This window comes from Zingiber officinale, chromosome 1A (assembly GCF_018446385.1).
Source record: "Zingiber officinale cultivar Zhangliang chromosome 1A, Zo_v1.1, whole genome shotgun sequence".
Classification (NCBI taxonomy): domain Eukaryota; kingdom Viridiplantae; phylum Streptophyta; class Magnoliopsida; order Zingiberales; family Zingiberaceae; genus Zingiber; species Zingiber officinale.
Genome location: NC_055987.1, coordinates 193,296,376 through 193,368,464, shown reverse-complemented (window position 1 = coordinate 193,368,464; position 72,089 = coordinate 193,296,376). Strand labels below are relative to the sequence as shown.

The following is a 72,089-nucleotide window of genomic DNA, read 5'->3' as shown; positions in this document are numbered from 1 at the left end:
GCTAGGGTTTCTAATACAGAGGGACAAAATTCATCCATGTACTTTCGATCCACAGATCGACATGGAAGCAGTTTGAATGTCCTCTGTTGAAATGCTTGCTCAAACTGGCGGTTCGGGAATCTTGACGAAGAGGAAGGTTGAGGTCGGGAGGGTGCATGGGACTTGGATTTCTCAGGTGACTTAGATTTAGAGGTCCCTTCACCCACTACTTTCTTTCTAAGGTTTAACAAGTGGTAAAATGGGGCAATGAGTGAGCACCGGAGCCACCAGCACAACAAAAACATATATGGTTAGAAATGAAACCGAACTACCAACGTTCTAGAGAGGTAGAGAGTTACCTTGGTGCCATTGAACTTTTGGCTAGAGTTTCGGAGAGCTAGAGCTTCAGCTAGGGTTTGGCTAGAGGTCCGCGTGCAACGAGAAGAGAAAGAGTGAGGTGAGGGAAGGAGTCGGCTAGGGTTCCGCGTGAAAGAAGAAAAGAGGGGATCGGGAAGTTTTAATGGTTTACTGATGGGTATACAGTTGATGAAATGATCGGACGACTGTCCGATCGATATCAGGAACGTCCTGATCGGACCGATCAGGCACTGATCTGATCGGTCCCGAGACCGATCAGGGAGCTTCCTGATCGGTCCCTCGACCGATCAGAGGTGGATCAGTGGGATCTCCCGATCGGTCGTGGAGACCGATCAGACTCCCTCTGATCCCCGGACCGATCAGAGGTGCCATAGAGGTGCCAAGCCTCCTGATCGGTCGTGGAGACCGATCAGGGAAGCTCCTGATCGGTCCCCAGACCGATCAGAAGTCGATCAGTAACTGCTGATACGTGCCAGAACCACTGATCGATCTGCAGACCGATCAGATATCGAAGAACTCTCCTGATCGGTCGTAGAGACCGATCAGTGTCTGATAATCAGTGACTTTAGTCTCTGAAATTCGTATCGACAGCTCTGAAACTTGGTTCAACAACTTCCAAGTTCAGAACCTAGGATCTGAAAAGCCCACAGATTATATTCAGTGACACCAATGAATATTTCCTAATGATGAGCTCTAATGATTTTGAATTATCAAGGGCTCGAAAGTTTCAGACACTTCATAACAAATGTGTTGAATCTCAAAGTTTCAAGAGAGAAGTTTGTGTTAGTTGTTTGCTGAAACTATGATTTATAGTGAACCAAGGTAATAAATCTGACTCAGGCTATCGGTTCACGATATATCCTTCCTATGAGTAGTTACAAGTTTGTCAAAATATGTCACATTTCTTCACCAACTTGTCCTATTTTCAAACAAAATCAGGAAGGTATCAATCAAGGGTATCAATCAACACATCAACCAGGTTAGATGATTTCTAGACACAGATCCAACCAAGATTCCTTGGTTGGAATATATGAGTAAGATCTAGGAGCCAAATACACATGAATTATATAATGGCCTTCCCCATACTCAATTTATGTCTCTTCAACCTAATTATTCAAGGGATGCATGATACATTTTGAATAATTTGGTTGATCCTAGCATCTCACCCCATTTCTAGCAAACAAAAATATTTTGTTAAACCTTATAGTTTGTGTGAGATGTCCCCAAGTTGCCCAAATTAATTTTCCAATTTCTCTTGTCATTTTAATGGTCCTGATCATGATGTTGTCAAAATGACTTATTGAGCCAAACACATTCCCAATTCCCTCCTTAAATGACTAAATTCATTTTCCGGAAGGGGTTTGGTGAAAATATCGACTAAGTTTGACTTTGACTCAACATATGTGAGTGCAATGTCTCCCCTAGCTACGTGATCTCTAATGAAGTGATGACGCACTTCAATGTGTTTGGTCCTAGAATGATGAACTGGATTTTTCGTTAGGTTTATTGTGCTAATGTTGTCACACAACACTTGCACTCCTTTATATGAAAGTCCATAATCTTCTAGAGTGTGAATCATCCACAACAATTGTGACACACTCTCTCCCATGGCAATGTATTCAACCTCGGTCGTGGAGAGAGCAACACAATGTTCCTTCCAACTTGACCAACTAATCAACGATGAACCTAAAAATTGGCAACCCCCACTAGTGCTTTTCCGATCCAATTTGCATCCAGCATAATCAGAATCGGTATAGCCTATCAAATCAAAAGACTCCGTACGAGGGTACCACAGTCCTACTCTAATTGTGCCCTTGAGATATCTTAGAATTCTCTTAACTGCAGTTAAATGAGATTCTTTGGCACAAACTTGATATCTAGCACACATGCCCACAGCAAAAAGTATGTCCAGTCGACTAGCTGTGAGATATAGAAGACTATCGATCATGTTTCTATATTGCGTTAGATCAACTGGTTTCCCACTCTCATCATTGTCAAGACGAGTGTTTGTCGCCATTGGAGTGGACACTTCCTTAGAGTCACTCATGTTGAATTTTTTGAGCATCTCTTGAGTGTATTTCGTTTGATGGACATAAATTCCATCTCGAGTTTGTTTGATTTCAAGTCCAAGGAATAAAGTCAATTCTCCTATTAGACTCATCTCAAACTCACTTTCCATGTGAGAAATAAATTCATTCAAATAGCCCTTGTTATTTGAGCCACAAATTATGTCATCGACATACACTTGGGCTACAAAAATATTTTCACCATCTCTACGCAGAAATAGTGTTGGGTCTATTTGGCCTCTTACAAAACCCTTTTCTAGTAAATATGTTGACAACCTTTTGTACCAAGCTCGTGGTGCTTGTTTAAGCCCATAAAGTGCTTTCTTGAGCTTGTACACGTGGTTTGGAGCTTCGGTATTCAGAAACCCCGGTGGTTGTTCAACATAGACTTCTTCTTTAATAAAGCCATTTAAGAAGGCAGATTTAACATCCATTTGATAGAGCTTGAAACCTCTATGTGCAGCAAAAGCTAGCATCAAACGAATGGACTTTAATCGGGCCACGGGAGCATAAGTCTCATCATAATCGAGACCTTCGACTTGACTATAGCCCTTGGCTACAAGTCTTGCCTTGTTTCTTATAACTTCTCCCTTTTGATTTAACTTATTTTTGAAGACCCATTTAGTTCCAATAATGGTGGTCTTCTTAGGTCTCGGAACTAAGTCTCATACTTGGCTCCTTTCAAATTGACATAATTCGTCTTGCATAACTATGATCCAATCAGGATCGTGCAATGCTTCATCAACTAGTCTTGGTTCAATCTCTGAGATTAAGGCAACCTCATTGGACTCATTTCTAAAGAATGATCTAGTCCTAACCCCTTGTTGGATGTCTCCCACAATCTGGTCTTGGGGATGACTAGAGGCTAACCTAGACTGCCTTGGTGTTGGCGGTGCCTCATGAGTGGTCTCACTCGGCACAGGCGAGGACTCAGTATCAGGCAACGGGTCTGCCTGAGTTCTTTGTTGCCCTTGCTCATCATCATCAGAGTCAATTTCGACTCTTTCCATGTTTGGATCATTCAAACCTAGCCTTCTAAGTTCGAATTGAATTTCTTCTACATTCCTTGATTGATTATCAGGGATTTCTTCGAAAGCTACATCCGAGGACTCTTCAATCAATTTAGTCCTCTCATTGTAGACTCGATAGGCTTTGCTGGTAAGAGAGTACCCGACCAGTATCCCTTGATCAGCCTTAGCCGTGAACTTCCCAAGATGATCCTTGGTGTTCAAGATAAACACCTTACAACCAAACACCCTAAGATGTTTAATTGTAGGCGGTTTCCCAAACCAAATTTCATGGGGAGTCTTTCCTAAAAACCTATGTATTAAAACTCGATTTTGCACATATCAAGCTGTATTCACAGCTTCAGCCCATAAGTAGCTCGGTAGTGAGTACTCATTGAGCATGCTTCGTGCAACCTCTTGTAGGACTCGGTTCTTTCTCTCCACAACCCCATTTTGCTGTGGGGACCTTGGAGTAGAGAACTCATGCCTATATCCCTTTTCTTGACAAAACTCTAAAAACCTATGATTTTGAAATTCCCCACCATGATCACTTCTAATGGTTTTAATTGTTGTCGATTTTTCATTTTCAGTTCTTCTACAAAAAGAAATAAAAATATCTATAGTTTGGTCCTTATGTTTCAAGAAGAAAGTCCATGTGTATCTAGTAAAATCATCAACGATTACCAAGCAATATCTACTTCCATTCAAAGATATTACACTACTGCAATCAAATAGGTCCATGTGCAATAAATCTAAAGCAGTAGATGTACTTACAGTGCTTTTACCTTTATGAACAACTTTTGTTTGCTTACCCTTTTGACATGCATCACATAGTTTGGTCTTGTGGTACTTGATGCTGGGTAAGTCTCGCACTAATCCTTGGTTGGCCAACTTCCGGATGTTCTTCATGTTTACATGTGCCAACCTTCTATGCCATAGCCAAGACTCTTCTTCTTTTGACATGAAACACTTAATCAAAGCATTAGTAGCACTTTTAAACGATACTTGATAAATATTATCAACCCTTGTGCCTACTAGTACCGTGTCAAGTGTGTCAATGTGTTTAACCAAACATTGACTTGAATGAAATTCAATTGTGTAACCCGTATCACACAATTGACTGACACTTAGGAGATTAAAAGTCATCCCCTTGACTAGAAGGACATTCTTGATATGGAGACATTCGGATATATGAATGTCTCCAACTCTTACAACCTTAAGGCTACCATTATTACCAAAAGACACATTACCTCTACTTTTGTTTTGAATGGTTGTAAACAGTGATTTGTCCCCGGTCATGTGCTTGGAGCATCCACTATCAACAAACCAAGTTGATAGATGCTCCCCCTCGACCAATGCCTACAAGATACGGAAGATAGAGGTTTTAGGTACCCAAATCTTAGGACCTAACGCTTCTACAACGAAAGACCTAGGAACCCATGCCTTGGTCATACCTTTCCTAGTTCCATGAGCCCTAGAAACATGTGATCTACTATTTTGAGTTCTAGACATTAGAGAAATGAAACTCGACTCCTTGGGTTAATACCCTAGCCCGGCCTTGTTGTAGACTGCCCTTTGGGCATTTAGAATCATGTCTAGAGTCTTAGAGCTAGTTGAGAACTTCTCAAGCATTTTCTTGAGTTTCTCAACCTCACCCTTTAAAGCCTTGTTCTCATCCTCAAGGACTTCTAGATGTAGGTCGTCGACCTCATCTTCCCTAAGGGTCCTTAAGGTTTTTACTTCTTCTTTTAACAATTTATTTTCTGTTTTTGACTTTTTATGCAATGTAGATAAGTGAGTGATAGTCTTATAACACTTTTCTATATGAAAAGAGGTTACCTCTTCATCATCCGACGATGATGAAGCCGCGGTTGAAGCGTCGCTCGAATCTCCCTCACTTCCGGAGTCCGAAACCTCCCTTGCCATGAGTGCTAATTGTCGTGTGCTCTTTTCCATCTTCTCTTCTTCCTCCGATGAGCTTGATGAGGACTCATCCCAAGTGGCCTTGAGAGCCTTCTCCTTCTTTTTGGCTCGTTCCTCCTTCCTCTTTAATTTCGGACACTCGCTCCGAATGTGTCCTTTCTTGCTACACTCATAACATATAACATTAGATTTATCAAAATTTTGATCATTAGTTTTACCTTTTCCTTTGTATCTTCGGCTTCTTCTTATAATCCTTCTTACGAAGTTCGCCATCTCACTTGATGATGATCCACTTTCATCATCGGATTCGGAGGAAGAGGTGGATGAGGAAATCTCCTTTTCCTTCTTCTTTTCCTTCTTCCTTCTTCCATCCTTGCTCTTTGGTCCTGCAAATAAAGCAATATCCTTCTCTTTTTGACCTTTGTTAGCAAGCTCATGAAGTTCCATCTCACAGAAAAATTCATCTAGTTTAACAATGGAAAGATCCTTGGATACCTTGTAGGCATCCACCATAGATGACCACAAGGCATTCCTAGGAAAAGATTTAAGAGCGTACCTTACTAGATCGCGATTCTCCACTCGTTCGTCCACAGAGTGTAGACCGTTGATGATCTCCTTGAATCTCCCATGAAGTTCACTTACCGTTTCATTGTCCTTCATGGTTAGAATTTGGAGCTGATTCAAGAATAGGTCCCTCTTGGCAATCCGAGAATCTCGAGTTCCCTCTTGGAGCTCGATGAGTTTGTTCCATAGGTCTCTTGCACTCGAGAACGGACCTACCTTGACGAGTTGGTCCTTGGCGATTCCACATTGCAAGGTGACCATAGCCTTGGCATCGGCTTGTGCATTGCGGAGTTGTTCGGTAGACCACCTTGACGAATCGAGTTCCTTACCTTCTTCATCCTTTGGTGGTATGAAACCTTCCTTGACTGAGAACCACATGGCAATGTCGGTATTGAGGTAATACTCCATGCGGCCCTTCCAATATTGAAAATCTGCTCCTTCGAAGTAGGGTGGTCGATTTGTGCTAAAGCCTTCCTTCATAGCCATCCTTGTTTGCTCTTTTGGGTGTTAATCCGAATCAAAGAGCCCCTTGCTCTGATACCACTTGTTGGGATCTTAGATGGCTAGAGGGGGGTGAATAGCCTCTTTGAAAACTTAAACACAATCTTTATTAAAGAAAAACTTGTTAGCTCAGCGGAAGTAGAAAACTAAAACGAAGGAAGAAAAACACACACAGCAGACACAAGGATATACGAGGTTCGGGGATAACTTGCCCCTACTCCTCAGCGTATCCGTAAGGAGGACGACTCCTTGATCTTTCGGTATATCACACCCCGGACAAAATTCGGCTAAAGATGTCTTCTTCTCGGTGGAGCAACCTCTCAACAAAGTCTCAGTTGATTATAGAATTAAGCACAAGACTTACAGTGGCTGAGAAGAATAATCAGATGAGCTTACAGCCACGCGGAGAAAAAACAGATCAGAGAGCGCACAACGACCTTCTTAGCAAGGAGCTCACAGCTTCACCAAATTGCTTTCTCAAAGGATTGATCGAAAAGAAAAACAGAGAATACAACCCTCTTTCTGAACCTCTCTTCTTCCTTCTTATGTCTCTCTGCTTTACTGGCTCGAATCACCGCCGCCTGCAGAATCGCTGTTGCCAACAAGACGTAGCCAATCACCTCTCCTCCTCATCTGGTTCTCTGAACCCATGCCAATGGAAATCACTGGCGTCTCTGGATATGAACCAATAACTAGAGATCAAACTGAGCGCAGCCCAATCGCAATCAGATTCGCCAGTGAACGTTGATGCCTCAAATGCATCTGTTGCAGCAAATCACAGTGAAAAGAGCACTTGTCTTCTTCTCTTAATGAAGCTCAATTTGAATTCAACCATGAGAGTGTGACCTGCAATCTGCAAGCTAAAAAGACTCACAGCAGATGGTTAAAAACAGATGGGTGAAAACAAATACGGCAATCAGAAAAAGTGCATGCAAAACAAACAATACCGTTTGCCAGAAACGGAGACCCTGCCATTAATTCTACCTCCAAGAATCCCAGGCCATTTAATGAGATCACTACACTATTTGCTACGTACCACCCTCTACGAACCACTTGACAGAATTATCACAAACGACGAGAGAATTTTCTGTAGATCGATATTCTCCAAACTGATCGATCGATGATCGATCGATCGATCGGTCGGCTAGAAACTTCGTCTGAAAATTATATCGAACTTACAGCAGCATCACCACGCCATGGACTTGGACTTCATTAATCTCGCTCTCTGACCTAGTCCGGAGAAACGAGCTCCCTAGCCCTCTCCGACTTCATCTGGTCCTAGAGAACGAGCTACCGAGCCCTCTCTGACTTCGCATGCCAAGCTTCCTTCTTGGACTTTTCAACACCAGATGTCCGATCACCCTTGATCCATCTGGATTTTCCCTTGCCTGACTTCACTCACCAGGACTTGCACCTAGCTTCACTCACTAGGGTTTTCACCTGGCTTCACTCACTAGGATTTCCAATCTGCCTGGCTTCACTCACCAGGACTTTCCAACTGCCTAACATCCCAGTTAGGACTTCCTCAATCAGGTCAACCAAGTCAACCTAGATTAGTAATTAATCTGAGTTAAATATCTGATATAAACTTAAATCAGTGTCAACAGCAAAACAACATCCAGGTCAGACTGTATCAACATTATTTTGTTTTAATCCTTGTGTCTAAGTGTGCAGGAGCTTAGGAGCACAAGAAGTCGAGCGGAAGACGCAATTAGCGAGAAGGATGACATGGGAAAGGAGCCGACAGGCTCGGTGCATCCAAGGGACGAAAGGGCTGTGGAAGAGTACACCGGTGGAAGAGAAGAACGCACGCGACGTTCGAGAGACGAGAAGCCGGAATGGAGGCCTGCTCGAGGAGAAGGCCGAAAATTGGGTTCGGGTGAGCCCTATTCCGGTGGCCGAAATCACCCAAGAAATTACAGTAGCAAAGGAGCGAAATGGAGTTGTAAGTGCACCTGGAGGCGCCTTTAAAGACTGTTGAAGACGCCTCCGCGCCTTCTATGGAAGGCGCCTTCCATGGCTGGAAGACGCCTTCGATGAATAGTGCGAAGGCGCCTTCCAAGGCTATGGAAGGCGCTTTCGGCCAGTTAAACCAATCATTGGCGGCGGATAAGGGCCTTGCTGGAGGCGCCCTCCATCCACCTTGGAGGCACCCTCAAGCTGAGGATAGGATTTCCAGGAGCTATAAAAAGGCCCCTGGAGCTAGGAAATAGTACAACAACTTGAGAACAACTACTGTAATCATTTCCAAGAGATTTTTTGAATTTTTCAAAGAGTGTAAGAGGCTTCTCCGCCTACACGAAGAAGATATTTCTAGTAAAGCTTTGCAACCGCTTTGGATTAACAACCATTTAGGTTGCAACCAAGTCAAATCCGTTTACCTCTTTTATTTCTAATTAGTTGTTCATTTCAGTTTATTATAATTGTGATGTTGCTACTAATCTTAGTTGGAAAAACAGAGAAAGGTTTATTTTTTTGTCTACAGACGCTTCACCTTCTCATCGGTCCCACCACTGCGCCACCAAACTGTATCAACGACTTCGGGTACTGGAAGAGTCGGATGGAGGCATATCTCCAGACTCACTTTGAAGTCTGGATGATTGTCAAAACCGGACTGTAACTACCAACTGATAGCGCCGGCAAACCACTACCATACGAGGATTGGGACGCATCTCTAATTAAGAAGGTGGAAGCAAATGCAAAAGCAACGTATACACTTCAGTGTGGCTTAACGAATAAGGAGCTGAATCGCGCCGGCCCATTCTCAAGTGCCAAGGAGCTGTGGGAGAATCTGATTGAGTTACACGAAGGTATTCCTGATACAAAAATAGGTAAGCATGTTTTAATAAATAAATTATTTGAGCAGACTAATACTAGTCCGGCCGAGGAAGGTGTTGCGTTATTTGCAGGAACAAGCAAGACGAAGAAATCACTGAAGGCAACATGAGACGAGTCTTCCTCCGAGGAATCCGACGACGAAGAACTAGAGCAGACTAACTTTCTCGCATTGACAGCCCGGGACTACACCAACGAATTCGGAAGCGAGGACGAATCGGAAGCTGAGTCCGAGAGAAGCCACGGATCCGCATCCGTTTCCGAAGGGCCAAACCCCTCTGTAAGTCAAAATAGGTTATATTGCATAATTAATTATTTAATGCATAAAGTAGCTAAGTCCAAAATTCGAATCAAGTCGCTTCTAAAGGAGGTAACACTCCTTAAAGAGACGACTAATAACGAATCCTTGACTAATCCAGATCAGACTGGAACCTCAACTCAAGTTCAAAAACTTGAGGAAGAGAATTCCAACCTGAAAAGTCAAGTTAAGGATTTGAAGACAACCTTAGAACGATTTTCCTTGGGATCCAAGAATCTTAACTTGATTCTTGGAACACAAAGGGCAATCTACAATCGAACTGGACTAGGATACAAAACGAAAAACAAATATAGGTCATACCTATCTCTCATACAAAGAACAAATAGAAAAATAGTCCAAGCATGGGTTGCCAAGTCCAACCTGATCAATCAAGTTGGACTTGGACAGTATTGGGTCCCTAAGGATCAAATACATTACCTCAATAGTCTTTATCGAGACTATGATCCAGGGGGAGCTAAAACGATCTAAATTCGAAATTAATTATTAAAATTCAAAACTCTAAATTCGAAATTAATTATTAAAATTCAAAACTCTAAATTCGAAATTAATTATTAAAATTCAAAACTCTAAATTCGAAATTAATTATTAAAATTCAAAATTCAAAATTCGAAATTAATTATTAAAATTCAAAATTCAAAATTAATTATTCAAAATTCAAACTCGAAATTAAAATTCAAAATTCAAAATTCAAAATTAATTATCAAAATTCAAATCCGAAATCAATTCAAAATTCAAAATTCGAAATTAATTCAAAAATTCAAGGAGGGTCCAGAATAGCTGGCAACTCCGAAATCTATTTACCCGACTGGGTAACCGAACTTAATCTACCCGAAATGGGTAAACAAGAGTAGATTACCCGATAGGATAAGTAAGGATAGATTAAAAGGGTCAGATTTAACTTGAAACACAGTACTGGTGAAGTTTTTGGATGATAGTACGTTGGGGAAGCTTGGACATCGCATGTCTAGGAAGATATGGCTTCGACCTGGTGCATTTGGCCAAGTGGAACTGACCGAAGCTACCCTTAAATGGATCCTAACTAGTTAGACCAAGGTTTAGTATTAAGTTCAATGGGTAGGACTATTTGGAAAATCTTGAAGGCATGGTTACTTTAATGAGTTCCTTGTGACTCACCATAGCCCAGAAGTTTATCCAAAGAATGCTTACTTGTTGAACCCAAAGCTAAACCTGAATCTAACACAAAGTTAAACATAATCCTAAAATTGAACCTCAATTTATCTCACAAAGATCATAGAATTCCCTGATTGAAAATTTAGATCAGGTGAGATGACTAAGGAATTTAAAATTAATTCAAAATTTCTTTAAAAATCATTTCAAAATTATTTGAAAAATTCTTTAAAAATCATTTCAAAATTATTTGAAAAATTCTTTTAAAAATCATTTTAAAATTTATTTGAAAAATCTTTTTCAAAATCATTTCAACTTAATTTCAAAAATCTTTTAAAATTTATTTGAGAAATCTTTTCAAAATCTTTAAAACTTAATTTCAAAATTCTTTTAAAAAAAATTACTTGAAAAATCTTTTCAAAATCATTTGAAAAATCCCTTGAAAAATTAATTTCAAAATTATTTCAAAAATTATTTGAAAAATCATTTGAAATATCCTCTGAATTCAAAACCCTTTTTAGAATTTATTAAATTCTTTGAAATTCTAAACTCAATTAATTTTTAAAATCTTCAAAATAAATGGTCACCTATTTGTAATTCTAACTGATATTCTCAATGTTGTAAATTAAAGTAAACTCCATCTCACACTCACTCATATGCTAAACATGCTTGTTAATCTAGAATGGGTGAGATGGAAAATTAGGAAAATAATTTTTTAACCTCTCAAGCTTGAACTCCTGAACTAAAATTTTTTTAAGGCATTAATTAAGGGGGAGTGAGTTTGAGTCGGTTTTAAAATTAGTTTTTCTTTAAAAAATTTTTGACTTGACCTCAAAATTAAAAACTATTTTTGGCATATCTTCGAAAATTCAAGCTATTTTTTTTGCTTTAAAATTAAAATTATTTATGACCTTCAAATTATAACTCCTCTATAAGCTAAATGTTGTCAAAGCTAAGTACTTAATTAAGTTCTCTCTAACTAAACTTAGTTAAATTATCTTCTAAACTTAGTTAATTGGCAAGATGTTCTCTAGAGGCAATATTAAAGTTTAAGCATGTCTGTACTTAAGGGATTCGATACCTGATCAAAACAAATCTTTACTCATGCTTGGACTTTAGGGCTCTGATACCTTACTAAAATAAAATGACAAGCTGTTAAAAAAAAAAAAATAAGGTTTCTCCTTTGCCTTAAGTATTCTTGAAATTCATTTCAAAGCAGCTTTCTCAAAAACTTTCTCCAAATTTAAAACTTTCAAGTGTCCTCTATTCTGACAATCCTTTTTAAATCTTGTTAGAAAGTTATTTAAGCTGAAACCTTTTTGAAAATTCATTAAGTTAAAAATTTTTTAGAAAATTATTTAAAACTTTGGAATTTTTTTAAGTTGACAATCTTCCTTGGAAATTTTCTTTAAAAACCTGAATATTTTTTCCAGAAAATTTCTGAAGCTGAAAATTTTGAAATTTTTTTTAAGTTGACATTTTTTTTGAAAAATTCTAAAGTTGAAAATTTTGTTTGAAAATTTCTGAAATTAAATTTTTGTTTGACAATTTTTCTGTGAAAATTTTGGAAACTCCTCAAAACACACTAAGTTAAAAAGAGTTCCTCTTTGCAAATCTCTTCAAGCAAAATCAATTGATAAAATTTTGAAAAATATTGCTATTCTAAGGTGTTGCCTTTCACTTGCTCCTTGCCTAAGTTAAAATGTTTTCTGCTAAATTCTGTCTTGAAAAATTAAAGTTTTTCAAAACTATCTCATTTTTGATATATGGTAAAGGGGGAGAGTAGAGAAATTCAAAGAAAGAAATAAAAATAAAAATAGAAATCCAAATTCAAAGAAAGAGTAGAGAAATTCAAAGAAAATAGTTTAAAGGGAGCTTGTATTAAGGGGGAGCTATGTTTATCTTGCTATCACGCTTATCCTGTGTCTTGTGCTTATACATAACAGCATATTTCTTGTACTTAACATTGAATTTCGGTTGCCATTATCAAAAAGGGGGAGATTATTGGTGCGGGAAGCATCCGACGATCGAACCTTAGTTTTGATAATGGAAAAGGATTCAAAGTTAAGTTAGTGTGTGATCTAACATGTTTGAATGAGTGTTTCAGGAAAGTCCTAGCTGCGGTTAGGCAGGTGAAAAACCCTAAGGGGCGGAAACCTCAGGTCCTAGGGGGCGGTAACCCTAGGTGGAGGAAAACCCTAAGGGGCGGTAACCTTAGGTCCTAGGGGGCGGTAACCCTAAGTGGAGGAAAATCCTAAGGGGTGGTAACCTTAGGTCCTAGGGGGCGGTAACCCTAGGTGGAGGAAAACCCTAAGGGGAGGTAACCTTAGGTCCTAGGGGGCGGTAACTCTAGGTGGAGGAAAACCCTAAGGGGTGGTAACCTTAGGTCCTAGGGGGTGGTAACCTTAGGTCCTAGGGGGTGGTAACCCTAGGCGGAAAGTCCAGTCGGTCTGGAGGACCGGACTGGCATCAGGTAATCTCTCCTGAGGGGAGTAGGTGAGGACGCGTTCCCCGTAGAGGGAACAGTAGGCGTCGGGTCGACCTAGGATTTCCGGTTGGAAATCCGAAGTTAGACCCGGACAGTCCGAAGACTGTCATTTATTCTTTACTATGTTTTATCAGATTCTAACGCTGTCTTGCAGGGTATTTTGCTCGGACTAACCTTGTTTTGCAGGTGAAGAACATGCTGGAAAAAGAGAGGTCCGGGCGCCCGGGACCAAGTTTTATCCCCTACACGACTTCGCCACATGGAGCATCCTGGTTGGTTGGCCACGTCACACTCCAGGCGCCTGGAAAGGATCCAGGCGCCCTGAATGTCATATAAAAAGAGGGTCGAGGTGTAGCTTCAATACAACAATCTTCTAAGCTTTCTTTTGTGAAGTACTGCATACGAGATGACCTTGAAGTGCTACTACTCGACGTCGACAAATCAAAGCTCAGACTCTTCGATCTGTTGTTGTCGGTATTAGTTTATTTACTGCTTTAATTGTAATTCAGATTGTAACTTTTACGAATTATAGTTGTTGCCCACCGGAAGCGATCAAGGATCGCGGGCCTTCGATTAGGAGTCGATCAAGGCTCCAAACGAAGTAAATCCACTGTGTTCATCTGCTTGTGTTTCTTTCATTTCCGCTGCGTTTTTACTCGAGTGTTTTACGACTTCGATAAACGTATAAAATAGCCACGAGCGCTATTCACCCCCCTCTAGCGCTTTCGATCCATCAAATATGATGAAAGATAGTATGATGTGAAATAAAGCATGGTGAGAGAAGATAAAGAGATAGAAAGTGTGATGAGAGAGAATGAATAGAAAGAAAGTGTAATGAGAAATAATAAAGAGAGAGAATATATGATGGGAGAGATTGAGGAGAGAGAAAATATGATGAGAGAGAAAGTGTGATGGTAGAGAATGAAGAGAGAGAAAGTATTATAAGAAAAAAATGAGAAGAGAGTGTGTGTGATGGAAGAGAGTGAGGAGAGAGAAAGTGTGATGAGAGATAAAGTGTGATGAAAGAAAAAAGTGTGATGAGAAAAATTGATAAAAGATAGTGTAATGAGAGAGAAAATATTATGAGAGAAGATGAGGAGAGAGAAAGTGTGAAGAGATAGAAAGTGTGATAGAAAAAAATAAGGAGAAATAATGTATAATGAAAGAGATTGAGGAGAAAGAAAGTATGATGAGCGAGAGTGTGTGATGATAGAATGAGGAGAGATAAAGTATAATGATAGAATGAGAAAAGAGAAAGTATAGTGAGAGAGATTATGGATAGAGAAAGTGATATAAAAGAAAATTTGAATAAAGATATTAAGGATATTTTCGTTCAAAATTTATTTTTCATTCGCATTCCTATCAAAATTTAAGGAAGAATATGAGTTTCATTAATACCTAAATTTTTAGATTTTATTCAAAAATTTTAATTCTATTCCCATAAATCAAACATAAAATTTAAGAATAAATTCATTCAATCATTCCTAAATCAAACCTCACTTATGACGTTTCTGTAGATAACATAAAATAACAAGGTCAAACATAACATTAAACAGCTCGGCGAAAGAGGAAATCTTTATATATATTTGAACCTCGATCGTGTTTTGCATTTGTTTGATCTTGAATTGATAGTTAGATAATTATTTATCAATTTAGTGCCAACTGTACTCCCGTTACATTGTCGCCATCGGATCGGATAAAATATATTGAAATAAATATAAAAAAGGATACGGAATAACTCAATCCATAAACAATTTGATCTCCTTCTATTAGTTAGTTAATTAATTAATTGGGATAATATATAGGCGTTTAAGCAACCTTAGCTTACTTGGCTGTGATTAATCCACTTGGCCGCCATTGACCTTCGAGAATAAATTAAATATGCAAACCGCTGTTTGACTTGAGAAACGACGTTGAGGACCTGCCACTTCAAGTAACTACCTTTCACTCGTCAAAAAAAAAACCAAAAAAGGAAAAAAAATACAATTCCAGAAGTTTACTTCTGGGTATCTGTGAGTTAATGCAGTGGGTTATAATGCAATTATGAATTTAAAATATTAGGTAGAACACAACTTCTCAATACGCCAGCAGGCGGCAGCTAATTTAGATGATATATAATAATTTACCCATATATATCATAGGAAGTAAGTTAAATAAAAATTAAGATACTTCTATAATGATATTATATTATTAATTTTAAATATATTTTTTCATAATTTCTTTTTAAATTTTATTAAAAAGATTTATACAATAAAAATATCTTTTTCTTATAAATTTATAATCTATTTTATATATTTTTAATACTATTCTATTTTATAGTATATATATATATATATTACTATTTTATTAAAAATCTTCTTCCTTTACTAATTAATTTTGGTGAAGCCTAAAATATATTTAGGTTAATATCTTTTTTTCTATTTACACTAAAAATAATTCTAAAATTTATTAGTAATTCCACAAGCGAAACAATCAGTGATCTAGAGTTCGAGACTCAGCTACAGCGTATTATTATGAATTTTTCTCATCATTAATTTTCTCTGGTTATTTTATATAAAAAAATATAATTCTCTTTAGTCCCATATCTTAAAATTAACAATACTATGATCAAAAAAGTTTCTATATATTTTAGGCCGACGATGTTAAAAAATATACTTTTATTAGTTTTTTTTACTAAGACCAGTATAATATTAAATTAAAATAATTTTTTCCATAGGGAAGTCCGTTACAATAGTATACAAATAATTAATTCTTGATTTATAAGGATGATACGAGAAAATTCAAATAATTCAGATTTTCAAAGATCAGATAATTTATATATTATTATATTGCACACGCGTGTGCATAATGACACTAGTATATATAAAAGACAAGAAGTATTTTCTCCACATGATATCCAGTTAATTTAAAAAATACAGATTTATTATAATGAAACATATTGAGTGAATTTTCAATTGACACATTATCAACAAAAATTCTTTAGCCACCAATGTTTAATTAAGGAAACTGATGACCGTTGCCTTCCAGTGCACCACGCCAAGACATGAGATAAAAAGAAGGGCAAAGTACGATCCATTAAACGTTGCTATTGAATGATCCACAACTACTGCGGTTGGTTGCCACTCATCCTTCGCTTTCCTTCATTAAACCCCTGTCTGTCTGCAAAGTAAACGCTACCTATTTATCCTATTTATTATTTCCAGCCCAGCAATATTAATTGCGGTGAGAGCGTATGCGACCTCGCCTCTACGCGTAATAAAATTATTATGCGACCCCACACGCACCTCCTCCATTGTTACATGGTGGTGATAAAAGATAATTGACTATTTCAAAGATGAGCGTATGCGACCTCTGTGTTGATCTTGAGAAGGATTGATGAAGACGTTGGGACGAACATATTCATCTTTTTGGCACAATAATAACATCCTATATCTTAACCATAGCTCCGCCGTTAAAATAATTTTTTTAAAAAAAAAAACAAAGGCAGCATGTGTTTCCTCCTCCTATATTAACACCACCGTTCCATCACTAAATGCATCCATTCAATTACTACTACATCTCCGGCGTGAAAATAATGGCATCATCTGCTTCCTCCTCCTCCTCCTTCCTCCTCCTTTTTGCCCTCTTCGCCGCCGCAGCCACTGCCTCCCACCACCACCACACCCGCTACATGCATCTGCGCTTCTACAACCACGAGAGGATCCTCGGCTCCGGCCCCAACGCCACCGTCGTCTACGCGGTCGAGCGCACAATCTCCTCCACCGGCGCTGGCTTCGGCAACATCATCGTCTACGACAACCTTCTCCGAGCCGGCGTCGAGACCGACTCGCCTATCATCGGTCGGAATCAAGGCATGGGAGTCGGGTCGAGCTTGGCCCAGAACTCCGGCCTCACCAACTTCCAGCTGGTTTTCACCGCCGGCGAGTACAAAGGCAGCTCCCTCGCCCTACAGGGTTTGTTCCCGGTGGCTCCGCTGGGGACGGTGTTCGAACGAGCGATCACCGGCGGCACCGGAAAGTTCCGGCTCGCCAGAGGCTACCTCTTGACCGTGGAAGTTCGTTCGACGAACACAACCCTCACCGGTCAACTCGACGCTTACATCACTTTCCGTTGAAATCCGTGCGGGGAAGCAACTGCATGTTCGAGTATCTTAATTTATATATGTAATGTATTTCATTCTTTTCAACTTTTTTATATGCATTAAAATAAATCCATCCTTCTTCGTGAGTCGATCTATTCTAAAGTGTACCAGAAAGAAATAAAAATGATTAATATATTAATATACTTCTGGTTTATATATCTTTATACATCTTTTTGTTGTATTTTATCTAACTCAAAGCAATTATATGGTCCCCTAACAATTAATGCTGTTAGTAATGTACCATGCAATTATGAAAAGATAATCGATGGATGCAAAATTAGATGAAATAATTGCCTCCAACGTGAAGCGACTAAAGTACACTTTACTTTCTTGTTGTATATTTTTTATTCTTCTTAATTTTATATTCATACGAGGCAGACACTTTGAAATTTTTTCACAAATTAGTAGGACAATAACCTTTTGCCATGACTTTTGAGAGAGGTATCGTTGATATTCCATTTCATTTCATTCTTAACTGTCTCATTCCAATTCGATTTTTAAATTTTGATAGTTCTGTAACTCACCGGCAGTCTGCAGCTACTGTAATTAATTATAAACAAAACTAATGATTATTTAAAATCATAATTTACATGATTGGGTTGACTTTAATTAAACCGTTAACGCGTATACAGACATGATTCCTTTCAATTTTGTTTATGCCTTCTTTTTTAAGTCAATATTCTTAATTTGAAAGTCAACAGAACCCCATAATTAATTTGTTAGTAAAAAAAGACGATACAACGTGTAACTAGTCAAAATTAAACGATGATTTAAGGTTAATATAAAGATCAAGTGCAGTAAATATTAACGTCAAATGTGTAATAATCCTTTCAATTCATACAGTGGGACTCAGACATCGGGTCGAATGCGTTATTTATGGAAAAAAATAATTTAATAAAGCCGCTTGCATAGTGAACCACGCAGATATACTATATTAAGATTTAGATAAGACAAAAAAAAAAAAAAGAAGATTTCTTGCAATCTACTGTTGGATAGCCAACGGCGCAATAAGTCAAACTTTAATTCCTGAAGCGTTTCAATATTACTTCAATCCCCTTACTAGGATTTCTTTACCCATTATAAAACGCTACAAATTGATTGATGAAAAATTTAACCCTATGTTTAACTTTCCAAAATTCCAACTTTATCGATAGTTTCAGGCTTCAAAGTGTTGAAAATATTCTTTTTAGTTTAAATTTTGTCCTAATCTTATTTTCAACGATAAATTAATTTTACATATTAAATTGCGCTACAAAATCACATAAATGATTTCGTGTTTAAATTTTAAACATTCTAAATTTAGATTTTCAAACATATCCCTAATTAAATATAATTTTTTACCCCAAATGTTACAACTAATCCACAACATAACAAATTTTCCGTTGGACAATTTATTAGAGATTTTAGAGAAATTAGTCGAATTTAAATATATCAAATTAAATTCAACTTATTTATCAAGATGACCTGAGTAAATAATCTCAAACTGTTAGCAGGGGTTGGTTTCTGTCAAGTGCTGACTGTAGAGTGGTTGAGCGAGCAGAGCAGTCGAATGGCCGAGCGTGTAGAGTAGAAGAGCGACTAATCAGGCGGTTGAGTGGCAGTGCAGCCGAGTCAAGAGCTGAAAAGTCGATCGAGCGGACTTATCGGTCGAGCGGGAAAAATCGTCCAAGTGGGTAGAGTGGCAGATCAAGCCAAGTGGGCGAGTACTCGACTGAGCAGAGTAGAGTAACTATGAATAGTGCTGTCGAGCAGCAAATCAGTATGAGTGACCGATTGCGCAGAGTAGCTGACCGGGTATAATGGTCGAGTGGGGAAAGGCATGGCTGCCTAAAGGCAGAGTAGCCCGAGTGACAGATCAGCTGATCAGGACGAGCGGTCGACCGGATAGTGCGGTCGAGCAACAGATCAACCAAGCGGTAGATCGATCGAGTTGTAGAAGGGGCTAATCGGACAGAGCAAATAATCTCAGACTGCCAACAGGGGTTGATTTCTGTCAAGTACTGATTGCAGAGTGGTTAAGCGAGCAGAGCAGTCGAACGGCCGGGCGAGCAGAGCAGCAGAGCGACTGATCAAGCGACCGAGTGGCAGTGCAGCCTAGTCAAGAGTTGGTAGGTCGGCCGAGCGGGAAAAACTATCCGAGTGGGCAGAGCGGCAGATTAGGCTGAGTGGGTAAGTACTCAACCGAGCAAAGCAGAGTAGCTGCGAGTAATGCGGTCGAGCAGCATATCAGTCTGAGTGACCGATCCGACAACATGAAATGTGGGCATACTAACTTGCTAGCCGTGTTCCATCTGACAACATTGAGTATGTTAGAAAATCATTAATCATTCATAATAAAGCAGCATGTATTGTAAAATTTGATTTACTTGCAATGTCATATGATTCATCTCAACAATCAAAGGTTGTAAAAAAAATATCTATTTGCCCTATTAAATTCTGAGGACCTGGAATAAACACAATAAGAAACATGAATTGGTTTTTCATGCATATTCATGGAGGTAAGTTATATGATGTTAATATAATTGGCAAAAATGAATATTGTTAAGTGTTAACTATAACTTCCAAATGGCTGAAATCCAGAAAGTCCAAGTCTTACATTATGTGATTTCATTGCAAAGGAAGAAAATATTATATCAAGATATTTCCATGCAGGTGAGTCACACGGATAACACATTATGTCTCCTTCGTATATAATTTTGATATCACCTCATATGACTTGTTATTGTGGCATATGGATATAAGCATTGGAACCTAACAGTTAACGTGAAGTAATACATGACTTTCATAGGAATATTTTTCTTCTTCCTAGGCATGCGACTACTCTTCTTATAACAAGAGTGATTACATATTCTGCATTCCATCAGTTCGCTATCTTCATTCCAAAATATCATGCAATTATTGATACAATAATGAATCTTCTTTATTGGTAAACTCAAATCTATAATCAATTTATTTGTATTATAGAAGCTATCAGTCATGCAGTTATCAACGGGGAGCAACTCTAATATCAATTGACACATTTCATCGTAACATCGTTTAGAGAAATGATGTCTTGCCTTTATGTTCAGAAATCTTGCAATAGTTGATAATTGAGAATGACTCGAAGGAATATCTTTCCATAATTCTCTTTCACTAGTTTGCAACATATCATACATTTTCTGAACTTCGAGCGTAGATGTTTCCTCTATATTCGATTGATCATATGCATTCATTGGGTCGTAAACCATTGATTGCATTGCATTCACATGCCTTGGTGATTCCTCTGGAGAAATAGGGGCAAGTTGATGATGCAACGGAAGGTCCAATTTGGTCAAATACTATATGGATTTTTATTATATCCTCATCACGGAAAACTATATTTCTATATCTACGCTGATTACATGGACACTTTAACTTGACACCATTCAAATATTCTAGATGAGACTTAACGAAGTTCACAAACTCTTCAACCCCAGTAAAAAATTCTTGATTAATAAATCTATTGTTTAACTTATTGTACATCCAAGTCTTGTTCATATATCCTAAAGAGAATAAAATTTCAAATATGGTTAATAATGTCTAACTAAGTATGATTATACTTAAATAATTTAGCTATCATGAAACTAAGAGTTATCTATCAAATTATCGAACTATACAAATAGAATGTCATCCTAAGTTATTAGTAGATATACAAGTCATCAATGATATACTATCAATATAGATAAATATTGAGCATCAACATGTGTAAATATTATTAATAGTCTAAAACTGATAAATCAAATAACAAATGAATCAGGGGAGGTAGTGTTGGCTAAGGCCTTGCTTTCCCAGCCATGGCCCTGCTCTTCTGACGGCGGCCGAGCAGTGTCGGTCGCGACCCTGCTCTATTGATTGTGGTTGAGCAGTGCAGACTGCGGTTGAGTAGTGCCAACTACAACCCTGCTCTATCAGCTGTGGTCGACATTGCTCGCCCGCAACACTACTTTGCCCAAGCAGTGCTAGAGGAGGAGAATTCTGGAGAAGAGGGAGAAGAAGAGTACCTGAACGTTGGAGGACGAGAAGTCGGAGGAGGGAGGAGAGATCATTGGAGTAGTCGAATAGCCAATTGCGCATGGAGAAGATATCTGGCGTAGGGCCGGGGGACCTAATATCTCAAATTTGGTGACGGAAAATAAATTAATCTGTCACTATTAAAGACAGATAATATATTATTCTATCATTATTAGTGACGGATAATCCATCGCTAATCCATCACAAAAAACTAAGGTTTAACACTCTCCGTCGGCTAAAATACAAAAAAACTATCAACAAAAATCAATTAATCCGTCTCTATTAACTATGCATACTAAATTAATCCGTCGCTAGTGCTAATGAAATATAAAAAACACCGTCGCCATGAACGACCGAGTATTTATTTATTTGTTGCTAGTAGTGACATATTAATTTCCTATCTGTTACTAATAGCAATGGATTAATTATCCATCGCTAAATTGCATATATTAGGATTTGCAACTTCCCACCAGTTAAATGGAGCGATAGATTAAGTAATCCATCGTTATTAGTGATAAATATTAAATTAATCTGTCATTATTAGCGATGAAAAATAACCTAATCCGTCTATAAACGGGAGAAAAAATATATTAATTTGTCACTATTAACGACGGATATTAAATTAAACCGTCGCTAATAACGTCCGAAAATATATTAGTTCGTCTTTCGTTAATCCTTCGCTAAAATATTGAATTTAGCGGCTTACAGTATATCGGAACTTTGTGACAGACATTTTGTATTTCTGTCGCTATCTATGACAAATGGAATGTTAATCACCGTCATTAAATATTTATTTATTCATTTTTCTGTGCTGATGTTTCAAGAATATATATAGATTTTAGTTACTCATGTTCCAAACGAATTTAGCAATCCCGGCCCAATCTTGACTTATTACGTGTCCTTTTGCGTTTGGCATTTTACATAATGTGAGTACGTATAATAATTTTTTATTCTAATTAAAGTAGTTACATATTAGTTTCGACAAGCTAAGTCAAAATAACGTGCCGTATCCGATATCATCTTTATCACATTTTTTTGTTTACGCTTTATAAAATATTTACAGATGTTCAAGTCAAGTCAAAGTCAATTAATTAAATCAGATGATAAAAGGTAATTTTTTTCGTCCTAGTTGTTAATCCGTTCCTAGATAAAAAAGAAAATAAATCATGAATAATTAATAGTTATTAATATAAATGGTTAAGACATAAAGAAAATATACTTGAATACGTTAAATTTCGACCCTAAAATTTTATATAATAATATCTTATATTTCAACTATTGCACCATTTCAACTAGACTCAATTAATTAAATCATGAACAGTGCGATTGATCTATCTACTATAATTGACGTTTATATATAACTGAATCTTGACTGCATATTATTCAAAAAGAGAAATAAAAAAAATGAATATTATCTATATTCCATTAATTGCTTATGATTTCTAATAAAGAAGCTGTTGTTTTTCTAGAGGTATCTATCTGGTCAAAGTCTACATATTTACTTACACACTTCACGTCATGTGTTAACCTTGACTTCTTGTATAACTGATTTCAAACTGCAGTATCACGAGAAATAACGTTAAAGATCCGGCATCTTCGTTATGTTTCTAGATTGAAATCATTAGATTTAATTATTTCTATCCACAAAATTTTAATACCTAGAAATATTATATAGTGAATATTTCTATCCACAAAGTTGCCATAGATTAAGTCAATGAAATCGATATCGGAGGGAATTCCTGTACATGTTCCTCGTGTTCCGAGTGAAAGTTCTCAAAGACACACGGCATGCATATTTAATTAAGTTGGATTAAGTCTCTAAATTAAACGATTATTACTAATTATATAATTTGATGATCGTCCAGAAGTTTAATTTTCTGTGTAAATGTGTTGCATGGATTCTCATTTGCAGGACACGGATATCCCCGCGACTCGCTCCAGAGTCCATAATAATTGATTTGGCCGTTGCTGTGTTTCCGTTAGCTAGTATTTGTGGAGCTAGAGACGTATGCGACCTGGCTCTTTTGCATAAAATTATTATGCGACCCCACACGCATATCCATGCCGCTATATATATAAACACCATCGTTCCATCGCTTAACGCATCCATTCGATTACTTCAGAATTAAATTACTTCATCTCCATGAAAATGGCATCATCTGCTCCCTCCTCCTCCCTCCTCCTCCTCCTCCTCCTCCTCATTGTGCTCTTGGCCGCCGCCGCCACTGCCTCCTCCCCCAACCGCAACGGCTACGTGCACCTGCGCTTCTACAACCACGAGAGGATCCTCGGCTCCGGACCCAACGCAACCGTCGTCTACTCAGTCCACCGCACCAGCTCCTCCTCCGTCTCCGGATTCGGCAACGTCTACGTCTACGACAACCTTCTCCGAGCCGGGGTCGAGACCGACTCGCCTATTATCGGTCGGAATCAGGGCATGGGAGTCGGGTCGAGCATGGCTGAGAACTCTGGCCTCACCAACTTCCAGCTGGTTTTCACCGCCGGCGAGTACAACGGCAGCTCTCTCGCCCTGCAGGGACTGTTCCCGGTGGCCCCGCTGGGGACCTTGTTCGAACGGGCCATCACCGGCGGCACCGGAAAATTCCGGTTGGCCAGAGGCTACCTCCTGACCTCTGAAGTTCATGCGACGAACACAACCCTCACCGGACAACTCGACGCTTACATCAGCTTCCGTTGACATCAGTGGAAGCCATTGCATGCTTAAATATTAAAATTTATATATGTATTTCATTATTTTCCGTACTTATTTATATATATTAAAAATAAATTCATCTTCTTAAGTCACTCTAAATTGTACCAGCAGAGAAAAATAATGATTAATTAGTTATGCTTTATCTTTATTTTATGTATTGTTTTAGCCCAAAGCAATACCATTCGTATTTTGATCAATTTACCTTCGAATTATTTTATTCATCAGTCTATAGATAGCTTCGATGTTCTTCAAGCCAAACGATATCATATTGTAGTAAAAGGTCCTGTTAACCATGATAAAATTGACACTCTTTTGATCCTTCTTTATGAGCGATACTTGATGATAGTCCTGGTACATGTCCAATATGTATATCAGCTCGCAACTCACCGTGAAATCTACCATTTAATCAATACGCGACAGCGGATAGTAGTCCTTTGGGTAGACTTTGTTCAAGTCTCGGAAGTCAATGCACATCCGTCATTTATTACCCGACTTCGAGACTAGCACCACATTAGTTAGCCAGCTCGAAAATTGTACATCGCGGATGTGCCCGGCCTCTAGTAGTTTCTCTACTTCCTCTCGGATGATCTAATTCTAGTCTGAGCTAAAATCTCTTTTTATCTGTTTCACTGGCCAGACATTTGGTCGGACATGCAATTCATGTTGTGCTACACTCGGCAAGATTCTCGGGAGCGCGTGAGTCACCCAAGCAAACACGTCGTGGTTTTGCCTTAAATAGGCGATCAGCTCCATCTTCTTTTCTGCAAAGATTAGCCGCAATGAAAGTAGTGGCCTTCGACCGACTGGGTTGCACTTAGATTTCTTTTTTTCGTTGTAGAACAGTGCAAGAGGCTCTTCAAGGATTGCATTCACTTCTAGCCGCTGTGCTTTCTGAGCGGCACACACCTCCGTCTTTACCATTTCAACGTAGCACCGACGGGCAGCTAGCTGGTCACCCCTTACATCCCCGACCGAGTTCTCTACCGGGAACTTAATCTTCTGGCAGAATGTGGAGACGCCGCTTAAAATTCATTGAGTGTCGGTCGGTCCAATATAACGTTGTAAGCGGACGGGGTGCCCACCAGAATGAAGTTGGTCATCCTCGTCCATCTAAGCGGATCCTCCGCAAGTGATATGGTCAGCCGAGCCTAGTCGATCGGCAACACTTCATTACCTGTGAATCCATATAATAATATTGTCATGGGTTGGAGCTCACTTCGCTTAATCTGAAGCAGCTCGAATGCTTTCTTAAATATGATGTTCATCGAACTCCCTATATCTATGAAAATATTAAGAATATTATAATTAGCAATTGTTGCAGTGATGATCAATGCATCATCATGTGGGACTTCTACTCCCTCAAAGTCCTGAGGGCCTAAACTGATCTCTAACTCTTCTGCATTCTCTTTACTGCACCCGACAGCGTGTATTTCCAGTCGTTAGGCATGTGACTTCTGAACCCGGTTGGAGTCACCGTTGAGCCTCCTGCGATCATACCGATATCACCTCAAGTAGCGTTACTTCATTTCTCTTCTTCTCGGGCTGACGGGCATGACCGCTCGGTAGATGCTCATGCGGGCCTCTTGTACTCTCTTCGCAGGAGCTACTGTTGGTGTTGCTAATCTCCTTGCATGCCCTCTTGTTGTCCTCCCAATCAGTTGTGATGGCGACGATTGAGCATCAGGGACCGACGACAAAATCTTGAAGGTGTCGATCAGCGTGGCTTCCGTTTGAGATGATAGTAGTCTCTGGTGTTGTGCGTTGGTGATCGATGATAGGAACAAAAGAGCGGCGTTCATGGTCTAGGCTCAACGATCTTCGTCTGCTCGACCTTCACATGCTGAACAACATGGGTTTAGGCTCTGGGTGTTGTTGCGCTGTGCCCGCTGAGGACCCCTTGGGTGGCTGGTGTATATGGGTCGCTCGATGCTCTTGAACCGAGACTAGCTCGAGGATCACTTCCTTTTTCCAAGCTGCCTAGGTATCGAACTTCGATATTGATATACTTGGTAGCCAGCCCGAGCAGATGATTGAAGTCTCTCGGGGGTTTTCTGATGAGTGACTGAAAGAATTCATCATCCACCAGTTCTTATGAAAAAGAACTCACTCAGATTTTCGGAGTAGCTGATGAAACCTCCATGACCACTTGGTTAAACCTCATAATATAGGCCCGCAATACTTACTTGGGCCCTTGTTTGACCACGAACAAGTTGACATTCATCTTTTGATAGTAGCAGTTGCTCGTGAAATGTTGGAGGAATGCTGTCTGGAAGTTTTTAAAGTTGCATATCGATCCGATCGGCAGCCGCCTGAACCACCTCTGGCTGATCCAGAGAGCGTGGTAAGGAATACTCGACATTTGACTCCATCGGTAAACTGGTTGAGCATTACCATGTTGTCAAATTTGATTAGGTGATCTTCTGGATCGGTTGCTCCCATTTATTCCCCGATCATCAATGGCCTATAGTGTCATGATTGTTGGTCATTTAAGATCTCCTGGGAGAACTGTTTATTTATTCTCTCGAGAGAGTCATCGAGCTAGGGTGCTTTCCCTTTCCATCAATCTCGGACAGGGCGTGTCCTTTGAAGTGGTACTTTGTGGCTTTTCCACCCGACCCTATTCTTTTTGATGGCGTGTGAAATAATGCATGGTGGTAAGAGATTGGCGAGTTCAATGTTTCTCTGAAGGTGCAGGTCGGCCTGATGTTGGGCTTGTGAATGACAGGGTTTTCTGCTTAGCCTGTTGGATCAACTTGCTGACCTGTCCTTGAGACTGTAGGGTCGTTTACTCAGTAATTAGTTGCTGCTCGCTGCTCAGGCTTGTATCAACAACTCAGGTCCTCTTATGTTAGTGTCACGGTGATGAGTCATCCAACATCTTTCATCTTTCCATTTTGGATGCAGGTGAACTTCTCACAGACGACGCCAAATATGTTCCTGTCCGAAAGCGGAGAAGACGGAAAGCTAGGGATGTGGTTAGAAGTTTGACACAGTGAAGACTCCATGTAGTCCTACAACATAGAAGTGTTAGTGCCAAGCTGAGAAAGGGTTCCTGACGTTAACCCTCCGATACTCAAGTCAATTTATGGTGATGTAGAGAATAGTAGAAAATTGTAGCTAAAGCATGTAGAATAACAAAGTTACGCATACCTCTCCCTATAGATGAGAACCCCTTTTAAAGTGTCACTGTAATGACTGCGCACGTATCTCAAAGCATGCGCATGTTTTCTCAAGTTTCTTATGAAAAGACAAGTCAAAAAGTGTCCTTAACACCTTTCCTTAAGCGAGCATATATATCTTTGATGTAACAGTCTGGAAACTTCTGTTGTACGATTTGCTCGCGGATCATGTTTTGTTGTTAGTTACACAAACCTCTAAAAGAGTACGAGGAGATATACGGGTGGGTGTCGCTATAGGCTGACCGTTGGATGTTAGGCTGGGACATGCCAGCTCAGCTGTGCTACCCCAAGCACTTTTCCTTCACTTAGCTTTCTCGTTGTCAGAGGACTGCCTCTCATCCAGATGGACACGCCTCTCGCTTGGCAGGGACGACGACTAGAGAATGTATTGCATATTTGTCTCTTAACTTCGAGTTATCCGTTTAGTCTTGCTCGTCCGCTTGACCATAATTGGCCCGTTCAATCAACTTTGACTCTTTTCTTAACTTTAACTTTTAAGTCAGACAGTCTTTCTTAGTTTGATCTATTTTTAATGGCCGACAAACAACAAAATAAATAACAATTTTAATTACCATTGTTCTTTTCAACAAAATAATTAATGAATATATTCTTTTCAACAAGTCATATAATTACGGACTGTTTAAGATATTGATGTTTATTTTAAAAGTAATGAAGCATGGGATGCATGTTACTAGCGTTCCGTTTCAAATTAAAGGGAGATATATTTTATCTCTTTATATTGTATTAATTAATTGGTGAATCAAGGAATTAATCGGGATAGGAAGTGTATAAACTAGCTGGCTGCGATTAATTAATAATATGTGACACTTGACGTTGAACTTCATATTCCAAAATTATGTGAATCGGTTTGACTCTCGAGCTAGTAACGTTGAGGACCTGCTACCTATAGAGCTCCAATTAATTTATATATATATATATATATTTTGGTGGACATTATTAGAAGTTTAATTTCTTAATTAATACAGTGGGTGGGTCATGTACGTTTCCTTTGTAATTAAACCGGCTGCATGGATTCTCATTTACAGCATATACACGAATATGATTAAAATAAATTCGTTTGCATTAAAATTCTCATTCACACACGAACAAACGTTTCGTGTGTAAATGTGCTAAATGGATTCTCCTATAGATGTAAAGTGTGCTAAAAAAGATTATGGTTCTACCAAAACTCAACGTACCATCATTCCATTAATTGCCAATCGCCCAATCTATAGATGTAAAATTTCAGATATATAGATGCTTATAAAATCATATCACATTGAATAATTGCAAATAAAAAAACAGCTTACGAATTCATCAATACATTTAAACATTAAATAATACAAGATTAAAAACATCCAATTAATTCTAAAAGTTAATATATAGCCACCATGCAAACAGATTGATAATTGAAACATAAGAAAGAAGGAAAAGTGAAAAATAGAAAGATATTCACTATTATCTACGTGGAAAAAGGAGGCTATCTCATTACTATTGTGAGAAAAACAATCTAGAAAAACGATCGAATATATTTTAATGGCATATTAAAAAGGAGGCTATCTCATTACCGTATTGGGCCCGTTTCCGCGTATCAAAAACAAAATTCCAAGTTAATTGGTCGTCCAAAAGAAGAAGTTTGTCTATTTGGCATAACCATCGTCCATCGATGCCGGGTCGAGTCAAATCTATATATCTACAACGCGTCGGTCAATCACTATTTAATCATTATTTCAATGTCAGACAGATTACTCAGACACGGCGTTGACCTTCTACCTTACAGCATCAAATTGGGAGACGGTCAACGCATGCAGCATATGCTCTATATAAACAGCCCTGCAATGCAATCTACTGCATGCAAATATTCAAATTTCATCTTCGATAACTAATTTCCTTTTTTTTCACAACCTTAATTTGCAGTTCAATCGGTCACTACATCTGCATCCATAACTAATTAATGGCATCCTCCTCTTTCTTCTTCTTCTTCCTTCCCTTTGCTCTCTTTGCCACCGCCATTGCTGCTTCCTATTCCAATCCCAACGGCTACATGCACCTGCGTTTCTACAACCACGAGAGGATCCTCGGCTCCGGACCCAACGCCACCGTCGTCTACTCAGTCCAGCGCACCACCTCCTCCTCCGTCTCCGGATTCGGCAACGTCTACGTCTACGACAACCTTCTCCGAGCCGGGGTCGAGACCGACTCGCCTATTATCGGTCGGAATCAGGGCATGGGGGTCGGGTCGAGCATGGCCGAGAACTCCGGCCTCACCAACTTCCAGCTGGTTTTCACCGCCGGCGAGTACAACGGCAGCTCTCTCGCCCTGCAGGGGTTGTTCCCGGTGGCCCCGCTGGGGACCGTGTTCGAACGGGCCATCACCGGCGGCACCGGAAAATTCCGGTTGGCTAGAGGCTACCTCCTGACCTCTGAAGTTCATGCGACGAACACAACCCTCACCGGACAACTCGACGCTTACATCAGCTTCCGTTGACATCAGTGGAAGCCATTGCATGCTTAAATAATATTAAAATTTATATATGTATTTCATTATTTGCCGTACTTATTATATATATTAAAATAAATTCATCTTCCTATGTCACTCTCTAAATTGTACCAGAAGAAAAAACAATAATGATATGATTAATTAGTTCTGCTTTATCTTTATTTTATGCATTGTTTTACATGCCCAAGCAATATCTTCATGTTTCAATCGAAAGTATTCGAAATATTTTATTTATCAGCGGTGGCTTCAAAATTTTCAAGTCGAACCATATCATATTATAGCATAAGGTCCTGTGAGCAGGACCGGCTCAAGCCTATTTGGGGTCTTAGGTGGAAAAAAAAATTTAGACTTTTGACATTGTTTTTAAAAAAAAAAATCCTCATCTTTTTTCATTTAGACTTGGGATAAAAAATATAGATTAATTTTTTTTAACAAATTAAAATATTATTTTTAATAAAATTGAATTTTTTTCATTTTTTGAGACGCAAAATTATTAATTAAAATTTTATATTCATATTTTGATAACCTAATTTAGAGAAATATAAATTTTACTATATTAAATATAGTATTATTATTAGATATAATAATATATCTCAAGTCGATAATAAATTTACTATTTATTTAGCTAAAAAATAAATATATTCAAAATTATTTAAAAAATAAAGAAAGATAAAAGTATATCTAATTACTTAAATGAAAGATAGAAAGAACAACCCTTACAAAAGGAATAAAATTGAGGAAATAAGAACAATAAAATAGGATAATAATAGAAAAATAGAAAAAAAAAATCATGCTCACATCTCAACTCATCATCAAAACACAAAAAATAAATAAATGAAAAATACATGTACAAAATAACAAAACTCAATACAATCCTTAGAAAATAAAGATCACAATAAGACCAAACTAGTCATTATCATTTATCAAGAACTAAATGGAAACCTTTTTAGGCACAAAACAAAACAAAAAATAAATCTTATTTTTCATCACCTAAATCAGAATAGTTATAAATGATAGAATGAAGATAAAGAGAAAATCAAACAATTTATGTAAATATATCTAAATAAAAGTTAAATTTAATGTCTATCAAAGAAGTAAAACGGTAGAGCTACCTAACTCGCTATTGCTAAAAAATAATAAAATCTTCCATTTTAATTAGACACAATATGAATGAATGCATCACATTTGAATTTAATCAAGCAAGTAGCATAGTAGCACCAACCGGATCAGCGTGTTAATGTTATATGCAATTTCTCTTCTCCAATCTCAATGAACAAAAGAAGCATAGAGAGGGGAGTTGGAAAAGAGGAAGAGGGGGAACTAAAAAAACTAGCTTTTTTATTTTGCATTGTATTAGATAAGATAAAAACTTTCTAATTAATGTTATTATTGATCAAAGGAGAAAACATCATCAACGAATGAGAAACGTAACAAAAGTAGGCTAAGATTGAGAGATATTGAAGAGGAATAGATTAAATTTTATAAAATAACATCCTAATTAAAAATAAATTTAATTTGTTAAAAAAAGAGTCCCTTTATGACTTTGTCCATTGGAACCACAATAAGTTTTTTATGAAATATGAAGTTTTGATCAAGATTGAGATCACGCAAATATTTATTCATGTGAGTCCTATTCTTTTCTATTCTCTTAAAAAAATATATACATAAAAATATATTTAATATATTAAAAATAATAATCCTAATTTTTAGAGAATGAGATTGTGCAATCTTTTATCATGTTGGTCTATTCTTTTTCATTCTCTTTTTAAAAAAAACACACATAAAATATATTTAATACACTACAAATAATAGGCCCCAATAAAAATTGGGGCCCTAGGCATAGGCCTTAATGGCCTATGCCTAAAGCTGGCCTTGCCTGTCAGCTATGATAAAATTGACATTCTCTTGATCATTCTTTGCGAGCAGCACCTGATGATAGCCTTAGTACGCGTCCAACATATAGATCAGCTCGTAACTCACCGTGGAGTCCACCATTTGATCATTACATGGCAGCGAATAGTAGTCCTTTGGCCAGATTTTGTTCAAGTCTCGGAAGTCAATACAGATCCACCATTTATTACCCAGCTTAGAGACCAGTACCATGTTAGCCAGCCAGCTCGATAATTGTACTTCACGGATGTGTTCGACCTCCAGCAGCTTCTCTACTTCCTCTCAGATGATATGATTATGCTCTGAGCTGAAATATCTTTTCTTTTATTTCACTGACCTGGCATTCGGTCGGACGTGCAATTCATGCTGTGCTACACTCGGCGGGATTTCGGAGAGCTCATGAGTCACCCAAGCAAACACGTCGTGGTTTTGCCTTAAACAGGCAACCAGCTTCGTCTTCTTTTTTGCACTCAAATTGGTCGCGATGAAAGAAGTGGCCTTCGGTCGACTGGAGTGCACCTGGGCTTCTTCTTTTGTAGACCAATGCAAGAGACTCTTCAAGGATTGCATTCACTTCTAGCCGATGTGCTTTCCGAGCGGCACACGCCTCCGTCTTTACCATTTCGACATAGCACTGGGGGGAAGCTAGTTGGTCGCCCTTACTTCCCCGACTGAGTTCTCCACCGAAAACTTGATCTTCTAGCAGAATGTGGAGACACCCCAAAAAATTCATTGAGTGTCAATCAGTCAAATATGACGTTGTAAACAGGTGGGATGTCCACCAGAATGAAGTTGATCATCCTTGTCCATCTAAGTGGCTCCTCCCCAAGTGATATGGTCAGCCGAGCCTGATCGATCGACAATACTTCATTGCTTGTGAATCCATATAACGGTATTGTCATGGGCTGGAGCTCATTTCGCGTAATCTGAAGCTGCTCGAACGCCTTCTTAAATATGATGTTCACTTTACTCCCTGTATCTACGAAAGCACTAATTAATAATTATAATTAGCAATTGTTGTTGTGATGATCAAGACATTATCATGAGGGACTTCTACTCCCTCCAAGTCCCGAGGGCTGAAATTGATCTCTGACTCTTCCACATTCTCCTTGCTGCACTCGACAACATGTATTTCCAGTCGTTGGGCATGTGACTTTTGAGCCCGGTTGGAGTCATCGTCGGGTCTCCCGTGATCATACCGATATCTCTCCGAGCAGCGTTGCTTTATTTCTCTTCTTCTCGGGCTAATGGGCATGATCGCTCGGCAGATGCTCGTGCGGGCCTCATTTATTCTCTTTGCAGGAGTTGTTGTCGACATTGCTCATCTCCTTGCATGCCTTCCTCTTGTTGTCCTCTCAATCGGCTGTGATGGCGACGATTGAGCATCAAGGGCCGACGACAAAATCTTAAAGGTATCGGTCGGCATGGCTTTGGTTTGAGCTGATAGCAGTCTATGGTGTTGTGCGTTGGTGACCGATGATAGGAATAGAAGAGTGGCGTTCAAGGTCTAGGCTCAGCGATCTTGGTTTGTTCGTCCTCCACATGATGAACAGCATGGGTTCGAGCTCTAGGTGTTGCTGCGCAGTGCCTGCTTGGGGACAATTGGGTGGCTAGTGTATGCTCTGGGACCGAGGCCAGTTTGGGAATCACTTCCTTCTTCCGAGTTGCCTAGGCTTCTTCAATGTTGATGTACTCGGTAGCCCGCCCGAGCAGATGATTAAAATTTCTCGGTGGTTTCCTGATGAGTGACCGAAAGAATTCGTCATCGACCAACCCTTGTGAGAAAGAACTCACCAGGATTTCCGGAGTAGCTGATGAAACCTCCATGGCCACTTAGTTAAACTTCTTAATATAGGTCTGCAATGCTTACTTGGGCCCTTATTTAACCATGAACAGGTTGACATTCGTCTTCTGATAGCAGCGGTTGCTCATGAAATGCTGGAGGAATGCCATCCGGAAGTCTTTAAAGTTGCATATCGATCCGATCAGCAGTCGCCTGAAACCACCTCTGCTATGATCCGGAGAGCATGTTGAAGAATACCTAGCATTTGACTCCATCGGTAAATTGGTCGAGCATGGCCATGTTGTCAAATTTGATTAGGTAATCTTCTGGGGCGTTTGCTCTTGTGTATTCTCCGATCATTAATGGCTTATAGTGTCGCGACAGTTGGTCATCCAAGATCTCCTCGGAGAACTGCTTATTTATCTGCTCGAGAGAGTCGTCTAGCTGAGGTGCTTTCCCTTTCCATCCATCTCGGACGGGTGCATCTTTTGAAGAGGAACTTTGTGATTTTTCCGCTCGACCCTGTTCTTTTGATGGTGTGCGAAATAATGCACGGTGGTAAGGGATTGGCGAGTCCAACATTTCTCCGAAGGCACCAATCGACCTGATGTTGGGCTTTCGAATGATAGGATTTTCTGCTCAGTCTCTTAGATCACCTTACTGACCTGTCCTTGAGACTGCAAGGTCATTTGCTCAGTAATCAGTTACTGCTTACTGTTGTACCACCATCTTAGCTGCTTAGACTGTATCAACAACTCCAGGTCCTCTTGTGTTAGCATCACGGTGGTGAGTAATCTAGCATCTTCCGTCTTTTCATTTTGGATACAGGTGAACTTCCCACAGATGACGCCAAATATGTTCCTGTCTGAAAGCGGAGAAGACGGAAAGCTGGGGATGTGGTTGGAAGTTTGACGCAGCGAAGACTCCACGTAGTCCTGCAACATAAAAGTGTCAGTGCCGGGCTGAGAAGAGGTTCCCAGCGTTAGCCCTCCGACGCTCAAGTCAGTTTCTGGTGATGTAGCGAATAATGGAAAGCTGTAGCTAAATCATGTAGAATAACAAAGTTATGCATAGCTCTCCCTGTAGATGGGAACCCCTTTTATAGTGCCACTATAGTGCCTATGCACGTATCTCAAAGCATGCACATGGTTTCTCAAGTGTCATATGAAAAAAAGTAAAAAAAAAATTGTCTCTGGTACCTTTCCTTAAGCGAGCATACATATCTCTGATGTAACAGTCTGGAAACTTCTTCCGTAAGATTTATCTGCGAAACATGTTCTGTTGTCAGTGGCACAAATCTCCAAAAACGTACGAGGCGATATACGAGTGGGTCCACTATAGGCTGACGGTTGGACGCTAGGTTGGGACATGCCCGCTCAGCTGTGATGCCCCGAGCACTTTTCCTTCACTTAGCTTTTTCGTTGTCGGAGGACTGTCTCTCATCCAGATGGACACGCCTCCCGCTCGGTAGGGACAACGGTTAGGGAATCTACTACCTATTTATCTCTTAACCTCGAGTTATCTATTTGGTCTTGCTCGTCCACTTAGTCATAACTGACTTGCTCAGCCAGCTTTGACTCCTTTGATTTTTACTTTTAAGTCAATCAGTCTTCCTTACTTTGATCTATTTTTGATAGCCTTTTTTCTTCGCCATATCAATTGACAAACAACAAAATAAATAACAATTTTAATTACCATTGTTCTTTTCAACAAAATAATTAATGAATATACTCTTTTCAACAAGTCATATAGTTACAGGTTGTTTAAGATATTGATGTTTACTTTTAAGGGTATTTGATTCAAGTTATATATATAATCTTGGTTATGCGATTGTCAAGTAATCACATAATCAAGATTATGGAGAATAAAATATAATTAAATGTTATTTGGTTTAATTTAAGTAATGTAACAAAAATTTATTTGTTTGAAGATTTTAATAAATGATCTAGTTTAATATTTTACTATATTATCTTTAATTACAAAACTAACCATATGTTATTTTTTTTTAAACTCTACGGTTTTTAATTTTTTACTTTTTGCATGTTTTTTTATTTTTATATATATTTTTATTTCTTTTCGTTTTGTTATTTTTTTTAAAGTTTTTTTAATTTTTTTTATTTTTAAGGGTTTTATTATTTTTTATATTTTTATGTTTTTTATTTTTTGCCTATTTTTTTAATTTTTTTTATTTTTAAGGGTTTTATTATTTTTTATATTTTTATGTTTTTTTATTTTTTTCCTATTTTTTTTAAAAAAATTATATGTTTTTATTATTTTTTAAGTTTTTTTCCCTATTTTTTATGTTTTTTAATTTTCCCCCCAATTTTTTATTATTTTTTATTTTATGTTTTAAAATTTTTTTAATGTTTTTTTATTTTTTTAAAGTTTTATTTTATTTTTTATTTTTAATTTTTTTTTACATTTTTTTAATCACATTTTTCTCTTATTCGTGGGTATTTTAGGTAAAAAAAATTTGTTAATCCCAGAATCAAGAAAAATCTCTATTTTTCAAAATTTTATGATTCCGGATTATATGCTCTTTTTGCTAATGTGTGGACATTAAATATTACTCAGAAATCATCGATTATTTATCAAACAAAATTTTTGTTGATAAATAATCAAGATTATTAAAGATAACTCCAAATCAAACACACCATAAAAATAATGAAACATGGGATGCATGTTACTCGCGTTCCGTTTCAAATTAAAGGGTGATATATTTTATCTCTTTATATTGTATTAATTAATTAGTGAATCAAGGAATAATCGGGATAGGAAGTGTATAAACTAGCTGGCTGCGATTAATTAAAAATATGTGACTTGACGTTGAATTTCATATTCCAAAATTATGTGAATCGGTTTGACTCTCGTGCTAGTAACGTTGAGGACCTGCTACCTATAGAGCTCCAATTAATTTGTATATATATATATATATATATTGGTGGACATTATTAGAAGTTTAATTTCTTAATTAATACAGTGGGTGGGTCATGTACGTTTCCTGTGTAATTAAATCGGCTGCATGGATTCTCATTTGCAGCATGTACACGAATATGATTAAAATAAATTCGTTTGCATTAAAATTCTCATTTCACACACGAACATACGTTTCGAGCGTAAATGTGCTGAATGGATCCTCCTATTCATTAAAATAAATTCATCTTTCGCGAGTTAATTCAAAGTGTGTTGGAAAAGATTATGGTTCTACAAAAACTCAACGTACCATCATTCCATTAATTGCCAATCGCCCAATCTATAGATGTAAAATTTCAGATATATAGATGCTTATAAAATCATATCACATTGAATAATTGCAAATAAAAAAACAGCTTACGAATTCATCAATACATTTAAAGAATACAAGATTAAAAACATCCAATTAATTCTAAAAGTTAATATATAGCCACCATGCAAATAGATTGATAATTGGCTGAAACATAATTCACTATTATCTACGTGGGAAAAGGAGGCTATCTCATTACTATTGTGAGAAAAAAATTTAACAATTTAGATAAACGATCGAATATATATATATATACCGTATTCAGCCCGTTTCCGCGTATCAAAAACAAAATTCCAAGTTAATTGGTCGTCCAAAAGAAGAAGTTGCTCTGTTTGGCATAACCATCGATGCATGCAACATTTGACCGGGTCGAATCAAATCTATATATCCACAACGCGTCGGTCAATCATTATTTAATCATTATTTCAATGTCAGACCGATTACTCAGACACGGCGTTGACCTTCTACTTACCGTATCGAATTGGCAGACGGTCAACGCATGCAGCATATGCTCTCCTCTATATAAACAGCCCTGCAATGCAATCTACTGCATGCAAATATTCAAATTTCATATTCTATAACTAATTTCCTTTTTTGTCAAAACCTTAATTTGCAATTCAATCGGTCACTAGTGTCTGCATCGATAACTAATTAATGGCATCCTCCTCTTTCTTCTTCTTCTTCTTCCTTCCCTTTACTCTCTTTGCCACCGCTATTGCTGCTTCCTCTTCCAATCCCAACGGCTACATGCACCTGCGCTTCTACAACCACGAGAGGATCCTCGGCTCCGGACCCAACGCCACCGTCGTCTACTCAGTCCACCGCACCACCTCCTCCTCCGTCTCCGGATTCGGCAACGTCTACGTCTACGACAACCTTCTCCGAGCCGGGGTCGAGCCCGACTCACCTATTATCGGTCGGAATCAGGGCATGGGAATCGGGTCGAGCATGGCCGAGAACTCCGGCCTCACCAACTTCCAGCTGGTTTTCACCGCCGGCGAGTACAACGGCAGCTCTCTCGCCCTACAGGGGTTGTTCCCGGTGGCCCCGCTGGGGACCGTGTTCGAACGGGCCATCACCGGCGGCACCGGAAAATTCCGGTTGGCCAGAGGCTACCTCCTGACCTCTGAAGTTCATGCGACGAACACAACCCTCACCGGACAACTCGACGCTTACATCACCTTCCGTTGACATCAGTGGAAGCCATTGCATGCTTAAATATTAAAATTTATACATATGTATGTCATTATTTTAAGTACTTATTTATATATATTAAAATAAATTCATCTTCTCAAGTCACTTTAAATTGTACCGGCAGAAAAAAATAATGATATGATTAATTTGTTCTGCTTTATCTTTATTTTATGTATTGTTTCACAAACCCAAAGTAATTATATTTAATTTGCAATAACTCCCCAATTTATTTGAATACGTACGTACCATGCCAATTGCTAATTGCCAATTTATATATGTCCAGCAAGACAGTGAGCTAATTGCCCATAAACATAATTTGTATTTGAAGAGAAAATCAAGAAGAGTTTGAATGGAGTTTTAACACATTCTTCTCAATTTTTATTAAAATATACTTATTCATGTTGAAATCTTTGATTGCCTCAATTCTAATTATCTTTAATTGCAAAATAGATATTATAAATAATAAAGTGTGTCGTTGGCTAAGAGTCTCCGTTACATGATTAAGAACACCAGACGTATGTTTGATAACAAAGTTAAAGGCTCGTACTAACTCAACCCCTTTGACATGACGAGGGTTTAATTTTTGTTAAGTATTTAAATACTTCAAAACCTCATGATCCGAAAAAAAAACTTCTTGTGTTTGAGAGATAATGTTGTCAATAATCCAATGCTTGGATAATGACAAAGAACTCCTTGTTGAGAATAATTCAATATTCACTAAAGAAAGTAATATGCTTACCTTCTTGGCCGCCAATTCTCACATTTGAAAAATCACAATCTACTTTAAATACTTTATCAAAATTTGATAGTTGTAATATTGGAGCTTTTGTAACCTTTCTTTTAAGAATATCAAAATTTTGTTGTGCCTCCTCCCCCCACTTGAAGTTGAAACCTTTCAAATATTCAGTTATATATAAGTTCAATAATTATGCTAAATTCTTTTATAAACATGCAATAGAATGAAGCTAAGCCATGATATCACGAATAGATTTAAGAGTTTGCCAAGTTGGAATAACTTTAATTTTATCCTCATCCATCTTAATGTCATCAGACGAAATAACATAGCCCAAGAAATCAAGCTGTATGTGAAGACATGATACTCAGCATACAACTTTTGCTTCCTTAGTAATTCAAAAATCTATAGAAGCTCTTTCAAATGTTCCGGGCTAGCACGGTACACAAGAATATTATCAAAGTAGCCAACAACAACTTCCCAATGAATGATTTACAAATATTATTCATAAGCCACATAAAAATAGAAGGAGCATTAGAAAGATCGAATGACATAACCAATCATTCATAGGACCATCCCTTGTTTTGAAAGTAAATTTTCATTCATCTTCTGGTCTCATATGAATTTGATGATTACCATTGTGATGGTCAATTTTGGAACTGATCTTAATGTCGATCCTTTGAGAGCATGAAACAAAACGAAATCAAAACGATAATCACTCACAGTGATCTCCCGAAGAAATCGAAGAAGAACCGTTGGACGTTTGCTGCTGTTGGAAGCACGATTACGGTAACCGGAAAGTGCTTCAAGGTTCACGAGCCAAATCCCCAGCCTATGGACATTCTCCTTTGCTCGACCAAATCACCGTCGCCTCACCCTTATGCTTGTACCCTCTCTCTGACCACCTTCGCTTCATAGTCCCCTTCTCATTGCTTGGACACTCCTTTTATAAGACGGTTATAGAAGACGAAGGGGAAAGGACGCCCCTTCGTCTCCTTGGTGTTTGCAGCAAAGAGGCGTTTGAAGCAATAAGAAAGACGAAAGGGCTCCATTTCCCTTCGTCTCCTGTAACGCCCAACATCTTCCACTCGTCCAAGTCAATCCATAAGGTTATATGGTCACATAGACCATGTCAGCCACATAGACTACAAGGTGATTATGTCACGAAGATCAAAGCAAAATTAGTCACAAAGACCAAATAAGTCACGTAGACTTTATGAGGATCAAGTCACGTAGACTTTATGAGGATCAAGTCACGAAGACCAAAGCAGTAATTAGTCACAAAGACCAAATAAGTCACGTAGACTTTATGAGGATCAAGTCACAAAGACTAGAGCAAAATTAATTAGTTACAAAGACCAAGTAAGAACATCCATTTCATACATTAGGGAAAATGGTTCGTGTGACAACAAGCACATTGAGCATTCAACTACTAAGAAGATTGTCACACCTTACTTAGTTATTCCATAGAACGAAACAAAGACATAAATGCCTATAGAACGAATCAGAGACATAAATGACTTGCCTTTACTCCAGATTAGATTATTTACATCATCATGAACATCTCTAATCCCTCATATTGACTATATGTCAAGAGCATGTTCAACATCTCCAATCAAATAAATTATTCACAATTACATTTTATATACTGAACTAAAAATATAACTGACACCAGTGAATAAATGTATAGATGTAAATCAATCTTAATCTTTTTTTTTTAGTTAAAATCTATTCCTTCAGTAGAAGCCATTGCATGCTTAAATATTAAAATTTATATATGTATTTTCATTATTTTCCGTACTTTTATATATATATATATATATATATATATATATATATATATATAAATTCATCTTCTTAAGCCACACTAAATTGTACCGGCAGAAAAAAATAATGATATGATTAATTAGTTCTGGCTTTTCTTTATTTTATGTATTGTTTTACAAACCCAAATATATTGGTATTTAATTTGCGATAACTCTCCAATTGATTTGAATACGTACGTACCATGCCAATTGCTAATCTATGGAAGATATCAGATGAGTATGAAACCATTTCACATTATTGAATCCAATTATTTAGAGAATTAAACATAAAGATTATTGAATATTTTATAGGTACGTACGTACATGATGTAAACACACTTAAGTATGAAATGTTCCTTGATGAGAAGCAACCAAAGTATTGTTTGATCTTCAATTTATTCCATTATTAATTAGGGACTGCAACCTTTGACCTTCTTGTTGCATTTTTTTTCTTCTGTTTGATATGCAATAAGTAGTAGAAAATTTTCCACAAATTAATAGGACAAGTTGTCAATCCATATGTTATTCTAACATAATCTTTAGAACCCATTCCTATGACTTTTGAGGAGCCATTTTCATATAAATAAATAAAGAACGACACTTTTGATTCAAAATTCATAAAAAAAAAATCAAATGAAATCTTTATCCGTTACTCCTTTACTAATTAATCTTGATCTTTTATGGAACTTTACCTATTTATTTTGTCAGAGTTAAAAGAGCAACAAACAATAATTATAACTCATCCGGTCGATCAAAATTGCTAGCTAAAAATATGGCTATGATATGTTGATCAAATAAAGACTTTAATTAAGTTAATCTTGTGTCATACAGAGAGTTAGTATTGGGTCAGGAAAGGAATCCTCGGTATTGACCCTCCAACGTTCAAATCAGTGATCGAATAGAGTAGATCAATAGTGAACAAACTGTAGCAAAGTGTGTGTAGAAAAATATAGCATCACATACTTCAGCCGATATATAGAGACCTTTTTTTTTATGTCATTGTTGTATCTATGTGCACATCTTAAAACATTTATAAGTTTTCCAAAGCACTCATAAGAAGGGACAAATCATAAAGTGATTCTGACATCTTTCCTTAAATAAGTCTGTAAATCTATGTGATTTGATAGGCTGGAAACTTCGAAAGCACGATTTGTCTATAGAATATTCTATGTCATTAGTGACACAAACTTCTAAAAATGAGTATGAAGCCATTGGACTTGGGGCCCATGATGGACTAATCGGCCACACCATTTAAAAGGGTTGATAGCTCGGCCTTGTAGAATATGGACAGTATCTCGATTGGTAGAGCAATTGGTCGAGTTACTTGATATTTAGCAATGAGGTTCACTTGTCTTAGGCTGAGCACGAAATCCGGCCGAACGAAGGGCCAGTCGGCCAGATTCTCACTACTCTATGCACTCTGTCTACATGTAAGAGGATTCATGCTCGATCGAGCTTCAAAGCTCGGTCGACCACTCGTGCCTGACTAACAGTTTGTGGCCCAATCGGCCACGTAAATCCAATCAGCAGTTCAAGGCTCGATCGATCACGTGAGCTGCTCATGCACAATCTTGCTCCTGTTAGTGACATTGATCACTTTTTAATTTTAGTTTTTCCTATCTTGACTTGCTTTTTTGACGTCCACCCTTAATTCTGTATCAATAACAATAATTTAGTTAAAACCATTATACCAAAACTATGATATTAATAATTGATATGATTTTTAACATCTCTCCTTGTATTACTAACTTTGTTATAAATTTAAATAAAAGTGATTCAAAGATTAATTAAAGGGTTCATCAATATATTTCAACATTAGAAAATACAAGATTAAGGAGATCTAATCCTAAAATTATAGTAACTGCCATGCAAAACAAAACGAAGAGGATTCTATTAATGGCTTCGACGGATTCTATAAGAAAGAGGATTCCATTAGAAAGTGTCGTCCCTGGGTTGAAAACGGAAGAACAAAGAGATATAAATTAATACATACTTCTAATATATTTTAACTTTTATACTATTTGTTATATATTATAAAAATATATATAATACAATATTTGAATGTATTTATAAAAAGAAAAATAATATGCTCAAGGAAAAAAATTCAAGGAAAAATTAAAGGATAGACACATAAAATGATAAAACTCACAAAAAGTGAAATAGTGAACCATGACTTTATGTATCTATTCTTTTTTCTTGAATTTTTTTCCTTAAATATATCATTGTTATTATAAAAATATACAAGAAGTATGAGCATCGAACATTCAAAATTTAAAATTTAAAATAAAAAATTATTTTATTAAATTTAAATATTCATTTTTCATTATATAACACACCAACTTAATTATAATTTATCATATATTTATTTTTTATTACCTTTTCAGACAGAGAGAGAAATACTATTTAATATTTAAGAAATAAAATCTATTCCTTAATTTTAGAAAATTACTATTCATAAAATATATCTTTAGGATTCATTCCCACATCTATTCCCATTTTTCCAAGTTCAACCTAAATCAACAAGGTTCAAATTTCCATCCCTGTCCTCATGTCTCATTTTCAAAATTAATTTTGTACTGTTATTATTTTACTCGTAGTATTAATGATAATATTAATATTAATACCAATAATAATTTTATTATTAATATTTTAAATTTGTTTAATATTAACATTATTTAATCATACTATTATTATTATTATTATTATTATTATTATTATTATTATTATTATTATTATTAGTAGGATGGATCGAGACGGAGACATTATCTCTATATCCGTTCAAAACCTATCTCATTATTGAAAATTTTTTTTGAAGTCGCTTCCATCGACTACATGCACCTGCGCTTCTACAACCATGAGAGGATCCTCGGCTCAGGCCCCGACGCCACCGTCGTCTACGCAGTGGAGCGCACCAGCTCCACCTCCGGCGCCGGATTCGGCAACGTCATCGTCTACGACAACCTTCTCCGAGCCGGGGTCGAGCCCGACTCACCTATTATCGGTCGGAATCAGGGCATGGGAGTCGGGTCGAGCTTGGCAGAGAACTCCGGCCTCACCAACTTCCAGCTGGTTTTCACCGCTGGCAAGTACAACGGCAGCTCCCTCGCCCTGCAGGGGCTGTTCCCGGTGGCCCCGCTGGGGACGGTGTTCGAACGGGCGATCACCGGCGGCACCGGAAAGTTCCGGCTCGCTAGAGGCTACCTCTTGACCACCGAAGTTCATTCGACAAACACAACCCTCACCGGACAACTAGACGCTTTCATCACGTTTCGCTAATGAGTTATCGATGTATGATTAATTACTTTAGTACAATGTAATTAGACAATCAGCATTAATATAATAATTGTTTGATCTCTTTATATGTAATACGATAAATTCATTTTGCAATAACTCATCACTCTGTCTCTTGCCTCATGGATCTTTTTCATTGAACTAAAGTCAAGTGTTTAATTTGTTCTAGATCAAGCATATTAAATACTTAAGCCTCATTATTAACTAGTGAATATATTTATAAAACAAAATGAGTAATAGTACATGGAAAACCAGTAAAGGATCATCTAGGATGAGAATAGGAAAGTAATATTTGATAGTGATTTTGTTCCCCACTCTACTATCAATACACATGCGCTATGTATTAGGAAATAATTATTATTAGTAAATACTTATTTATTTCTTAATTATTAGAGAATAATTATTACTAAGAAATACTTATTTATTTCTAATTATTAGAGAATAATTATTATTATGAAATACTTATTGTTTTATAATATTTTATATGTTTTCCTATTTTAGGTATTTTCTCATTTTCACTTTGTAATGATATTTATATACCACATATTATCATTAATAAAGTGCATGTATTAGGCAACCATATGACCACACTAGCGAGCAGAGTGACCTTGAACACCACAGATCTGACAACGACCAAGATAACAATTGGGACTAGATACAACTGGATGTGCAGGAGGACGCGTAGATAGCCTAGGAATAGATAGCCCAGGAGTAGTTGGTTCGACATCTCCTACTCTTGTGTAATTTATTTCTTCATCAACTTCATCTAAAGACGTATGACAAATACTGGAGAGAACCTACGCTGCTCCCTCACGTGGCAAGATTATGACTCATCATCAAATTCTTGCAAGCCCTCAACAGGATAACAGATCTATCACTGATTATATGTAGGATATCAAAAGAAATATTGACGCTCTTGCGCTTATGTATGTCAAAGTTGATTTTGATGAGCTCTCCATTCGTGTCTTGAATGGTCTTAGCCAAGATTATTATAATATCTCACATGCTCTACAAGTTCATGACGCCCCTATTACCTTTGATGAGTTATTCAAGTAGCTCCTTAGCTATGAAGCCCAATTAAAAGTCTCGACGTCATCTCCATCTTTGACGCCAATGACTGCTCTTATGCCTCCAGCAGAGAATTCTCGTAATCGGTATTCAAACTATCATGGTGGTTGCTAGCAGGTTTCGTCAATGTTACTCTCAAAAGAGTTTTTGTATCTTGTCATGTTAAGTTTGTAGAGCATGCTTTTCCATTCGTCATCACCTCCTCCTTGTATTCCACAGTAATAGACATTGATTCTGAGATCTTTATTGCACCAGTCCTCTCGTGGGACCCTCCAGCACCGGTTCCGCAACTTGCCACTAGCCGTAGCCGCCTATAACCGACTTCTTCACCACTGTCATCACCACTGCCATCACCGCCTCTTGTTGTCAGGCCGTCCACACTACCTGGCGGCGATCGACCCTCTAGCCCACCGCCTCTCTATCCCCCTCTCGCTTCTCAAAACCAACATCCTATGCAAACTCGCTCCAAAAATGTCATCTACAAATCCAATCCAGAGTATCTTCTTCATACTAGCCTTCCACAACCTTGTGAACCCTCTTTTGTCACGCAGGCGCTCAAAGATCCAAATTGTCTATAGGTCATGCACAAAGAGTATGATGCTCTTCTCCGTAATCAGACTTGGACTCTTGTCTCGCCTTCACCAGACCAACATCTTGTGGGTAACAGGTGGGTGTTTTGCATTAAGCGTAATTCTGATGGCTTAATTGATCGGTATAAGGTTCGCCCTGTTGCCAAGGGTTTTCATCAGCGTCCTAGTGTTGACTTTCATAATACATTCAATCCTGTTATTAATCCAATAATAATGCGCATTGTACATAGTTTGGCTGTGAATCGGGGGTGGTGTCTTCGCCAAATTGATGTCAACAATGCGTTTCTTAATGGTCGCCTTGAAGAGGAGATTTATATGGTGTAACCTTCGGGTATGCGCAATGCTGAGTTTCCAAATCATGTGTGTTGTTTGCATAAGGCGCATTATGGCCTGAAGCAGGTTCCATGTGCTTGGTATTTGGAGCTTCGCGATTTCTTGGTCTCTCTTGGCTTTATCGCATCTCGGGCTGACACCTTGATGTGGCCCATTTTGCATGTCACTAGGCACTTCAAAATTAATAAAGATTGGAAACACATTAAACTCAAAAGAAGAGAGTTGTAGCCAGGAGTCCCAAGTCACATTAGCAAGAGTGTGTGAATTCTAGATTCAAATCTTTTTTTAGGTTTTCTTGTCAACTTTGAATTAATCTAGCCAATTCAACAAAATGAATCCGGAACTCTATCTCCCTATCCACAGAAATAGCTCTCATGATCACTATCATCTCAACATATCACCAACAATAAAGTTCAGATTTTAATGCATCATTGATTAAGTAAATCATTTGATAGATCATCGAATCATAATCACAATCAACAACATATAACAGAAGCTAACAATTAACAGCTCAAGTAACATTCAACATTTAAATCTTCTAGTGCCAATGCAGATTAATCAAATAACTATTAAGAATTTGCTTCTGAATTAAGCTAATAAATGTAATTCTTCAGGTTTTAGATTCTCATTAGATTAAACAATGCTAATCATCACACAACTAGCTCATGCTTCAAGTGGTTAAAATTCAAAAACAGAATATAAACAAGTTAAGAGGCTGAAACAATATATGAAATGCAAAAATTCAAATAAGAACAGAATTGTAAAGTTAAGAAATCAGATCATCAGATCTGAGCAAATGAATTTGAAATCAAAGGTAATGGAAACGTTTCACAACTCAAATCGATATCAAACTCCTCTCTGTCAAAGTTTTGACACAGAGATGCTCTTGGCGACCTCCTTTCAAGCAATCGTCGGAGAAAAACCAAGCTCCCAGCTTGTTCAGTCGACGCTGACAGCTCCTGGAGACTTCCCTTCAAGCTCGCAATTGACTAACACACACAATGCACAAAGAATCAGAGTCTTGTAACTGGAATTTTCTCACCCGATCGATTGATCAGATAGTTTCAGGAGTCGCTGGCGAAATGACGGACGAAATGGAATTGGAAACACTGGGAAAACTCCGCCGTCGTCTCCGTTGGAGGATGGAAACCGTAGATCGAGGGAACTCCCTTCTATTCATGGTGAAGTAGGGAATCATAAGAACAAAATCGCGATTCGAGAAACTCCACCTGATGCGCTCTAACCTTTTGGCGATGATCGCTGGTAGCTCAATGTTCGTCGACGATGAAGAGGATTGATTCTCAGATCTGGAAGTGAAGCAGAAGCAACGGGGATGAAGATGAACAGTGCCAAAATCGCGAGATGAATACGCTCGAGCTCAAAGATCACTATAGCTTCTCACGACTTTTAAATAAACTTCCAATTTGATAGGACGGTCCAGAATTCTTCCATCTTGATCAACGGTCCAAACATCTCATATTTGGATCAAAAGCTCTAGGTCTTCATCAATGGTTGTGATCTACTTCAACATAGCTTAGATGGAGTAGATCTTTGATGAATAGCTCATATCTCTCTTGATCTTGGATGGACGGTCCAAATTGCTCTAAACCTTGATCGTCTTGTTTGAACTACAATTCGAGCACAAATTTGATTCGAATTAATCTGAATCCAAGATCCTTTGATGCCTACAAAATAACAATAAAATATTAACATCAAATAACACCATAATAAGATATTTTGCAATTAAGTCCAAGAATTAATGCAATGCATGAAATATGGTGTAAATATGAGTTTCAACTATGAACAAGACATCAAATCACGCATGTATGACTCAAAATAGTGTAACAAAATCATGGTTATCAATTCCCCCACACTTAGTCTTGAACTTCCCATGCAAGTCAAGAAAACTGTTGGAGCAATTTGGGTATCATACGTTTTGATGTTTGAGCAAAGGTTTAAGTTAGATTTATTATTGTACTTGATATGCATTGTGAGTGTGCAGGATACAGGTACAACAAGGAAAGTCTAATGGTGATATTGACAAAGGAGGAAAGTCCAAGTATGAGTTTTGGCGATGTAAGTCCAAGTATGTGTTAGGACCGAAAATGTAGCTAGAGGGGGGGGTGAATAGCTCATCGCGTGCTAGGTGCTCGTCGTTGCTTGTTTCTTCAAAGATATGCAGCGGAAATACAAGAAACAACTACAACAACTCTAACAAATGGATTTTACTTGGTATCCACCTCACAAGAGGTGACTAGTCCAAGGATCCACGCACACACACACACCTCCACTAATAAACACTCCTTTTCGGTAACTACCGAAGGCGGAGAAGCCCTACAAGACTCTCAATACAGAAAGAAAGGAAAGGGAACAAAAGTATAAGCAAAACTTATAATGAATACAAGAAACCCTAACCCTAGCTTTCTTCTTCTTGCTTTTGATCCGCCTCTTGACTTGGAAGAGCCTCCAAGAACCTTCAAGAACTGGCGATCTGGAGCTTGGAGAGAGCTGTGGAGTTGCTGTCGAGGATCTGAAGTGAACAGTGCAAAGTCTACCGAAGAAGATGCACGCTAACGGCCTTTATCTGCGCCAACGGTCGGATCCCGATCAATTGGATTGCTCCCAATCGATCGGGGAGGCTTTGGATAGATCAACCGATCGATCCAGAGTACCTTTGTGTCCTCTGGAATAGCCTGGATCGATCGGCTGATCGATCCAGGACTTGTCGCGGGAAATCGCAGCTCCCAATCGATCCACTGATCGATTGGGGGATCTAGATCGATCGACCAATCGATCCAGCGCCGTTCTGTGCGATCGCGCACTTGTCCCAATCGATCCACTGATCGATTGGGAGGAGGCTTGTCGCAAAGACTCACCCAATCGATCAGCCGATCGATTAGGCATGAGCCAATCGATCGGCTGATCGATCCAGCTCATGATTTCTCCCTAAAAGCAAGTCTAAAGCCTCCTAAACCAACATCCAGTCAACCATGACTTGTTGGTACATAAAACCTAGCATCCAGTCACCCTTGACCAGCTAGGACTCTCTCACCAAGTGTCCGGTCAATCCCTTTGACCCACTCGGACTTTTCTCCTCGTGCCAAGTATCCTGTCAATCCCTTTGACCCACTTGGACTTCCACCATATGTCTGGTCAACCTTGACCCATCTGAATTTCTCTGTGCCAAGTATCCAGTCAATCCCCCTTTGACCTACTTGAACTTCCACCAGCTGTCTGGTTAACCTTGACCCATCTGGATTTCCCTTGTCTGGCTTCACTCACCAGGACTTTCACCTAGCTTCACTCACTAGGATTTCCATTTGCCTAGCTTCACTCACTAGGATTTCCCTTCTGCCTAGCTTCACTCACTAGGACTTCTCTTCTGCCTGGCTTCACTCACCAGGTCTTTCACCTAGCTTTACTCACTAGGATTTCTCGTCTGCTTGGCTTCACTCACCAGGTCTTTCACCTAGTTTCACTCACTAGGATTTCCATTTGCCTAGCTTCACTTACTAGGACTTTACTTCTGCCTGGCTTCACTCACCAGGACTTTCCAGTCAAGTATCTGGTCAACCTTGACCTACTTGGCTCTCCTTCACATCTCAATTGGTCAACCTTGACCAAACGGGAATTGTATCAACAATCTCCTCAAATGAACAACTACACCTGCATTGTCCATATCATCTAAACACAATATATTGTCAAACATCGAAACCCAAATCAAGACTCAAGCTTGGTCAACCAGGTCAACCTTGACCTAAGGGATATTGCACCAACAGTATGTAGTCTTGGCAATGTAAGTCTAAGTGTGACTTAGCAAAGGATGAAGTCCCGAAGCGTCGCTGTTGGTAGTGAAGACCCGACAATGATGATAAGGCTACTGGAAACTCCAAAAGGTAAAACATGAAGGATGGGGAGACATCAGAGGGAAGCGAGACTGATGGAGGAGGCTAGAAGGCTAGGTCTAGGTTGTGCAGACAAGGACAAGTGTATGAGAGACTGTACTCAGGGTAAAATTCTAGTGTGTACTGCAGTAGTACTGTAGCGTTACTGTAGCAGTCGACAGATATTTTTATTAGTCGATTGATAGCCGACCGCTGGCTTGTAACGATCGAATTTCAAATAGGACCAGTCGACTGGTGGCGGGAAACACAACTAAGTGTTTCCTCCTGACCTCTATTTAAGAGAGCTCGGGGGTGCTTGGCCATGGTTGAAGAAAATAGAGGTGGTTAACCCCTATTAGAGTCTCTAAAGTGCTCTTGTGTGTCTAGCGTGCTTGTGCGAGTTTGTGGCGAGGTTTCTCCACCCACGAGGAGCTACGTGAGTTAGCAGGAGGTTTTCTGGGGAGTCATCCACCGACGGATCGGAATCGTCCACCTTACGGACAGTCGTGGAATAGGAGTTTTATCTCTGAACCATGTTAAATCAACGTGTTAGGTTTGCTTTCTCTTATTAGTATTTATTTTTTTGTATTCCGCTGTGCATACTAACCATTGTATGAAGCAAACATTGAGTGAGTCGCTATTCACCTTCTCTAGCGAGCATCAAGGTCTCAACAAAAACTAAAGATCCTACTTTAATGACATCCCCTAAATAAAATCCTAAATATGATTAGAAAAATAAAGAAGGAAAACCATATAAGATTATCACATTCCAAAATCTCAAGCATTCATGGACTTCAAACTTTACTCTTGGTTAACTATATAATAATTTCCATCCTTCATGAATAAATTGAAAATAATTTAACACTAAAACTTCACAAGATAAATTTTTTGTGGCTCTCATCCTATTTCACTTGTAATCACAAAAATGAAGGACACTCAACTTACTTGTACTTCTTGCACTACCATATGCTTGCTTATCTTCTACTCTCCACCATGATCATTAATACAAATCACACTATGAAGGTTTATCATAAAGAATAACAAGAAAGAATCAATTGCAATTCAAACATTATTTAATATTAATATGAATAATAATTTTATTATTAATATTTTAAAATTTTTAATATTAATATTATTTAACCACACTATTATTAATATTTTAATAATAATAATAATAAATATTAAATCTACCTCATCCCTGAAAAAAATTTCTGAACTCGCTTTCATCTGTAAATAAATGGAGGATTTCTGTTTTCGTTTTAGATTTTCTCTGGAGAGTCTTGAATGTGGAAAAAATTATTATTCCTAATATAAGGAATGGATAAAATAATTGATGTAATATTTTTTTTAATGTAACATATAATTTTAAAGTAAGAGTTTAATTTAGGATAATCGATATGAATGGGTTACCTTGTATCAGTACCGTATCTGACCCGTTTCCGCGTGTCAGTGGTCTATTAGGCATTCATGATTAATAACCACCAACATTTGACAATATCCATCAAACCATGAAAGACCGATTCGAGTCAACTCTATATGTCCACAACGCGTCGTCCAGACCAATTACTCAGAGACGGCGTTGACCTGCTACCTTACAGTAACAAATTGGGATGTGGTCAACTCAGGATATGCTCCGTATATATCTCCCCACGGCCTCTCCTCTATATAAACAGCCTGCATTGCAACCTACTTCATCATCGACAACTAATTTCGTCCTCTTTCACAAGCTTAATTAATTTGCAATTCAATTAGTTGCTGCACATCTGCATCCATAACTAATTAACATAATGGCCTCCTCCTCTTTCGTCTTCTGCCTCCTCTTGGCGCTCTTTGCCGCTGCCACCACCACTGCCTCCCCCAATCCCAACGGCTACATGCACCTGCGCTTCTACAACCATGAGAGGATCCTCGGCTCAGGCCCCGACGCCACCGTCGTCTACGCAGTGGAGCGCACCAGCTCCACCTCCGGCGCCGGATTCGGCAACGTCATCGTCTACGACAACCTTCTCCGAGCCGGGGTCGAGCCCGACTCACCTATTATCGGTCGGAATCAGGGCATGGGAGTCGGGTCGAGCTTGGCAGAGAACTCCGGCCTCACCAACTTCCAGCTGGTTTTCACCGCTGGCAAGTACAACGGCAGCTCCCTCGCCCTGCAGGGGCTGTTCCCGGTGGCCCCGCTGGGGACGGTGTTCGAACGGGCGATCACCGGCGGCACCGGAAAGTTCCGGCTCGCTAGAGGCTACCTCTTGACCACCGAAGTTCATTCGACAAACACAACCCTCACCGGACAACTAGACGCTTTCATCACGTTTCGCTAATGAGTTATCGATGTATGATTAATTACTTTAGTACAATGTAATTAGACAATCAGCATTAATATAATAATTGTTTGATCTCTTTATATGTAATACGATAAATTCATTTTGCAATAACTCATCACTCTGTCTCTTGCCTCATGGATCTTTTTCATTGAACTAAAGTCAAGTGTTTAATTTGTTCTAGATCAAGCATATTAAATACTTAAGCCTCATTATTAACTAGTGAATATATTTATAAAACAAAATGAGTAATAGTACATGGAAAACCAGTAAAGGATCGCCCATGCGATTTAGAAAATTCCAATAAATAAAATGTGCACATCACCAAAAGTTTCCATGCCTTGTAAACCTAGTCGATTGAAAAATAACAGCAGAATAACATATATGTTCTTCTATTCATCCAAAAACCAAAAATAATAAACAGTCAACATCAAACACCGATTCCGTCATCAGGCCAGAGCAATTCATCTGGTTACAAAAGCAAGGCAATCAAAGACTGCAAAATTTGATAGCAGCAAAGACCAAGAAGCTGCTGCTAGATCTTCTGACTGCCATCAGTATATGCTCAGATTCTATGAGACTACAGGTGCTTTTGCTAAACCCACTCAATCTGCAAACTGCAAAGGATATCGAACAAACATAAGATGAAAAATAGAAAATAAAAATAACAACAACAAAGATGAGACAGTTATTTATTCAAGGTCTGCCATCAATTAAAGCAAAAAAAATTGTTAACCAACACACGCTCACAATCAGTATCGAAGAACCAAGGCAGGACTAAATAACAAAGTATAAGAACTGAGTAGGAAATGAATTAAACATCATAAGTTTGATTTATCTCCTCGTATCGTTTCTTCTCCAATTGGAGACGTTCAGGTATCTAAAATGAAGCCTCACAAATGAAATCTTCGTGAATAGTATCAACTGTCAATCTGTTTTCACATGAGAAGTGTCTAAAGATGCGCAAATGTGAAATTCAGATAAGACAACTATATATTACTAGCAATATAATAACCCTGAGCAGAATTCAGTAGAGGGATAATATCCACATATGCAATTCAAAAAGTTGGGACTAACGTGATTTGATGATGATAATAACATTGATCTCTAGTTGAAAAATCAGTTAACATCCTTCACTTGTTCATCTGTATCACTTTTGTGTTTAACTGTTTATTGTGCAGGTTCAAATGGAGAGTATAGGTTTAACAGGCTGAGCAATAGACTTAATAGAGGGTTAAAACTAAATCAATAAAGATGGCATTTCTAGGAAGAAGCAGACAAGGAACCAACTCACTGGTTAACTTGGAGGTTGTATACCAAATCATCAGAACATAAGTTGAATACTGATACGATACCATGAAACAAAAAAACTCTAATCAGATAAAGGTTTCCACAATATCCAATATACTGCAGTTGCACTGTCAGGCAAAAAGAATTTGTTCCCATATAAATTTCCAGAAAAGATACATCTGGTAGATAAAGATAAAGTAGCACAAATTCAGTTTGCTAATTTAGCCTTAGTTGACAGATTGAATAAACACAATAAAAACACTTTGGTAAGTCATCACGAGAATGTCAAATTAACTTAACAGAATTTTGATGTGTAATGCCAAGAACCAAGACAACACATGCATTGTCAATGGATACTTACCCACACAAGTAATCAAGCAAAGGTAGGGAGAAGCTCAACGTCCAGCTATTATGAGAAAAGGTGAAATCATTCCCTGTATCTCTTGCAAAGAACGCTGTATCATGATTTCTTCTGCAACTCTGCGCCTAAGACTTCCAACATGTTTGCTCAAATGCTTATTTGATTGAATATCCTCTGGACGCATCTCAATAACCTTATTTGCTAAGTTCATTAGAAACCTTGCATAACGTGGCATGGTAGCATACTTGTGCAGGAAACGCAGAAGCAAACCAAGCTCATCAACATCTAAATTTGCCACGCATTTTAGCAGTTTCTTCCTGATCACTAGCTCCTCCATCACAGCAACTGTACTAGTCGGATCCTTTTTACTCAAAACTGAAACAAGAGCCTCCCTGTGCCTAAACTTCTTCAAAAGCTTATCATGCTCGGCAAGCTTCACCTTTGGTGCTCTCTTGATCGGATAATCAGTCTCTCGTGGTTTCTCTGTTTGACCTCTGTGAAAGTATCTATAGTTGGTTGGCTTTAGAACTTGCTTCTTAGGCTCAGGAGCATACCCATCAAAAACACTAGCACTTCCAGTTCCCTTCTCTTCTTGCAGCAGCTTCTTTTTCATTCCCATGTAAATGACCCCATTCGATGTCCCAACAACACGAGAATTGCCAGATGGGGAGAAACCGATAGAAAGCAGCTGCGCAGGGTACCTCATGGAGTGTGTGATCTTAAAGGCTGCAAAGTCGAAGCTTTTCATGTACCCATCGATAGACACACTAAGGAGTCTGGGTTCTCCACCTCCAAGGGCCGTACTAGCGTTTCCAACCCTACCAAGAGACAGTGCAGAGACAGTCTTGTTGTGGCCTTCCATTGTGTGAATCAACCTGCCACCACCGATAACATCCCAAATCTTGACAACATTTCCACCCGCAGTGGCGAGAAGTCCACCGGAAGGCAAGAATAGTACACTCTCCACGGGATCCCCATGGCTGAAGCTGAGGATGGCGTTCGAACTTGATGGAACACGAACGTCCCAGATTTTGATGGAGTGATCATAAGAGCCAGTGGCCATGACCTCAGGGCTGGTCGGGGAGGGTGACCCAGCGCGGATGTAGTCACGGTGGGCGCCAGGGAAGGTGATTAGCTGGGTCTCGGAGGGAACGTCCCAGTAGACAAGGAGAGCATCATCTCCGCCGGAGAAGACGTGGAGCTTGTCCTCTAGGCGAGGGTAGCGGACGAAACGAACGGGGCGAGCGTGGGCGCTGAGGCGTCGAAGAGGCGGGCCAGCCTTGTCAAGGCGGAAGACCTGGACGATGCCGGACTCTCCACCGGCTGCCAGAAGGGATCCGTCGCAGCGGAAGGATGGGGAGTAGGCGACATCGGAGAATCCAGAGAGAGGCGAATGGGGCAGGGGGGCGAGGGAAGGAGAGGCACCGCCGTCGTAGAGGTGCACGGCGGCAGAGCAGGCCGCGGCAAGATGGAAGGGGGCCACTGGGGAGAACTCGAGGGCGGTGACGGGGAGGATGAGACCGGAAGCGAGCTCGGAGTGGCGGAAGCAGCGCCAAAAGCGGGACTCCTGGGTGTTGAGCCGGGGACGGCGCGGCGGCGGGGGCTTAACGTGGTGAGCTTTCTCGACCGGAAAGAAGGGCTTCGACTCGTCCGCCATGGTTGGTTCTCCTGCGGCTGAGTTTGTTTAGTGCCGGTCGATTTGTTAGGGTTTATAATGCTTTGGATTTTTAAAGGCATATGAAAAAAAATAGATATTTCAATTTATCCCCTAAATATTCTCTATTTATTTAAATTGAACCCGGTTCGTTAGTTTTTTTTTTTAATTTTACTTATCATTAACTTTTTTCCTAAAATTCTATATCTATATATACACACACGCACGAATATGATAGGTTGCGCGATGCTACAGTAGGTCACTGTACACGTCGCGCATCATATTACCCTTTTTTTTTTGTTTTCTTTATTATCTTTTAAAATTTTGAATTTAAAAAATAATTAAAATATTTTTTTAAGATTTTATTTCTAGAGTTCATATTTCTTAATTGGGTTATAATTTTCAAACTAATTTTTTTTTTTAATTTTACCTCTAGATTCAAACTTCTCAATTGGATTATAATGTTTAGCAAAAAAAAAAAAAAATAAAAAAAATAAATTTAAGTATTTATGGAGAATTGTAATATGTTTAGGGGATATATTAATATATTAGAGATTTATATAAGAAAATATTGATTTTTTAAAAATTCAAAATCTAAAAAAATAATAATTTTTTAGTTATTTATTTAATTTATTTATTTTAATTGTTTTTAAATTTTGAATTAAAAAATTAATTAAAATATTTTTTAAGATTTTATTTCTAGGTTCTTGCTTCCAAATTGGATTATAATTTTCAAGCTATTTTTTTAAAGATTTTACCTCTAGGTTCAAGCTTTCTAATTGGGTTATAGTGTTTAGTAAAAAGAAAAATTAAAATAAAATAAATTTAAGTATTTCCAGAATATTGTAATGTGTTTAGAGGATATATTTATGTATTAGAGATTTATATAAGGAAATATTAATTTTTTTAAATTCAAAATCTTAAAAAAAATTAAAAAAAGAAAGAAAATGAGTCTGATATGCTGCACGCGTACAGTCACACATTTTTCGGTGCGCATCACATTAGATATAAAATGCTAATGTGCTACGGATGACCGCGCGCACCCACCGATCTAGCGGGTTGGATTAAATCTAGATGTCTGGATTCTAATTATTTTATGTTTTTTAAATAATAGCATTACTCCTCAAAATAATATTATACCTCGTAAAATCTAAATTTTTTTTATCTCGAACACTATAACCCAAAAGGGAAACCTAATCCCTAGAGGGAAAATCTTATTGACTTAAATCCAGTATAACTCAACCCCTAAATCCTAAAATCTTAAACGCTAAATACATATAATATATCCCATGAGTATCTAAAAAGATTTTTACTCTAAGGTTTAAGCTTCCATATTGGGTTATAGTATTCAAAATTTAAAATTTTAGATGCTCACGAGGTATATTATATATATTTAACGTTTAAGATTTTAGGATTTAGGGATTGAATTATACTGGGTTTGAGTCAATAAGATTTTCCTTCTAAAGCTCAGGCTTCCCTTTTGGATTATAGTATTCAAGATAATTTTTGTTTTAGATTTCACAGAGTATAATGTTATTTTAAGGAGTAATATTTATAAGTCCCCTAACGGTCAGCTAGGGGGGGGGGGGGGGGGGGAATAACTCTGCACAAGTCAAACAGTTCTCAATGTTTCAAACTAAATTAAGAAAATACTTATTTAATAACAAAAAGTAAAAGCATAAACTAAAAAACAGAGACAAGAGAATTTACTAGGTTTACAATCAAAGGATTGTTAATGCTAGACAAATGAAGTTCACTCAAATCTCCTTTGGGCGGAGTAGTCTCTTTACAACGTTGACAACTTACAAAAGTAGTAGAACAGAAAGAAGTCGTTTACAAGTGTCGTTATTCAATTACTGAAATCAGGGTTGTATTTATAATGCTGATCCGGGCGCCTGAAAATGTTCCTAGCGCATGGGGGTTGATAAAATTTTATCCACGACGCAACGAATAGTGATAGCTCGACAAAAGATAAGTTTTTTGGTTCGGGCGCTTGGACCAGATTTGGGCGCTCAGACCGGGCTGACCAGGGCGTGCACCCGGGGCGCCCTAGGTGCCTCGGGTGATCCGGGTGCTTGGAGCAGAGTCAACTTCTAGTTGACTTTTTGTCCAGGTCTTTCACTCCGGTTCCGTTCGTTGGGGTGATTTCGACCATCCAGAATAGGGCTCACCCAAACATATTTTCCGACCTTCTCGAACAACCTTTTGCTCCAGCTTCTCGTTTCTTGAAAATGCCGCGGGCCTCCTTCTCATCCACCAGAGTACTATTTCGCAGCACCTCGTCCCTCGGACACACTGAGTTTGTCGACTCTCTCCCGTACAGTCCTTTCGCTAGATACGTTTTTCGCTTGACTTTCTGTACTGATAAGTTCCTGCACACTTAGACACAAGACATCAAAAAGACAACAGGACCTAACTCAAACTTGGTTGATCACATCAAAACTGTTACGGATACTTACAATCATCCCCTTTTGGATATGAACAATCCAAGTTAAGTTAGGGTAAAAATAAGACATTTGAAATAAATGAATATGAAATTTTAAAATATTAGATATGTAATATTTTGAAAAATAAAATATATCTCCCCCTTAAACTTAACTTTTAACTCTTCTCCCTTGATCACATTAAAAATAAGAGATTTGTTAAAATAAATTGAAATTAAAGTATAAGGAAAGCACAAAACAGTGAAAAAGACTTGGAAATTTTTTTGAAATTTATTCTCAAAATTCTAATTATTGTGATTAAAAAATAATTTTCAACAAAAATAATTTAAAAAATTATTTTATTTGTTGAAAAATTTTGAGAATTTTTATAAGTGTTAAGCAGACATATTCAAAGTATTAATAAATTTTTTAGAAAAAATAAAATCAATTTAGGTAGTGATAAATTATTTATTATAGAAAGATAAAGTTTTTTTAATTAAAAATGCTTAAAAATATATTTGACGTTAAAAAAAATCTTGAGAAGTTTTATGTGAATGTAGTAGAGTAAGTATTTTTTTAGGAAAAATAAATTTTCAAAATTTAAATGTTCGATAATTTTTAATATTAAAAATTAGGATTTGAATAAATAATTCATAGAAAATTAAATATTAGTTAAAATATTTCAAAAGTAGTTTGTTAGATACAAATTTATAATATAAATTTAATCCTTAGAATATCTAAAATTTGGACATACAGAATTTTTAAATTTTCTATTTGTTCCTTTAAATTAGCATTTTTAATTTTTAAGTTTTCAAGATCTTTTACCATGCAAGATTTTGCTAAGATTCTTTTTATTTCTAATGGTGCGTTTGGTTTACACGTTTTCTATTTTTATTTTCTAGAAATCGTGCGTTTTTTAGAAAACAGAAAATGACTTTTTGTCATTCTCTATTTTTCTAGAAAATGCTATCTATTTGTTTAGAAAACAGACAAAAAAAAAAAAAAAACCTAACATCATTTTTCAGAAATACGTGTTTTTCAGAAAATGAAAATGAAAAATGCAGAAACCAAACACACTAAATTTTACATTTTCCATTTTTCATTTTTAATTTACATATTGATTTAGCTCGTGATTTAATATTGAAATACAGTTGATCAGGAGGTAAGAGACATACCTCTCTTACCATGTCAAATCTAAAGCTTGATTCTCCCCTTGCTTCATTGCATTTGTTTGAAGTCGATCACCCTTCATCGATATTGGCTTCTGAGATGCTTTGTTCTTTGTGACAACCATCAGTGCTAGTCTGGTATATGCTTCTATTTCTAACTCGGATGATGAACTTTCTGTAGGAAATGGGAACATGGGAACGTGCCCACGTTGCCCACTACTCTTAATGAAAAAAGTCCATTATACCCTTGAGTTATTTTCCCTTTATAAGGAGTGCGTCCAAGAATTATTGTGGAGAAAGAGACAACAAGAGAGGAAGAAGAACATCTGAGGTGGTGAGATTTGGTTTGTGGAATTGCGGAGAGCTTTCTAATTTTGTGATCATTATTCCAATAGTAAATCTTGCCGTCGCCGATTACTGATTTACAGGAGATCGCTATAAATATTTAATTATTTTGTACAATTAATATATAATTCATTCATTAGTATTAGAGCATTAAGAATTATATTTTGTTATGATTTCTCGTCATTGATCACACCGTAACGCGTCACGAAGGTGACTTTCAGTTGGAGACTAGTGACAGGGTCACTGCTCAACGATTAAATCACCGTCAGCGATGGCACTGTTGTTCGACAGTGCACTGCACCAAAATCGTGATAGGGTCGCGATTTCCATCTGTGCTGGGCTCGGGCCATGGGGATATGCCGAAGAAGGCTTTCCGTGGCCGGAGATGGCCTCCCGGCTGGTCGGCGATGCGTTGGTGGTTGGGACGGGCAGAACAAAAGCAGGCGACCTTGTCGAACCGAGAGCGACCAGAGTCTGGTGCCGGAAAGGACCAACGACCTTCCCTATAGGCCGGCAAGAGGTTGGCATGGCTGGCAACCGCGCCCATCGTTGTGGTTGCGCTGTTGAAGCAGTGTGAGTAGCGTGCGGCAGAGAAATCGTTGAGGCGAAGAATACTGACGAACACGAACCACAGTGTTTGAGAAAAAGTTTGATTTTAGAGAAAAAGGCAAATAACGTTTTTTTTTCTTTTGAATGCAATGGGTTTTATAAATAAAAAAACATACACTGTTTATATTTGCCCACGCATGCATACTATAGCATTAATTTTATTTGCATGTGGTAATTAATTGAAAATTAAGTTCAATTAATTCACTTCATAAATGGATAAGATCAATTTTGATCCAATTAGATTCGGTTTAGATTAAACTATTAGTTAATTTAATTAAATCAGGTTGATTCAAATCGAAATCAATTTGGATTGATTAATTGGACTTGGACCAAATATGATTAAATGATCAGATTTATTCTATTGGGTCATATTTGATCAAATGATTAGATTTATTCTAATGAGTCAGACTTAATCCAATGAGCATTGGTTTGATCAAATGGACTTGAGTTTGATCAATAAGTCTGATATTGGCTGAAATGGACTTAGATCAAACAGTAACAGAACATAGGTACAAAAATCTCTGTCTAATTAGATTAGTTCTAATTAAGGACAATGGACTAAGCTTAGTATCTAGATTTCTAATCAATAGTTCCAATGGGTTAGTCGACTTAGACTCCTGAAAATCGAGAAGATTTGTTTTTCTTGATTTATTATGTTGGTACTATGCCTGTATAAATTGAATTAAGCCGGTTTTCTACTGGTTAATCAGTTTTGTACTGACTTATTTAATTTCAATTTTTTAGATGGCTAGTCATGATTTACGACAACATGAGCTATGGGAGGAGATTAAGGAGTTTGATTTCGACCCGGTTCAAGGAGTCAGATGACTTATTGGTTGGCTCGATCGGTTGTTCTGAAAATTCGAGCGAGAAGAGTTTTCAATCCAAGACATATATAAGAGATGGGCTCTGGTCTATTCACTGCTGAAAATCTTAGGCAGATAGCATTCCAACTTTGGGATGATTGTGATAGACATATCTCATATTCAGAGATGTGCAGACAATTACTTCATTTTTATTAGGGTCCCGAAGATCCAGAGGAGGATCCAGATGAATCTGAGGAGGATTCAGAAGATCCTGAAAAAACAGAAGAGGATCCGGGAGAGTGTGTGAAGAATCCAGAGATGGATCTAATTGTGGATCTAATAGAGAACCTCAATCTGTCCTACATGAGATTACTCAAAATGAGTCCAGGCTGAAAGGGATAATGTTAGCCATTGCACTAATATCTATCCTAGTGGGCGTGGTGGTAGCTTATATAGTTTATTAGAATTCTGTTATTGTTATTGTCGTTATGTATGAACAATATTAATCTATTTCGTTCATGTTAGTTTGTTATATGTTAACAATATGCAATATCTTTATGTTAATGATATGTTCATTCATTTACGTTATTTACTTTACATGATGCATGATAAATGAATAGTTCATTTTATTAAATGATTAGTTTATTTAATTAAAGAAATCATTCTATAATGTAGGTGTTCATTAGTTGGGATTTGTATAATAGTATTGATCAATATTGATTTGATTTATCATACGAATGATGAGTGACAATGTAGTTATCACTTGATTTTGTAGACCAACTCAAATTAATATTGAGTCAATCATAAATTGCATACAAATGAATTACACTGAATACTAAATAATATATTTATTTATGATAGATTATGACAACAAAAAATATTATAGTTGAACTCAACAAAGGTGAAAAACTCAATGGGGATAACTATAAGATCTAGCACCTCAAGATACATTATGTACTTATAGAACAAGAAGTTCTAGAGGCTGTAAATTTGGTTATAGTAGAACCTGTAGATGATCCCACTACACAGCACATATGAGATCTTGATACCTATAAGGCATGGAAGAAAAAGGACTCCACTACAAAGGGCATATTGATTAGCTCAATGATAGATGGCCTAGCTTTTGAGTATGAGTCGTATCTTTTGACTCATGTAGTCTAGGTAACCCTTAAAGAAAAATACAATGGAGTAAGTCTGAGTAAACTTCGACAATTGACGATCAAGTTTGACAGCTACAAGAAGTGTCCGAATGTGTCAATGGTTCAACACCTCAGGGAGATGTCGAACATGATTCGGGAGCTCAAAACTGCGAGTCATGAGTTGACCGATGAATAACAGGTTCAAGCAGTTATTCGTTCCCTTCTAGATTCTTGGAAAACCATGAAGTAGATCGTAACTCACAGCGAAAGTATCAAGACTTTCATTGACGTCTCATGTCATATAGAATTGAAGGGGGAGAGAGTTGAATCCGCAAGGATTTCTAGACTAGCCTATTGTTGGAATGTATACTAAAAGCCTAGCTTTTGTAAACTTTTATTTTGAAATAAAGAATCACATTGGTAAAAAATGTCTACATTTATATGCTAAGTGTAGTTGTTCAATTAATTTATATTGTAGATAACATGGTGTGTGGTGTCACACACAAAAGCTCATATTATAGTTCTTTATAAATTATAAACAGTAGCTCACGACTAAGATAGATAGGAACAAACCATTGGAATAGTCGTAGTGTAATTTGGTATTAGTTTATCTTAACTATAAAATTACACTAGTACACTTTGAGTATATTGAGCAGGACCATTTAAGGTAAGTTCTTTTTATACTGACTTAATAAAAGAACAAGACCTTAGTTATTATGAAAGTGTGTGCCCTTAATCCTAATATAATAACAAGTACATATATTTAGTATTTATTTCTTTGACTTATCAAAGGGTGAGATTTAGCTCGATAAATCAATATGCCCGATAAGTTGGGAAATGATATTACTTATAGTGTGTGTTGTTGATTATAGAAGGAAACTGTCCTAGAAATCTAGGTTGATAATGCCCCCAAGAGGAGCTCATAAGGATTGTCATGTTAAACCCTGTAGGTGGACTTAGTCTGACACGACAATAAGCTTGAGTGATACTACTCTTGGACTAAGATATTAATTAAAGTGAGTTGTCAGTAACTATATTAATTAGTGGGCATCCGACATCTTAAACACAGGGAGATTAACACACTCATAATAAGAAGGAGCCCAAAATATAATTTGAGATTGATGCAGTAGTTCAATAATAATTCTTTAGTGGTATGAATTATTATTGATGAAATTAAGTTGGGTGTTCGGAGCGAACACGGGAAGCTTAATTTCATCGAGAGACCAAAACCAATTCCTCCTCTCGGTCCCTATTGTAGCCTCTTGTATTATACCCACCTATACCCACCTTTATACCCATCCTAAGGTGGTCGGACAAGCAAGCTTGGAGCTCAAGCTTGGGCTGGCCAAGAAAAAAGGATGAGCCAAATTTTGGTGGTCGACCCTAGCTTGGAGCCCAAGCTTGGTGTGGTCGGCCATATATAAAATAAAAGGATTTTATTTTTTAAAATCTTTTTTATGTGGAACCATGGTTTTAAAAAAGAGTTTAAAGTTTAAATCTTTCCTTTTATAGCATTCTACAAAAGATTAAGTGAAAGGTTTGATATCTTTCCTTATTTGTAGTTAAAAGGAAGATTTTAATTTTTGATAAAACTTTCCTTTTATGAAACCTCCTCATGATTTTAAAAGAGAGTTTTAAAATTAAATTTTTTCTTTTATAGTTTCTACAAAAAATTAAGAAAAGATTTGATATCTTTCCTTATTTGAAGATTGAAAGGAGATTTTAATTTTAGAGAAAACTTTCCTTTTTGTAAATCATCCACATGTTTTAATAGAGAGATTTTAATTTATAAAAGTTTCCTTTTATAACCAACCATGAAGGGAAAAATTATTAGAGAAATTTTTATTTTAAAATTTCTGTAAACAAATAAGGAAGTTTTAATTTTGTGTTTAAAACTTGCCTTATTTGGAGCATGAATAGGGGCCGACCATAGAAGGGGTTAAAAGGAATTTTTATTAAATTTTCCTTATTAACCAATGACAAGGAAAATAAACGGAATTTTAATTATAATTAAATTTCCTTATTTGCCATGACCAAGGATTATAAAAGAGAGGGTAGGGGTGCCTTCATGTAGAGAACTCTCTTCTATTTTTCCTCTCTCTTTTCCTCCTTGGTGGTGGCCGCCCCTAGCATCTTCTCCTCCTTTGTGGCCGAACCTCATCAATCTCTAGGAGCTTGTTTTGGTGGCCGGATCTAGCTTGGAGAAGAAGAAGAGAAAGGAGGATATTGTTTCCTAGTTTTTCTTGGAGCTTGGTTGGTGGCCGAGACTTGTTTTTCTTGGAGAAAGTTGCTTGGCCGAAACTTGGAAGAAGGAAGAAGAAGGGCTTGAGTGGTTCTCGTCTCGATAGATCGTTGCCCACACAATGTCCGAGATAAGAAGACGAATACGATAGAAGATGAAGAAGTTGTTTCTTACAAAGAAAGGTATAACTAGTAATTCTTTTCCGCATCATACTAGTTTTTCTTTGTATGAATTTTGAAATACAAAACACAAGAGGCTAGAGATTCTAGATATTCGGATTTGTTTCGAAGTTATGTTTCTTTTATTTTTCGATCTTGTGATTCGATTGTTCTTTTTAGTTAAACCTAAGGTTATATAAGGAAATTAAATATTGAATTTTGTTAAGAGGTTTTGTCGAGGCAATGGTAGATGTTCTCATACCCAAGAAGGCCAAGTGTCTCACCATGTTTGACCTGGGAACCGATTTCCAAAATAATATTTAATTGAATTTATAACATAGGTGGATTTGGATCTATAATGTTAAGTATCGTTTGTGATCCAAGTCTAAATCTCTAAGAACAGATAAGTTAAATTTAGAATAAATAATGTTAAGTTCTGTTTGCGATTCCGGATTTAATTTCTAAAGAACACAATAGGTTGTTAGGAAAGGTTCGACACTTGTAAAAAAATTTTATACAGTGGAACCGGTATGATCTTCTTAGGACCAACCAACAATTGGTATCAGAGCTAGGGTTTGCCTCTGTGTGTTTGGTTTTCAGTCTAATTATGCACATGTCATACATGATTTAGGCAGAATAATAGTAGGATATGCTAACTCTGTGGTTGCAGACTCCAACTATTATGGCTTATGGTTATTGTGTGTGATTGGACCCTTGGATATGTCAAGGGCATTTTATTGTATGTGCATGATTATATTTAACTAATATAGCAGGAGCTGTATTACCCCTAAGATTTTACATTTATGTTCGATCTAGACTTGATGTACATTCCCTTATGGAATATAGGATCGATGTATGTAAAATTTTATTTTTTCTATCGCGAATCGTATCCCTGCGAGGCATGGTGCTATTGAAGGACCAGAGGCGTAGCGGAAAAGGAAGCTCGATGGACTCGACGACATTAACCCTAGGGCTGGTAGCACGCGAAGAACAGTGATGGAAAATGTCATAATAGTTGGAAAATTAATTTCCATATTTATTGTTTTTGTTTACTGTGATGTGTGTGATGTGTGCTTGCTAGGTTAAAATTCCTCACCTTAAATAACTAAGTGGGAGAGAGATTTTTAAATAAATTCCACGGTTTCCATTACTGGTTTATAGGTGATGCAAACAAACTTGCGCGTTGGCTCTGAGTGCCTTCCTCCATATCAGATGAGTTTGTTTGCGGATCACTAGATCAAACTTCCATTTTGGATGATTATAGAAAATTAATTAGGAGTGTGTGATCTTCCCCATCGGAAGGGGCACAATCTTATTTAATGGACTAAGTATCAAGTAATGGTATATACTTATGCACATTTAATAGTATCCTCCCCATCAGAGTCACTGCTATTATTTGTATGACCGAAGGAAAACCAACTATTAATTTGTCATAAAGATAGGTTGACAAGATAATAAAATTAAAACCCCCTCTCACAAATGTTTGGATTTGTATACGTCCACACTATCGTGGCGTATAAAATTCACAGTGTTTGAGGTAATTTTATTTGTCAAGTTGACAAGATAATAAAATTAATGGGTAAACCCCCTCTTACAAATGTTTGGATTTGTATACATCCACACTATTATGACATATAAAATTCACGGTGTTTGAGGTAATTTTATTTGTCAAGTTGATAAGATAATAAAATTAATGGGTAAACCCCCTCTTACAAATGTTTGGATTTGTATACGTCCACACTATCGTGACATACAAAATTCATGGTATTTGAGGTAATTTTATTTGTCATAAAGATAGGTTGACAAGGTTATTAATGAGTAAAACCCTCCTCTTACAAATGTTTGAATTTGTATACGTCCACACTATTGTGACATATAAAATTCATGGTGTGTGAGGTGTTGGTGAATTTAAATGATATTTTTTGAGGAATCAATATTATTTAAATTCTAAAGTCTTGACCAAATGTTTTGTGATTCTTAGGTTTTCAATCCCCTAGCTGGTATACTATAGAATAGACTTAGTTGTCCCAATTATAATAATTGGAAACAAAACTTGAACATTAAGGTGGTTTGTCCTCTCAGAACTAAGAACAATATAGGTGTATTTTATTCATTAGTTGTAGAAATATGTTTAGTAGTGTTATCTACCGGTACCTGGTGTGTAGATGCAGGAGCCACTGATCATGTCTACAATTCATTGCAGGGTTCCAGGAAACCCGACAACTATATGAAAGGGAAAACACTGTCTATATGGGCACTACTGCAAAAGTAGAAGCTGTTGCAGTGGGAGATGTTTATCCTCTGATAGGAATAAAATATAGATTTTAAGAAATTATCTTTACGTACCAAGTTTAGAAAGAACTTGATTTCGGTTTCTAAACTATCAAAGAACTTGATATTCTGTCTCTTTTAATAACAAAGTTGCTATCAAGAATAATAGAGAAGTTATCTGTTCTGGTACTGGTTGACAATTTATAATCCAATGACTCCCACGATGCAACAAATGGAAATTAATAACACATCTTCTAACTCTAACAAGAGAAAGCAACCTTTGGAAATGAACCAATCATATCTTTGACATCTAAGGCTAGGTCATATTGACTTGAGGAGGATTCAAAGGATAATATCCAATGAACTTTTGTGTTCATTGGTGGTGGAAAACTTTCAACCTGCGAGTCTTACTTGGAAGGAAAAATGACCAAGAGGCCTTTTAAGTCTAAGGGGTATAGAGCCAAAGAAGTATTGGAATTGGTTCATTCTGATTTGTGTGGACCTATTACTATCCAGGCAAAAGGTGATTCTGAATATTTCATCTCTTTTATAGACGACTATTCAAGATACGGGTATATTTACTTGATGCGCCGCAAGTCTAAGTGTTTTGATAAGTTCAAAGAGTACAAGGCTAATGTGGAGAAACGCCAAGGTAAAAGTATCAAGACACTACGGTGAGATCGTAGTGGCGAGTACCTCTTAAGAGAGTTTAGGAGTCACTTATCAGAAGTCTGGATTCAATCCCAATTGACTGCATTTGGTACACTCCAATAGAATGGTATAGTAGAACGAAAGAATAGGACTCTTATGGAAATAGTTAGATCAATGATGAGTTATTCAGAATTACCAAATTAGTTTTGAGGATATACTCTGAAAACGGAAGTGAACATAGTACCTTCTAAAGTCAGAACCCTCTACTCTCATAGAATTGTAGAATGAGTGTAAGCCTAGTCTAAAGCATATTCGGATTTGGGGTAGTTCAGCACATGTGCTGAAGGGAGACACTGATAAGTTGGACAGGAGTTCACTTGTTTGTGGGTTATCCTAGAGAAATAAAAGGAGGTTTATAGTCCTTAAAAATCAGAAGGTCATTGTAAGCACCAATGATCGATTTTTAGAAGAGAACTATGTAATGAACTATAAGTCCATAAGTAAATTTGTTCTTAAAGAAATAATAAAGGACACGTCTAATCTAGTACCAACTGTATAAGATGAAATATCACAAGAAACTGTAACACGTATCACAAATGATACACAATTGCACAAAGTGCCTCATCGTAGTGGGAGGGTTGTTAGGCAACCTGAAAGATTCATGTTTTGGGAGAGTCTTTGGACTTGATCCCTGGTGAACATGAACCTGATCCCCGGACATATGATGAAGCACTCCAAGATAAAGATGCAACATCTTGGCAAAGAGCAATGAATATTGAAATAGAATCTATGTATTCTAATAGAGTCTAGGAGCTTGTAGAACCACCAAATGGTGTAAAAGCCGTTGGATGCAAGTGGATCTATAAAAGAAAAAGAGGGACAGACGGGAAGGTAGAAACCTTCAAAGTAAGGCTTGTTGTGAAAGGGTATACTCAGAAAGAGGAAATCGATTATGAGGAGACCTTTTCACCGGTAGCTATGCTTAAGTCTATCCAGATACTCTTATCCATTGTCGCTTATATTGATTATGAGATTTGGCAAGTGGATGTCAAGATAGCTTTCCTTAATGAAAGTCTTGAAGAAAGCATCCATATAAAGTAACCAGAGGGGTTCATTGCAAAGGGCAAAGAACATCTAGTATGTAAGCTCAATCGGTCTATTTATGGACTGAAGCAAACTTCAAGATCTTGGAACATCTAGTTTAATGAAGTAATCCAGTTATATGGATTTATTAAGTGTTCGGATGAGTCTTGTGTATACAAGAAGTGTGATGGAAACGTGGTGGTATTTCTTGTACTATACGTAGATGACATTTTTGGTAGTTGAAAACAATATCAAAGTATTGTCGGAAGTAAGGGTATGGTTGTCCAAGCAATTCAATATGAAGGACTTGGGAGAATGCACACATATTCTCGCGATCAAAGTAATAAGGGATTACAAGAAAAGAATGTTGTGTTTATCCTGAGCTTCATATATCGATATAATCCTAGCTCATTTTAGCATACAAGACTCCAAGAAAGGTTTTCTACCTTTTAGGCATGGAGTATCTTTATCTAAAAAGATGTCTCTGAAGACATCAAAGGAGATAAAAGGACATAAAGGCAGTTCCTTATGCTTTGGCTGTCGGAAGCCTAATGTATGCTATGAGATCGGATATCTGTTTTGCCCAAGGTATAATTAGCATATATAAAAGGAAGATTTTAATTTTGGAGAAATTTTCCTTTTTTGTAATCATCCACATATTTTAATAGAGAGATTTTAATTTATAAAAGTTTCCTTTTATAACCAACCATGAAGGAAATTTTAACAGAGAAATTTTTATTTTAAAATTTTCCAGAAACAAATTAGGAAGTTTTAATTTTGTGTTTAAAACTTTCCTTATTTGGAGGACTTATAGGGGTTGGCCACAAGATGGATTAAGAGGAAATTTTAATTAAATTTTTCTTATTAGTCATTGGCAAGGAAAATAGGGAAGTTTTAATTATGTCTAAAAACTTTTCTTATTTGCCAAGACAGGAATATAAAAGAGAGGGCAGAGGTGCCTCATCTTACAACACATCTATTATTCTTCTCCACTCTTCCTTGGTGGTGGCTGACCCTCATCCTTCCTCTCCTCCTTTTCTTCTTCTTTGGTGGCTGGCGACATCAACTCTTGGGGTGATTTTGGTGGCCGGATTTAGCTTGGAGAAGAAGTAGAGAAAGGAGGCTTTGTTTCTTAGCATCCCTCGGAACTTGGTTGGTGGCCGAAGTTCTTCATCTCAAGGAGATTGTTGGTGACCGAAACTTGCAAGGAGAAGAAGGAGGCTTGGGTGAATTCTTGTCTCGGTAGATTGTCGCCCACACGACGTCCGAGATAAGAAGAGGAATACGATAGAAGATCGTGAGGTCTATAAGCTACAAAAGGTATAACTAGTTATTAGTTTCCGCATCATAACTAGTTTATTCTTTTGTTTAGATCTTGAAATACCAAACACAAGAGACTAACGATTCTAGGCTATTGAATTTATGTTTCGATTTTGTGTTTCTTTTATTTTTCGATCTTGTGATTCGATTGTTCTTAATGGTTAAACCTAGGGTTACTATAAGGAGATTAAATATTAAATTTCATTGAAAAGCTTTGTCTAGGATGTGGTGGATGATCCCATACCCAAGAAAGCCTAGTGCCTCGCCATGTTTAACCTGGAAGCCGATCTCTGAAATAAATATTCAATCAAATTTGTAACATGGGTGGATTTGGATTAATAATGTTAAGCATCATTTGCGATCTAATTCTAAACCTCTAAGAACAGATAAGTTGAATTTGGAATCAATAATGTTAAGTTCTATTTGCTATTCCAAATTTAATTTCTAAAGAACACAATAGGTTGTAGGAAAGGTTCGAGACTTGTACAAAATTTTTATATAGGAGAACTAGTACGATATTCCGAGTAGCAACCAACATAATTAACTTACTGATAAAGCATGAAAATAGAAATTAAATAATGCTTTAACAAGTTTTTTAAATTTTTTTGGAAATTTCTCAAAAATATTTTCAAAATTCCTACCCCGTTTAAATATTAGAGTTCTTTGTTAACTTAATTTTTTTTAAAAAAAAATTCCTACCCTGTTTTTGCTGTGATCAAAGGGGGAGAGCTAGGGAACAAGTTTAGGGGGAGTTAATATTTTTTCAAATTAGTACTTAAAATTTTTTTTGGGATAGGAACAAGTTAATATTTCCTTTGCAAAATCTATTATTGCAATCTTTATGCTTAAATTGTTAGTTTAGTAATTTCTTTAAATTACTACTTGTTTATTTTTTTTCCCTAACTTGAGCTTGGGTTGATGCACATCAAAAAGGGAGAGATTGTTGGACCCCATGGTTGTTTTGATGTGATCAACCAAGTTAGGTTAGGTCATGTTTGGTTTTGATCCCTTTATCTAAGTGTGCAGGAGCTTAGGAGTGCAGGAAGTCGAGTGGAAGACGCAGCTAGCGAGAAGGACGGCACAGGAAAGGAGCCGACAGGCTCGGCGCGTCCGTAGGACAAAAGAGCTGCGGAAGAGTACTCCGGTGGACGAGAAGAACGTGCGTGACGTTTGAGGGACGAGAAGCCGGGACGGAAGCCTGTTCGAGGAGAAGGTCGGAAATTGGGTTCAGGTGAGCCCTATTTCGGTTAGCCAAAATCACCCAAGTAATCGAAACTTCGAAAGTTGGAAAGAAGAAGAAAGAAGCTGAAAAAATAGCTGGAGGTGCCCTCAACAGTCGTTGGAGGCGCCTCCAACATCAAGCTGATGAAGGCACCCTCAATAGCATTGAAGGCACTCTCAACAACCTTGGAGGCACCCTCAATGCCCTTGGAGGCGCCTTCAACTTGGTCAAACTGGCCGTTTGTAATCGGATAAAGTTTTATCCACATATCCTCTTGGAGGCGGCTTCAACCTCATTGGAGGCACTTTCAAGACTTGAGATAGAATTTCCAGGAGCTATATAAAAGCCCCTGGAGCTAAGAATTAGTCATTCAACTCTGTATTCAATTCCAAACAACATCTAAGCTTCCTTAGTGTGTAAAAAGACTTCTCCGCCTACAGTGAAGGAGACATTTCTAGTAGAGCTGTTCAATCGCCTTGGATTAACAACCACCTAGGTTGTAACCAAGTTAATTTCCTGAGTCTCTTATTTTCTATTTCTTTTATTTTTATTTTTATTATTGTTGCTATTTTTAAAGTCGAAAGCACGAGGAGGGTAGTTTTCTTTTGTAGGTAATTCACGCCTCTCCTCTTGCCGGCCACGCTGCACCAACAAAGTCAAGTCTGACCCAGACTCAGATGATGAAGAATACCTGATGAACTTGGTAAGAAAAATATTCACTAGAAGAAAGAAGAACTTCACCAACAAGAACCTATAGAAGATAAACTCCACCTCCAACTCTAACAACAAGAATGTGACATGCTTTGGATGTAATAAGAAGGGGCACTACAAGACCGACTGCCTTAATCTCAAGAAGAAGAAAGCCCTTAAGGCGACTTGGAAAGAATCGTCCATGGAGGAATCGGACGGCGAAGAACCAAAGCACACCAACTACCTTGCACTGATGGTGTACGGACTAGAATGAGAGAGCGAATCGAAAGACGGGTCTGAACCCAAGTCAAGTCATAAGTCTGCACTCGTTTTCAAAGGTTCCGATGAGGTACATTTTGGTTTAAGAAAAAAGTTTTTTCAAATTATTACATGTTTAAATAAGAAACTAACTAACTCTGAAAATAAAATAAATGAACTAACAAAAAAAAATAAAACACTTAATGAACAATTAAAATCAAATTTAACAGTTAAGCCAACTCAACCTGAAATCCCAAATCAAGTTGCAAAACTTGAGGAGGACAATTTCAGATTGAAAAACGAAATAGTCAAACTAAAAGAATTACTAGAGAAATTTACAACCAGATTTAAGTATCTCGGCATGATACTTGGATCATAAAGAGCTGTGTACAACAAGTTTGAACTCGGATACAAGTCCAGCTCAACCAACAAAACCTTTATATCCTTAGTAAACCAAAATAAAAATCAAATTAAAG

The 72,089-nt window shown here is 37.6% G+C and overlaps 7 protein-coding genes across 7 annotated transcripts; 6 read left to right on the top strand and 1 right to left on the bottom strand.

Annotated features, from left to right (window-relative positions):
* The first annotated feature begins 16,720 nt into the window (after positions 1-16,720).
* LOC122009050 (dirigent protein 22-like) lies at positions 16,721-17,302 on the top strand. The gene has a single exon (XM_042565040.1). The coding sequence runs from the start codon at positions 16,721-16,723 to the stop codon at positions 17,300-17,302; it is 582 nt and encodes a 193-aa protein (XP_042420974.1).
* Positions 17,303-23,507: 6,205 nt separating this feature from the next.
* On the top strand, positions 23,508-24,056 carry LOC122009042 (dirigent protein 2-like). Its single transcript, XM_042565029.1, has one exon. It carries the CDS (start codon positions 23,508-23,510, stop codon positions 24,054-24,056), a length of 549 nt encoding a protein of 182 aa, XP_042420963.1.
* Positions 24,057-29,204: 5,148 nt separating this feature from the next.
* LOC122009039 (dirigent protein 22-like) lies at positions 29,205-29,738 on the top strand. Its single transcript, XM_042565015.1, has one exon. The coding sequence runs from the start codon at positions 29,205-29,207 to the stop codon at positions 29,736-29,738; it is 534 nt and encodes a 177-aa protein (XP_042420949.1).
* A 7,523-nt stretch (positions 29,739-37,261) lies between these two features.
* On the top strand, positions 37,262-38,051 carry LOC122038980 (dirigent protein 2-like). The gene has a single exon (XM_042598972.1). It carries the CDS (start codon positions 37,361-37,363, stop codon positions 37,895-37,897), a length of 537 nt encoding a protein of 178 aa, XP_042454906.1. The 5' UTR covers positions 37,262-37,360; the 3' UTR covers positions 37,898-38,051.
* A 5,219-nt stretch (positions 38,052-43,270) lies between these two features.
* On the top strand, positions 43,271-43,714 carry LOC122009035 (dirigent protein 2-like). Its single transcript, XM_042565000.1, has one exon. The coding sequence runs from the start codon at positions 43,271-43,273 to the stop codon at positions 43,712-43,714; it is 444 nt and encodes a 147-aa protein (XP_042420934.1).
* A 7,677-nt stretch (positions 43,715-51,391) lies between these two features.
* LOC122009027 (dirigent protein 1-like) lies at positions 51,392-53,136 on the top strand. The gene is made up of 3 exons (XM_042564985.1): positions 51,392-51,862; positions 52,347-52,508; positions 53,104-53,136. The coding sequence occupies exons 1-3, from the start codon at positions 51,392-51,394 to the stop codon at positions 53,134-53,136; spliced, it is 666 nt and encodes a 221-aa protein (XP_042420919.1).
* LOC122038979 (protein SLOW WALKER 1-like) lies at positions 52,189-55,268 on the bottom strand. Its single transcript, XM_042598971.1, has 2 exons — positions 53,574-55,268; positions 52,189-52,539 (listed from the first exon to the last, which is right to left on the bottom strand). Exon 1 carries the CDS (start codon positions 55,228-55,230, stop codon positions 53,608-53,610), a length of 1,623 nt encoding a protein of 540 aa, XP_042454905.1. The 5' UTR covers positions 55,231-55,268; the 3' UTR covers positions 52,189-52,539; positions 53,574-53,607.
* Between the last annotated feature and the right edge of the window lie 16,821 nt (positions 55,269-72,089).

Coding starts and splice junctions, on each gene's coding strand:
- LOC122009035 (XM_042565000.1), top strand. CDS start 43,271: ATGCACCTGCGCTTCTACAACCATGAGAGGATCCTCGGCTCAGGCCCC.
- LOC122038980 (XM_042598972.1), top strand. CDS start 37,361: ATGGCATCCTCCTCTTTCTTCTTCTTCTTCTTCCTTCCCTTTACTCTC.
- LOC122009050 (XM_042565040.1), top strand. CDS start 16,721: ATGCATCCATTCAATTACTACTACATCTCCGGCGTGAAAATAATGGCA.
- LOC122009042 (XM_042565029.1), top strand. CDS start 23,508: ATGGCATCATCTGCTCCCTCCTCCTCCCTCCTCCTCCTCCTCCTCCTC.
- LOC122038979 (XM_042598971.1), bottom strand. CDS start 55,230: ATGGCGGACGAGTCGAAGCCCTTCTTTCCGGTCGAGAAAGCTCACCAC.
- LOC122009039 (XM_042565015.1), top strand. CDS start 29,205: ATGGCATCCTCCTCTTTCTTCTTCTTCTTCCTTCCCTTTGCTCTCTTT.
- LOC122009027 (XM_042564985.1), top strand. CDS start 51,392: ATGGCCTCCTCCTCTTTCGTCTTCTGCCTCCTCTTGGCGCTCTTTGCC. Junction 51,863..52,346: donor GCTACCTCTTGACCACCGAA/GTTCATTCGACA, acceptor AATAATAAACAG/TCAACATCAAACACCGATTC. Junction 52,509..53,103: donor CAGATTCTATGAGACTACAG/GTGCTTTTGCTA, acceptor TTTATTGTGCAG/GTTCAAATGGAGAGTATAGG.